Source organism: Salarias fasciatus, chromosome 5, assembly GCF_902148845.1.
Source record: "Salarias fasciatus chromosome 5, fSalaFa1.1, whole genome shotgun sequence".
In the NCBI taxonomy this organism is placed as follows: Eukaryota; Metazoa; Chordata; class Actinopteri; order Blenniiformes; family Blenniidae; genus Salarias; species Salarias fasciatus.
In genome coordinates, this window is record NC_043749.1 from 34,563,470 (window position 1) to 34,631,992 (window position 68,523).

At 51.2% G+C, this 68,523-nt stretch overlaps 6 protein-coding genes across 10 annotated transcripts in view; 2 read left to right on the forward strand and 4 right to left on the reverse strand.

Moving 5' to 3' along the window:
- Nucleotides 1-7,918: 7,918 nt before the first annotated feature.
- Nucleotides 7,919-16,797, reverse strand: LOC115388552 (calcium/calmodulin-dependent protein kinase type 1D-like). Its single transcript, XM_030091720.1, has 12 exons — nt 16,760-16,797; nt 15,130-15,242; nt 13,718-13,843; nt 13,555-13,629; nt 12,985-13,123; nt 12,710-12,833; nt 12,017-12,092; nt 11,752-11,864; nt 9,426-9,504; nt 9,251-9,338; nt 8,177-8,439; nt 7,919-8,023 (listed from the first exon to the last, which is right to left on the reverse strand). Exons 2-12 carry the CDS (start codon nt 15,213-15,215, stop codon nt 7,963-7,965), a joined length of 1,230 nt encoding a protein of 409 aa, XP_029947580.1. The 5' UTR covers nt 15,216-15,242; nt 16,760-16,797; the 3' UTR covers nt 7,919-7,962.
- Nucleotides 16,798-20,703: 3,906 nt separating this feature from the next.
- On the forward strand, nt 20,704-28,327 carry usp48 (ubiquitin specific peptidase 48). 2 transcript variants are annotated; one of them, XR_003931541.1, is made up of 29 exons: nt 20,704-20,853; nt 21,223-21,360; nt 21,961-22,081; nt 22,170-22,311; nt 22,553-22,680; nt 22,950-23,074; nt 23,225-23,333; nt 23,431-23,564; nt 23,640-23,725; nt 23,805-23,984; nt 24,077-24,214; nt 24,288-24,437; nt 24,508-24,708; nt 24,883-24,994; nt 25,076-25,218; nt 25,295-25,360; nt 25,444-25,568; nt 25,683-25,805; nt 25,879-25,940; nt 26,066-26,176; nt 26,249-26,379; nt 26,494-26,600; nt 26,690-26,803; nt 26,921-27,121; nt 27,217-27,342; nt 27,425-27,473; nt 27,587-27,613; nt 27,692-28,092; nt 28,177-28,327. XR_003931541.1 is itself a non-coding variant. In XM_030092323.1 (28 exons), exons 2-28 carry the CDS (start codon nt 21,227-21,229, stop codon nt 27,712-27,714), a joined length of 3,168 nt encoding a protein of 1,055 aa, XP_029948183.1. In that variant the 5' UTR covers nt 20,704-20,853; nt 21,223-21,226; the 3' UTR covers nt 27,715-28,327. The 2 variants fall into 2 exon arrangements, 1 of the variants encoding a protein (XP_029948183.1); XM_030092323.1 differs by having other exon boundaries at nt 27,692-28,327.
- Nucleotides 28,328-29,499: 1,172 nt separating this feature from the next.
- zbtb40 (zinc finger and BTB domain containing 40) lies at nt 29,500-38,173 on the forward strand. The gene is given in 14 exon segments (XM_030091761.1): nt 29,500-29,680; nt 30,045-30,134; nt 30,412-30,606; nt 30,678-31,045; nt 31,197-31,672; nt 31,848-32,046; nt 32,113-32,484; nt 36,099-36,305; nt 36,424-36,588; nt 36,851-37,065; nt 37,190-37,346; nt 37,477-37,700; nt 37,703-37,747; nt 37,823-38,173. Coding segments are annotated over 12 exon segments (2,817 nt in total). The 5' UTR covers nt 29,500-29,680; nt 30,045-30,134; nt 30,412-30,454; the 3' UTR covers nt 38,060-38,173.
- cyb561d1 (cytochrome b561 family, member D1) lies at nt 38,170-42,065 on the reverse strand. Of its 2 annotated transcripts, XM_030091765.1 has the most exons (4): nt 41,924-42,065; nt 41,424-41,847; nt 40,990-41,027; nt 38,170-40,376 (listed from the first exon to the last, which is right to left on the reverse strand). In XM_030091765.1, the coding sequence occupies exons 2-4, from the start codon at nt 41,578-41,580 to the stop codon at nt 39,882-39,884; spliced, it is 690 nt and encodes a 229-aa protein (XP_029947625.1). In that variant the 5' UTR covers nt 41,581-41,847; nt 41,924-42,065; the 3' UTR covers nt 38,170-39,881. The 2 variants fall into 2 exon arrangements, with proteins under 2 accessions (XP_029947625.1, XP_029947624.1); XM_030091764.1 differs by having other exon boundaries at nt 41,424-42,059.
- Nucleotides 38,217-55,363, reverse strand: atxn7l2a (ataxin 7-like 2a). 3 transcript variants are annotated; one of them, XR_003931485.1, is made up of 11 exons: nt 55,207-55,363; nt 54,148-54,216; nt 51,764-52,130; nt 51,306-51,568; nt 50,615-50,697; nt 49,249-49,460; nt 48,997-49,177; nt 48,795-48,916; nt 47,775-48,714; nt 45,560-45,690; nt 38,217-38,236 (listed from the first exon to the last, which is right to left on the reverse strand). XR_003931485.1 is itself a non-coding variant. In XM_030091762.1 (10 exons), the coding sequence occupies exons 1-10, from the start codon at nt 55,361-55,363 to the stop codon at nt 45,673-45,675; spliced, it is 2,412 nt and encodes an 803-aa protein (XP_029947622.1). In that variant the 3' UTR covers nt 45,427-45,672. The 3 variants fall into 3 exon arrangements, 2 of the variants coding, with proteins under 2 accessions (XP_029947622.1, XP_029947623.1); XM_030091762.1 differs by lacking the exon at nt 38,217-38,236 and having other exon boundaries at nt 45,427-45,690; XM_030091763.1 differs by lacking the exons at nt 38,217-38,236; nt 54,148-54,216; nt 55,207-55,363 and adding an exon at nt 52,422-54,101 and having other exon boundaries at nt 45,427-45,690.
- A 1,641-nt stretch (nt 55,364-57,004) lies between these two features.
- The window catches only part of sypl2a (synaptophysin-like 2a), a 13,026-nt gene continuing 1,507 nt past the window's right edge, over nt 57,005-68,523 (reverse strand). The window contains 5 exon segments of the mRNA XM_030092514.1: nt 57,005-59,660; nt 60,083-60,256; nt 60,333-60,430; nt 60,433-60,527; nt 61,634-61,752. Of these exon segments, the coding sequence (XP_029948374.1) occupies nt 59,535-59,660; nt 60,083-60,256; nt 60,333-60,430; nt 60,433-60,527; nt 61,634-61,752 (612 nt within the window). The 3' untranslated portion in view covers nt 57,005-59,534.

Here is a 68,523-nt window from a genome sequence, read left to right on the forward strand (position 1 = left end):
TATATTGTTTATAAGATAAATTTTCTCTTATTCTTTCTTTTATTTGACTGTTTCACTTTGGTTTTGTTTTTTACATGTAGGCCTACATAATAAAGTGTGACACTAACAAACAGACCTACCAAAACATGACCTCCACAGTAATAATGACAGCTGTACATACAGAAGAGTTTGATCTCCTTCAATTTATTGTTTAAAAGATCCATTTGCTGTAACTGCTGCTTTCACATCAGCAGTTTATCTGGAAAGTTGAAAAATGTTTCATACAAATATACATTAATATACTGTTCTAAAAAAGGCTTTCTGTGTTCAAACAATAAGTAATCATGAAATGAAACTGTAGCATTATGGGCCTCTTCTGTCGGTCAGTAATGGAAACGTTTGCTGGAGCTTTTCACTGCGTTAAACTGAACATCGTCCTCATCATGTGAACTGTGAATGACTCAGACAAATAAAACAACAAATAAAACTTCTGGAGAAGATTCTCTCTGATAAAAACTTGAATTTCCATTGATAAAGTATCTATTTATCTATAAATGAGATGAATTCATGGGTAACTTGGCTCCCTGTGTTGAAACAGAACATTCATAAAGTGTGGAACGGGATGGCGGCCGTCAGGGCTGCTGTCATGTGATGAAGTCCACCTGTCTGGTCCTGCCGGGTCTCAGTGTGGGGGGGTGTTTAGACGTGGGCAGATTGTCTTTTATCGCCGCCACGGCGTCGGGTTTCACCTCCTGCTCAGTGACCTCTCCTGCTGCCCTCCTGACCTCTGAGCCGCTGCGTCTCTTCTCCCAGCCGTTCTGCTTCCTGTCCGGCGCGCCCGCTCTCCGCTGGGACCCGCTCCTCCTCCGGAGCCCCCCCGTGTCGCCGTGGTCCCCGGGCCCCCCCGCGGCGGCGGCCGGGACAGGGTTGCGCATGTTTCCCGACGCCTGCATCCTCCTCAGGTGGCTGTTGGCTGTGAGGGGGCTGCCGCCCCGGGGGGGGTCCGGGGGCAGCGCCCGGCTCTCGCTGTAGCTCCTCCTGGGCGGCGACACGGCGGCGCCGCTCGCCCCCAGCATGGGGCTGAGCCGGGCGTGGCGGGCGCGGGCGGAGCGGCAGCAGGCGGCGCCGCAGACGGACAGCGGCGCCGGCTGTCCGGCCAGGCAGGACAGCACGGAGAACGGGAAGCCGCGCTGGCACTGCAGGATGCAGCGGGGGGAGCTGAGGCGGGAGGAGGCGGAGTCAGCAGGGCGGGGGCCGCCGGACCAGCCCTCCACCGCCGCCGCCGCCCCGCCGCTCTCCTCCTGCACCGTCTGGATCTGCTGCCACTCCAGCTGCAGAAGCCTCTCCAGGTAGCGCTCCAGGAGGCCGGCGGCTCCGGGCCGGGCCCGGGGCCGGGCGGCCCCCCCGGACCGCCCCCGCCCCTCCACATTGTAGAATAGCGCCAGGTGGCTCAGACTCCACGAGTTGAAAGGCGGAGGGAGGAAGTCTGGGAAGTGGAACCCTGCGCCGGGCGGGCCTCGGGTCCTAAGGCCGGCGGACCAGTCCGGGTCCGGGACGGGGTCCGGGCGCAGGCTGAGCTGAGGGGGGGCTCGGCCCGGGGGGGGCGGAGCCGCCCTCTCGCTGTCGGACAGGTCGGTGGCGCTGTCGTCGTCGCCGTGGCCGCTGGGCTCTCCGCTGGCCGGCGGCGGCTCGGAGCGGTGGCAGGGGAACGCCGCCGTGTGTCTGCTGCCTTTAGAACCTGCAGAACACAGCGGAGCGATCCACATCACAGCTTCACACCTTCTGAATGAATTTACCTGAAGGTGAATCATTTATGGAGGAGAGATGCGACAGGGCTGATTTACTGTGTGACGGAATCATTTAGCGTGTGGTGATCACGAGGGCAGAATTCACCACACAGACTGAGCGGCGGGGTTTTGAGGGTACATATATAGTGTCGCACCGAATGTTCCGGCAGCTGTTGGATTGTGTGTGAAATAAAGAGTTCATGTTTGAACAGATCACTCCGCCTCCGAGGCCCTGTCTCCAGCACCACACTGGTGACCCCGACGCGCGTCGCCTCGCTGAAGTTTCCGACGCCAAGGCATGGTTCACCCACGCGGAGACACACTTTGCGTGCCGCGGTGTGCTCGACGACACACGGAAGTATTACCACGTGGTCGCCTCCCTGAGCAGCGCTACATCGGCCAGGCTGGTGGGTTTCGTCTCCGACCCCGCTGTGCACAGCAAATACACCGAGCTCAAAGCCCACCTCCTAAAGAGTTTCGAGCTGTCCGAGAAGTAGAGGGCACGCCGGCTGCTGGACCTACAGGGCCTCGGCGACCGAAAGCCATCGCAGCTCATGGACGAGATGCTAAATCAGCTAGTGGAGGAGTGTCCAGACTTCCTCTTCATGGAGCTTTTTCTCCGCCAATTACCACCCGCCATGCAGACCGCGATGGCCAACACCACGATCGCCAACCCCCGCCTGCTCGCCGCGGAGGCAGACCACTTTTTCCTCGCACACGGCCCCTCCCACGACGTGCTGGCCACAGCGTTCAGTCTCGCCGGCCCTGCGAGGACGACACAGTCCCGGACGGACGGCACGCAGCCACGGCCGCAGGAGAAAGATGGACAGCGCTACTATGTGAATTACTTGCGTTATGGTTGGCGGTGCGTCATTTCAGGTTTTCACTGGAGGGCTGCGAATTTACTGCATTCGTGGATCACAAGCTGCTTACGTTCGCGATGGCTAAAGTGTCTGAGCCATGGGCAGCGCATCAACAGCAACAGCTCGCGTACATTTCGGAGGTTATGACGGACGTCCGACATTTCGCTGGTAAATCTGATGTGGTTGTGGACTGCCTTTCCAGAGCCCGGGTCGTGACGGTCCAGCTGGCACTCGACTACGCCCAAATGGCAGAACAAAAAAAAACAAAAAAAAAACCCCTCCACTACATCATCAAAATCAGTCTCTTGAGGGCGCTCTAACCACACGGCCATACTGACTGCGCACCTCAACAGCAGCAGGTGCGGAACCCGCCGGTGGGGCAACCGGGGCAGGAGCCCCCATGACGGCAGTCAGCTTGGGGGGATGCCCCCGTCTCGGGGGCAGCGCCACCTCCACCGGCTCCTCCGGCAGAACATGTGCAGGCTTCAGACGATCCACCAAAACCTGGACTGGCGTACCACCCAACGGACCGTCATACGGAGGCTGCAGCGGAGCCCGGTGGGCGTCATGGCGAACAAACACATATTTAGCAGCCATCAAAGTCCTCGGGACATAGGAGCGGGGAAGGCAGTGGTGAGCAGGGAGCGGGCCAAAACCCCGACCGGCATCCATGAAACCGGGCTGCCCGGCAACCCCGAACCAGGGCCCCGAAGGATCCAGGAGGAATTCTCCGGGGACCTGCAAGGGTTGACCCAGAACCAGCACTGCAGAGGATGCCCGCAGATCCTCCTTACGCCCGCTCCGCGTCCGATAGTTGAAACAAACGAAGGAGCTGCGCTTTCAGGGCAGCGTACTTGCCCTGGGCCGGCGGATCCCGCAGGAAGCCCATCACACGACGGGTGGTGGACGAATCCAGAGCCGCCACCACATAGTAGTATCGCGTCTCGTGAGCCGCGATGCCTCTCAGCTGGAACTGGGCCTCGATGTGTTGAAACCACGGCTCTGGATCGTGCTGCCAAAATTCCGGCAGCTTGATCGTGGCAGCATGCACAGCGGGAGCAGTCTGCGCTCCCGCACCGTCACCTGACTCCACAGACATGCTGCTGAAACGTTCAGGGTCACCAATGTGGAGGTTGCGGAAGGAGGAGATGGACGCTGGACTCAGATTGAGCGAGATTTATTCTTGGCATCAACCGTGACATCTGTCAACCAGGAAGCTCCCCTTGACAGAACACTTCCGCCTATTTATCTCCACCAACAGTGCAACACACACCCCTACGTCACCAACCCCGCCCCTTCTAATGTGAGGTAACTCCCTCCCCACAGACACCACAACGCGCTAAAATACACCGTCACACAAAGGCTCTGCTGGAAACTTTTCCCGTTCCGGAACGGCGCTTCGATCACGTTCACGTTGATTTGGTGGGTCCGCTTCCGCCTTGGCATGGGTTCTCCTCCGTTCTGATCATGGTGGACAGGACCACTCGGTGGCCCGAGGCAGTGCCCCTCCTTTCTACGTCGACTGCCGATGTTGTCTGCTCGTTCATAAGCTCATGGGTGTCCCGTTTTGGCACCCCCGCCGACCTGTCTTCCGACCGTGGCGCTCAATTCATGTCGGAACTGTGGCGGAGGGTCTGGGCGTTAGTCTTTTAAGCTTCACCGCACCGCCGCCTACCACCCACAAGCCAACGGCCTTTGTGAGAGGTTCCACCGGTCCATGAAGGCCGCCCTGACTGGCAGCAACTGGGTGGACAAACTCCCTTGGGTCTTGTTGGGACTCAGGACTGCGCCTAAGGAGGACCTCCAGTCTCCAGCGGCAGAGCTAGTGTACGGACAGACGTTGAGAGTCCCTGGGGACTTCCTCCCTCGCCCCACAGCCCCTTGGTCGCACCACGAGCAGCGCGCCTCCTTCTGTGCAGGAGCCAATGCCTTCGCTCCTGTCCCCACCAGTCAGCACGACAACCCCCCGCCTTCCCCCTCGACCCCCTCGCCCACGCGCTGAGTTTCCAGGAGTCGCCTGGGGCGTCTCATTGTCCCCCCTCGCCGACTGGACTTCGTCTATGGGTGAATTCTGGGGGGGGCTGGTGTGGTGATCACGTGGGCAGAAATCACCACACAGACTGAGCGGCGGGGTTTTGAGGGTACATATATAGTGCCGCACCGAATGTTCCAGCGGCTGTTCGATTGTGTGTGGAATAAAGAGTTCATGTTTGAACAGATCACTTCACCTCCGACTCCCTGTCTCCGGCACCACAAGAGAATATTTCCCCAAACGCCCCATCTTTTCACACGATGAACACTTTAACTGTCATGTTGTTTCGGCCCCGTGGATCTGGAGAGATCACGGACAGCGTTTGATTCCCACCTGTGTGTTTGTGCTCTCTGTGGCTGTGGCGCCTCGGCAGCAGGCCGTCTGCGGCGGGCGGAGGACGGCACTTCCTCTCAGACGCCGATCCCTGAGAGCTGCACAAACACAGACGGGTTCTGAGAGACGGGTCGGCTTCACACGGCGGCACCGGAGCTGGGCTCACCTGAGGGGAGGAGCAGGTCGCTGCTGAGAGGAGGAGCGACACCTGGGCTTCCTCCTCTGCTTCTGGGAGTCCAGACACACACACACAGAAAGGTATCTTATCAACAGGAAGCAGGGTGACTGGAGGAGTCGAGGCCTCATCTGCAGTCCCAGCAGCTCGGCTGTCTGGCTGGATGTTTAAAAGTTCAAATCATTCATTTTAAATGTTGAGAAGTTGAGATGGAGGTGATGAGATGGGAATTCTCACTGAGAGTTTGGGAGTTTCATCTTTGGAGCTGAAGGAATCTTGGAGAGATGACTGAATTCATGAGGAAAGAGGAGTTTTGCTTCACTGAGTGTTTGAAGAGATTAGTGGGACTGAGAAGGACAAGCTCAGGTCTTAATCTGTAGTTAGGTTCTCCATGAAAACTACTTTAACTATTCCAAAAAGACATTTTATCAAAACTTTGCAGCATAAATTCCTGTATTGACGATTCTTCACCTCTTAAATGGATGAACTGAAATCACATTTCTACTTTACATGTTCATATGTGAGTGTAGAGTCAAAGTACAACAACAGGCTCTGGATCTGGACCAGACCAGCAGGTCCAGCAGGACAGCAGCTTCACAAACCAGTGAGTTCACTCAGTTTAAGACGATGCTTCTTCTCAAAGAGCAGAGAAATGTCCTTTTTTCTTTCTAACCGAGAAGAAATCATGGTTAAGAAAAAAACTCTTAAACTGCACATCTTTACTACTGAAACTAGAAATGCCAACAAAATATTCAACAATTCAAAGCCCGTACAGGAAATCCAGCCAGTGTCCCGGAGACCAGGGACCAGAGGCTGTAGGGGACAGTGTCTCCGGACACTCACCCTGTCCTGCGGGTCCTCCGGGCTGCAGACCGGGTGCGGGTCCAGGGGAGCCCTCCTCTGGGACTGCCGCCGGCCCATCCCCTGGCTGGAGGACACCGGGATGGAGACGCGGCTGGAACAATGCGGAGCAGCGGAGGGCCGATATGGCGCCGCGCGCATAAACAGGCGCGTCTGCGCGCAAAAACACGCACCGAGGAGCGCGAGGAGGAGGCGCGCCTCACCTCAGCGGCCGGCCGTCCGGGTCCCGCTTCCCGTCCCTGAAGCACCGGGACGCTCCCCGGTCCGGCACGATGCTGCCCATCCGCCGCAGCCAGCACCGATCAGGGGGGGGCCCGAAAAAAACACCCCGGAAAATCTAAATATATCATTCAAAACACCCCCATCCCCCTACGCGCCTGGGTGAGGAACGGGTGAGGGAAATAAGCGGAGCGCGCGTGCATTCACATGAAGAAAATGATCAATAAATCATAAAAATCCTGCTGTTTTCCTGAATTAATGAGATAATTCTCTCATGATTACGAGAAACGGTTTGGTGAGAAAAAAAACATCAAGAAAACATCAGAGTTTTCTTTATTGATTTTTTTTCTCTGAATTACAAGATAATCATGTCGTTTATTCAGAAAAACAGCCGTTTATTCCTCCGTGGGAACGCGCCGCCGACAACCAGAATTCCTGTTTTCTGCACCGTTTCCATGTAGACACCAGGGGGAGCCATCCTGCAGAACAGCTCCAGTAGAAATAAAGTCCAGCTGAGAGCTTTACCTGCTATAATGAGCTCATTATTATTGGACATGCAACAAATAAGGTCCTGAATCTCAGAACGTTTGGTGAAGAAAAGACCAAAGCAGACCGAGGCTCCAGCCTCCAGCCTGATAGTCCACTCAGTCAGCCTCACAGCGTTTACTTCACTTCTTCACTCGCGACTTTTTACTTCCATGTGTCAGATCTTAGTCTGACTCTACAGTAAAAGAGAAAAAGATGGAGAAAAGAAGTGAGAAGTGATTGTATTTCTACTCTGATTTCTGGGAGCAACCTTAAAATGAGTTGCTGACGTCAGCTACATGTCATTTAGTGCTTTGTGATAAAATAACATGTGATGTGAAGAGCGCTGATCCTAACAGAGAGCCCTGTGGAACTCCGAGTAATGCATCACAACACACAGGAGACGCTAGTTAATGTGCTTTTATTAGAGAATAATAATAATAATATACATGACAAATATAGGGCTTTTCATAGTATTCAAACATGCATCACATAACAATAGAAAAAGAGACCCTGCCTCTCAATACATACGTGAAGTCGGATTGACATCTGTAGCATTTACAGCATCTTTACACCTGCATGTGGCACTTGATGAGTTCAGTAGTTCAACAAGGAAGCAGCTTGTGGACGAACCAGAGAAAGCGTCCACCTCGAAAACACAGAAGACTTTCATCTCGTTCAGGAAAACAGCGTTTTTCATTCCTCGCTCAAAAGATATTACAAGTCCTGAAGTCTACCTACAGATGGTTCGGAGGTCTAATGATGGTACGCACAGACACAACACAAGACTTTCTCAGTCCCAGGAACCAAAGTTTACAACAAAATTCAGTCATGACAGCCAAATTAAATGATCAATAATCTCAAATTAGAGTGTATGTTTCCTAAATCTAGTCAAAACAAAGATGTTCACTTGGCTTAATGCTGAAAAAATATGTCAGGGAAGAAAATATGAGTAAAATCCCCGTGTGCTTCAAGAAGTCTCTGTTTCAGTGTGACACTGGGTCCGTGAGGACAGCCGTCCCTCTTCAGACTGGACCGGTGTCCTGAGAGCGGCGCGGCGGCGGCGAGCAGCAGGTCACTGAACAGGAGACAGTCCATCAGCTCCACACACACCTCAGCCCAGGAATCAGGTCCAGCTCAGAGACCCTTCACCTGCATGGGGGTCAGGTCCGGCGGCCCAGCAGCCAATCACATGAGGGAACACACTCCAGACTGCAGAGGCTGGTCCCTCTGCCCGACGCCGTTCACGCTGCAACACAAGCACTCAGGAGTGACTCCAGGAATCAGCTGGTGAGTGTGTGTGTGTGTGTGTGTGTGTGTGTGTGTGTGTGTGTGTGTGTGTGTGTGTGTGTGTGTGTGTGTGTGTGTGTGTGTGTGTGTGTGTGTGTGTGCGTGCAGTCACCTGCTGGACGGCCTGTAGGGGGCGTCGCTGTCGGAGTGGAAGGTGTGGACGTCCCCCGGCTCGCTGTGGCTGGCCCTCAGCGGCGGACACACAGCCTGGCCGTCCTCGGGCCCGGGGCAGCGCAGCACCGGGTTCCCGTTGGGGTCCAGGGGGTGGGCGGCGTCGGGCGCCGCGGCGTCGGCGTCGGGGGAGGGGGGGGACTCGCAGTGCGACAGCTGCAGCTTCTTCATGTGGTTGATGGCGGAGGTGGCGTGCAGCGCTTGCTGTGGGGAATAAAGAGTTTCCTCACGTGGGGCAGATCGTCTCCATTTAAATGTTTATTTTTACCAAGAAGCAAAGAATGACTGGAAGCTGAGTTCAGTCCCAACATAAAGCCAGGCTTAAAGAAACCTTCTGGAGTCAAATCCAGTGAAACGCACAGAAAACGTCTCTCGCTGCTAAAGTCTGAACTCCCCCTGACAGCAGGGCCTTGAGGCTAAAGCTGGTTCGCTTTCATGGCAGCATCAGTCAAGTCGCCGCGTTATCCTGCCTGGGACTCTTAAGAACTTTGTTTTTTTATGTTTTCTATGAATTTTTAACCATTTGTTTGGTGGTTGACTGGATTGGAGTCGTTTGGGGGCCTCTTTTGGCCCACGGGCCTTATGTTTGACAGCCCTGTATTAGATTCTAGTTGTCTATTAGTACAGCTCTGCAACATCCCCAGTGTACTGCCCTGCTCTGACTCACAGTCATACAAAATAACTGAATATCTGGCTTCTTGCAGCGTTTCAGTCAAACACACACACACACGCACACGCACACATGGGTGGTGCTCACACACCACCAGCACCAGCTGTGTTTGGCCCAAAGGCACAGGCTGAGGTGGGGGATCGAACCGCTGACCCGCAGCTCCATTTGTGTTCACCAAAAATAGATTCATTAATAAAAGTCAGCGTACAGACACCTGGTGGATCTACTTCATCTGATCATCTAAAGAAGGAGGCGGAGCTGAGTGCCGGACGCCAACCGGCCCCCAACCGGCCCCCAGCCGGCCCCCAGCCGGCCCCCTCCTGGGGCAGAAGCAGAGTCGCTCACCCTCCACCTGGACTTGGCGAAGTTCTTCTCCATCTGCTCACACACAGACTGGTAAATGTCCAGGTCTTTAGCCGAGTCGCCGGCGATCCTGGGGGGGGGGGGGGGGGGGCACAGGTTAGAGTGGGGGAGACACACACACACACACACACAGAGGCACAGCAGAGAGCACACCCACCACGGGTGTCGGAGCGCCTGCTCGGTGGTGAAGCGCTTGGTGGGGTTCTTCTCCATCATGCTCCTGATGAAGTCTTTGGCTGCAGGCGACAGCAGAATGACCATCAACACATCATCAGAGCGGTCAGACTAAACTGAAAAAATTCACAGCTTCACTGATGTAAAAAAAAAAACATTTTATACAGTAAATCATGACATATTAATCAATAAACTGGAGGAAGATGGGCCGACAGGAGCTGTATTGAACTGGGAGAGAAGTTGTTGGAGGAAACAGTTTGGGAATGAGGGAGGCTGTCACTCTGAACTTCTGGGTATTATTGTGGCGTCCCTCAGGGCTCAGCGTTGGGACCCAAACTGTTTATCCTGTACATCAATATCTGTAAAGTGTCTGATATGGTGAAAATTATATTATTTGCCGATGACACAGTTATTTTAGGAAGTGGTGAGGATGTTCAGCAACTTTTGGAATTAATCTCCTCAGAGTGGAAAATAGTTCAATTATGGTTTGATACAAAAAAGCTATCAATTAATCTGTGTAAAACAAAAATCATGATGTTTAGAAAATGTCAAATAAATAATCTGGTAAATGTATAAATAGAGGGTGTAGTTATAGGAAGAGTAAATCCAAAAGGTTTTTTAGGAGTTTTGATCAATGAAAAAAATTAGCTGGAATCCTCACATAACACTGATGTCTGCTTTTCTTCATTCTGATTGTTCACTATTTTTTCACATTTTCAAAATAAAGCTTTCAAATCAAATGAAATCAAAACCTGAGCTACCACAGTAGGAGTGCCTCGTGAAGCTGTGAGCAAAATGAAAAGCTGTCTCTAAACATTTCTAATCTCTTCTCACAAAACACAACAACCATTTATTTAGATCTGAAGTCCTTGGTGGTCCTGCCTGTCTTTCATTTGGACACTCTGATTCTAAGGTCAGTTAAATTCACTTTCTCATGAGTAAAAAAAGCCTGCAGAGATTAGCAGTGAGAATGAAGTGTTTCTTTGAAGTTTGGATCTCGGGATCACTGACAAGCCTCCAAATAGTCTCAGATGTAATCTGCCGTCCCCATTTACACCGGCAGTAATTCTCTCTGACCTAATCCAGCACTATAACTGGCTCTATATTAGGTTAATCTCTCAGGTTATATCGAGAGATCCTGCTTTAGACTCATTGGTCAACCCATGTCCTTGGTCCGTTTTAAAACAGCACAGCAGCCTGAGGCGAAACATCAACGCTCACTGCTTGTGATGAGGTGCACAACGCAACACCACCTTATGGCAACAAGTGCAGAACAACGACCACTGAACTGTGAACTGATCCGTCTGTCCACTGCAGACTCAAGTGATGGAAAAATAAAGAAAGAAACAAACAACACAGTCCAGACACAGCTGATGAAAGAACGCTGCACGTTTCCACTGCAGCAGAAGTCAGAGGGTTCTCTGTTCTAGCAAACACTCACACACTCTGCAGGATTCACCAGGTCTTCTCCAACATTTACTACACTGTCATCTGCATACCAGGAGAACTTTACTTCCAAGCCGATGAGAGCTGAAACGGTCCCTGCAGTATTTCAGGACTAAATCTAAGACCTCTCTGCCTCAAGACTGACTTGAATTCACTACACTGTGCACGACACATGCACAGCTGCAGCCAGAAGAAACCGGCGAGCAGCAGGACGGACAAAATAACCATGGAACGTATGGAACCATTATCAGTTCACCTGAAACCAAAGAGTACAGTACTGCAACACGGAAGCAGCGTTCATAAGAGCACATCTCCGTCCACGCTGCAGCGCCTGAGCCCAAAAGCAAGGCCTTCCTGTGAGTGGACAGTCTCCCAGCAGCGTCCACAGAGACATTTCACCTTTATTACTAGGCCTCAACTTTATTAGTTTTAGTCATGTGGAATTATTGTGGCTATTTTTCATTTATTTTGGACTTTAGAAGAAACCAGACACCACCTGGTCATCTTCTTTATGCCATCCAATAAAATCCAGAACATACTGATTAAAGCAGCGGCTATCAGTGCAGTCCTGACAATAAAGAAGCTTATTTTAAGAGGAATTTAGTTGATTATTCATTTAATTGACACTATTTTATACTTCATGTATTGCTGTCAAATTAACCTTGATATTCCTGAATTAATGTTTTTTATTTGATTAATTGATAGAATACTCGATTACAAAATAATCCACATCTACAGGTCATGACAGCTTTACATTCTGCGTACGCACATCTGTATTAATAAAACACAGCATCAACTAGTGGCCTGACATTTCCAGTCACTCGACCTCTCACTGTGGAAGCAGCAGGGAGCGTCTGTCATACCGGACTCCGAGATGTCGTCCCAGAAGGGGGAGTGGAAGGCGTAGTCGGCTCTCATGATCTTTGAAAACAGGCGCGTCTCGTTTTCCTCGAAGAACGGAGGGTAGCCGCTCAGCCTGCACAGCAGGGGGTCCGTCAGTCTCACACACACACACACACTGATCCCACCAAGCAGGGCAAATGTGATCTCAGCAGCCGTGAGGTGTGTGAAGGGTTCGGCCGGAGGTCTACAGTGTGTGATGAAATTAACGGCGTGGACGATACGTACAGGATGTAGGTGATGACTCCGATGGACCAGCAGTCCACCGCCTTGCTGTACGGCTTCTGAGCCAAAACCTCCGGAGCTGAAGAGGAAACACAGCGAGGCAGTGAGATCTGAGAGCTTTCCAATCAGATCACTCAGCCACATCAGAGGGACGAACACGAGAGTCCCCACTGGTGAATCGGCAGGTCGGCCTTCTTGGATGAGGACCTGGTTCTATGGTATCGTTTGTCGTTGATGTTGGGGAAGTAATCAATGACTCGAACTGGCCAGAGTTATTTAACCTGTTTGGATGATTATCAACGTTAAAAAATGTAGTTTTATTCTGGAAATGAAAAGCTAGTTCTGTTCGTACAGTTCAGTCTGTTTCTGATTCATGCTCACTTTCAGACATATAATTCATATTCAGTAAAATCAATATCTCTATCAAAGTTTCCCAGAAGAAAGCAGGATTTTTACTTCACTTAGGAGGCCATTATTGATGTTTACAAGGACAAAAATAAAAGACAGTGAGTTGGACACTGCTTCACTGCTGCCGTTTCTGATCAGGTTATTCAGTTTCCACCTTCCTGAAATGTTAAAAGAGGTTCTGGACGGAGTTCAGAGGGCGTTAGGTAAAACTCTACCGCCACGAGTTTACCAGCTGGAGTCAGGAGAGCAGACGGGTGTGAAGCCAGGTGTGTGTGTGAGTGGACTCACCAACGTATCCTGGAGTGCCGCACGCCGTGGACATCACGCCGTGCTCCAGCGTCTTGGACAAGCCGAAGTCGCTCACCATGATCTTGGCGTTCTCGTCTGTGTTGTAGTACAGGAGGTTCTCTGGCTGCTCACACACACACACACACACACACACACGGCGAGAGTTCATCTTCAGCATCAGACACGAGGAGAGCGAGTGAGTGTGTGTGTGTGTGTGTGTGTGTGTGTGTGTGTGTGTGTGTGTGTGTGTGTGTGTGTGTGTGTGTGTGTGTTACCTTCAGGTCTCTGTGCACGATGCTGTTTTCGTGCAGGTAGCTGACGGCCTGCAGCACCTGCTTGATCACTTTACTGGCGTCTTTCTCTGTGTAAACTCCTTTATCTAGAATGCGATCAAACAGCTCCCCTCCTGAAACCCTGTGGACACACACACACACACACACACACACACACACACTTCATCTTGTCACTATTTCATTATTACATGAGATCAATTCTCTAATTATACATTATAACAGTCACTTTTAAAATATCAGCATGATCACCTCACAAAGTAAATCTGCCTAAAGAGCTGAAATAAATCACTGTATTTAACAGGAAAAAGCCATGATCATGTGACATAATCCAGTTTGTGGATCCTGATGGGATCAGAGGGCTGTGCTCAGGATTTCTCTTCATTTAGAAAAGGAAATCTGTTTTTTTTTTTTTTTTAAGTAAATCCTTATTAAAGCATTCTGAATTAAAATGCTTAAAGCTGATACAAGACGAGGAAAAAGTGATTTCTCTCTTGAGGAACTCAAAGTTTGAGACTTAAAGCACATTTTAAAGCTGTGTGATGAGTCACTCACAGCTGCATGACCAGGTAGTAGTGAGTTCTGCTCTCATAGAAGTCCTCCAGGCCCACCACGTTGTCGTGCTTTATCCTGGAACAGTCAAACAGTCCATGAGGAACCGAGCGTGTGTGTGTGTGTGTGTGTGTGTGTGTGTGTGTGTGTGTGTGTGTGTGTGTACCTTTTCAGAACATTGATCTCGTTCTCCAGGTTGCTGTGAGTGAGGTGCTTCTTCTTCAGACATTTCAGGGCGTACAGCTTCCCCGTTTTCTTCTCTCTCACCATATACACTTCTGAAAAAGAGCCGCTGCAGAGAAACACACACACACACACACACACACACACACACGGTCAAACCTGGACTATATCTTTCAGCTTCATATGATCAGTGTGCTTCTGCTCTGATTCTCCTCTGTCCTCTCTCTCCGTCTCTGTCGTCGTGTTTTTATATTTTCTGACCGTTGTGTTGCTTCTTGGGGACAGAAAACCTCAAATACAGTCAAATATGTCTAGAGAAAAGGTGAGAATCTACTGAACATGTAAACTATATTTAATTTAATATTGAATATTTAGTTATGTCGGTCAGTTTCTGTTATTTAATTATACCTATCCTAAATTTGCATTCAAATTATATTTACCTTTTCCATGTATGGCTGGGCTTTGTATTTTTTTACTGTGGTTTTCTACGTTTTGGCTGCTGGAACCCTGCAGTTTTCAATTCAATTTCAATTCAATTCAGAACACACACACACACGCACACACACACTCAGCTGCAGTCTCAGCAGGACACTCATTCACTCGCCGAGGCGGCCAGACTCTTAATCCCATAACGAAGTGGTGCTAGGATGTTCCTGCACTGCCGATCTGACGTCACACACACACACTCACACACCGGAGCCGGGCTCATTCACGGGGCCTCTTTAAGCAGCTTGGACGGTGCCGGTGTGTGAACAGGTGGAGCAGACAGGTGATCGGGCCGACTGAATGAAGCCTCCCTCCAACACCCCGTCCACCCCCCACTCGGGTGATTCTTTACTTCTTTAAAGTAAAAGACGGCGAGCAGAGCCAGTCCCGATCGGGGGCTCTGCCTGGTTAGAGGCTGGTTAGCTGGTTGATGCTGAGATTAGCTGGTTTTAATTCCTCTATGTGGGACAGCCGGGACGGTTCCAGACGCTCTCTGACATGGATATTGTAAGAAATTGGTCTAAACTGCACTTTATTTTGAAACATCTAAAGGAGAGCAGCCCCTCCACTGTGACCTCCCCTCATGGTCTCTTCATTAGAGGCTCCAAACTGCCTTGAAATGCAAAACAGCCTCTTCTTGAACATGTGATCCAAGACGCGATGAATCACATGTTCAAAATGAGACCGTTTTGCTTTTATCATGAAGAAAATGAATCTTCTGACAGCCCCGGGTCAAAGGTCAGAGTTCAGCACAGCAAGTGGATGACGGTCCTCCAGGGTCACGGGTGGAAGCTCCAGCGGCGGCTTAAGCCGCGGCTCCGCCACGCAGACGGCGTAAGAGGCTCCATTGATGAAACCGAGGGGATTAACCCCACACACACACACACACACGCACACACACACACTTACGAGCCCATCTTCCCCTTGAAGTCGAACACATCCTTGATGTTGTTGGTGCTTTTCTTCCAGCTGCAGACGATCTCTTTCCGCCCCATGTCGGCTCTGACGGCGCCGTAAGACTCCTGAGACACAAACGTCCAGCGGCAGTGAAAATCTTTCTCAGGGTCAATTAAAAATCTGAGCGAAGGCCTTCATGATCAGTGGCTTCACAGAAATATTCGCACTGAACCAGGAAGACGAGAGGAACAGCAGCCTGCACTCTGTTCCGGACGTAAATGGAAGCTTCATCCACATAATGTTCACTTCCTCTGGTACATCTTCACGTTTCCTTCACAGCAGCTTGTGACGGAGAGACTGTCTTTGACAAATAACGCATTAAGATGCTGGACGTCAGCGTTCGGCAATCCTTCAAAATCAAAGCACATCTCATGAAATGTTATGTTTTTAGCAAAGTGTTTTACATTTTAAAAATCAGAATGTCTAGTATCAGTTACCTCAAATTACAGCTGAAAGTCACAAACTCACACAGTCTAATTATCCTTGAATAAATGTATGCTGAGCAGCCCATAAATAGTTCATACTCAACTTGTCCACATTATTCTTGTCATTAACCTTTGATGCGGATTTATTTTAATTACAAAAATATTTCAGTCTTTCAAAAAAAAAAAAAAGAAAATTAAAAAAAAGGATGTTCCTGGTCGTGTATGTCCTCAGTGTTGCGTTAAGATAGTTTCGCTGAAGGAATTACAGCATTAAGGCGGCCGTGTTAAAAAGCCCCCCCACTTTCCCCCCTGTTACATAAGGGGCTGCATGTCCAGCCCCGAGCCCGCAAAGCCGTCTGTACCCATCGGTGGCAGCAGCTCGGAACAGGCGGGGATTAGAGTTCATCTGCTCCTGTGTCTGTGGGAACAGATTAGCCGCTGATTCCCTGACAGGACAGAATCTGGGTCGTTTAACAATGTGGGCCTCCGGAGGCCGGCGAACTCTGGCCTCACACCAAAACACCAGCGCAGGAATAGAAACGGCTCGGCGGCGTCAGGTGGACGAGACACGTTCAGTCCAGCACAGCAGGGACACACACACACGCACACGCGCACGCGCACGCACACGCACACACACACACACACACACACACACACACACACACACACACACACACACACACACACACACACACACACACACACACACACACACACTCTCCAGCTCCAGATAAATCAGTCTTAAAGCAGCTCATTCACAAACACGGTGACATGAAAAACCTGAATTTAGAAGAAATAAAACAGAGTCTGTCGGTTTAAACAACACTGCAGCAGAACAAACACATTTTCATTCATGGTCCTCAGTGAACATTTTCAGAAACTTTGATTTCCCTTTGTTCAGAATTGATGTTGTATAATAATAATAATAAAGTGTAGAGCTGCATATTGTACGTCTCAAACCTAAATACAAGCATGTAAGAAGCTTAAAGCATCAGCATCACATCTAAAATGTTCCCACTTGAGGAACAAATAAAGAAAACTGAAATAAGAAAGTAGAGCAGTGGAGGAGATTTAACAGGAAGTCTGACCTGTTTCCAGAACGACACTTCAGTCTGTAAATGTAAAGGTAAAGTGTATATAGAGAGGCCTGGTCTCACCTGAGGAGCGGTGTGGAGGCTGCCGAGCGCTGCTGTCCCTGCATGGACCTGGACCTGGCTCAGGTGGAGCGAGGCTCCTCTCAGAGGGGGCGGAGCCTGGCTCGTCCCGGTCCTCCTCTCAGCTGCAGCTCCAGCTCCGTCCTCCTCCTCCTCTCATCATCACGCGCTCCGCTTGGCCTTCAGGCGGCCGATGCTCTGAGTCTGCAGTTCTCATATATTTCTATTTTAGAATCTTCACAGAACTATTCCCAGAGACGACTCCAGCAGGGTCAGATATAAAGAAGTTTAATCACGTCTCATTAATCCACAGAAGCCTCATTAATATACCTGCAGGTCCTCCAAAGCCCAACAGGGGGCGCTAAAACAAACTCAGCAACCATTTTCCGTTTGTCCAACTGTCCAAGGTTTCAGGACGTTTTGCACAACCTGCTGTTCTCCGACAAGGAGCTGAACGAGATGGTCGATCCGTGAATCGATCAACCAGAACCGCTGCTTCAGCAGTCCTCCTCACTGATGCTGTTCTCACTGTGTCTGGTCAGTCCAGACCTGAATGGTCCGGGCTCCAGCCCAGACCACCTGAGAGCATCCTCCATCCAGTCACTGAGTCCTGCAGGAACAACTCAGGCCTCAGATCATTTTCATAGACCACAAAGCTCCAGCAGCACGGAGGAGGCATCATCAGGGAGCCGCTGCTGCAGACTGGAGGACCTTTAACAGAGAGACCTGGACCTCCTCCAGACCTGGACCCAGAGAAACCCTCTGAGACCAGCTGGTGAGGCTGCAGCTCAAAGAGCAGCAGACAGGTTATCTACACTAAAACATAGCACCTATTTACTTGAGTATGAATTTATTTACTTCCATTATATCCATGCATGAGAGAAATGGTAAGTTTTAAACAAAATACAAAGAAAAGGAAGGACATGTTTGGTGGATTATTCCTTCATTGGACCAAAGTTTGTCATATATAAATGAAGACCCTGGTTTACGGAAGACATAAGCAGCTGTGAGACACTCTGAGGCACTCTCAATAGATAGAATGGAAATGTAACAGCTTATATGGAGTAAAGTAAATAGATAATCAATGAAAAAATGAAGAAGATCAGTAAACTCATCAAAAAATGATTGATGGTCTCTCTAGACACACCTCATTTTACATTAAAGAAACTTGTTTGTTTATTTCTGTTCAGTTTATCATTACCATCATTATTATTTTCCTACATGGACTCAACAAAGCGTGCTCACACAGTCGAATTAGTGTTTTTTACACCATGGAGAGTGTGAGTGAAAAGCAGCCCGATCAGAGTGACTGATCCTGCTTCACTGCAGGGCAGCAGGCTGCATCCACCACTCATATCACTGTAATCTTCTCAGCTGTGCTATCAATATCCTGCCAAACAGAATCATGTCATGTGCTGCAGCGCCGCTCAGAGCGGCTGTGACTCAGTCAGTACGACCAGGCGTCCTTTAAAAGGCGCAGGTTCCATTCCCCATCTGCCCTGAGAATGGATGGACTCGCACCCCCATCCCACATGGCTCGCTCCAGAGTTTAAACAGCTTCACTCAACCAAGAAGGAACAGTTGCATATGAAACACACACACACACACACACACACACACACACACACACACACACACACACACACACACACACACACACACACACACACAAAGTCGTCAGCAGTGATTATATCACTCCACTGAAGCTCTCCAAGGACATCCACTTTCTGCAACGCGCATGTGTGCCTGTGCGTGTGTGTGTGTGTGCCTGTGTGTGCATGTGTGATAATCAGCTCCAGGCTTCAGAGGCTGCTGCTGTCCACTGCCTTGCAGCATGTGCATCTCCATGTGATGGACTCATTAAAAGCAGCAGCACTGCACTGTGAACCGGTTCTGACGTCCTCCAGTGTGAATGAAGCCACAGTAATTATTTCATCCTGCTTTGGAATTAATCGTGTCCTCGGGCTTTCATTCATTTCATCCTTTTTTGTTTAGTCCTACCCATTTCCAATAAATGTTTCTACTTTTGCTGTGTGATAAGTATGCAAACTAAAAAAAAAAAAAAAAAAAAAAATCAAATAAATTCTAATAAAACAAAATGAAAGAGGAAAAATTGAGCTAATTTCTTGCATGAATTGAGGAAACTTGATACACAAGCGTGTACAGTACTGGATAATGCCATGCAATCTGTGTTCATTTTGCAAGCATGTAATAAACATACATGTGTCAGCAGGTACCTGTGGTGGAGGGAGCCCTCAGTTCAAGTCCAGGCTGGCCCTGGGGGGCCTTTTTGTGTGGAGTTTGCATGTTCTCCTTGTGCATATGTGAGTATTCCCCTCACATTAAAGGGCAACTCCAGTTTTTTGACACCTGGACCTTATTTATAGGTGTGTGCATGCTTATATACTCACTCAGACAAACGTGGTGCAGCTCGGAGTCCTTCAGAAGTTATTTAGATCCAACCGATGTAGCCGCACTTAGCGGGGGCCACGGCAGTGGAGCTTCAGCGCGGGACATCATCTCTGCAAAATCGCTCATTTCGGCTATATTTCTTCATCCATCGCCAGTGATATCATAAAGCCAGCTCGTCTACCGGCTTCAAGGGGGTCAGCTGATCTGGAACCGGAGCCTACAGGTGAGGGGAGGGCTCCAGGAGGAACGCGGCGGGTCCCCGCACGATCTGCGGCCGACACGGAGCGCGTCTCCGCCCGGGAGCGGAGATCCGGAGCTCTCCCGTCAGCAGCCGTGTCGCGGCCGCGTGCGCGCCCCTCGGCCCGCGCACAGCGCTCCTCCGCCAGCTTGGAGACCGCCGGAGCCTCCGTGGACCAGCTCCAGACCGTTTTCCAACTCGGCCCCAACTCAGCCCCTGGAAGTCAGACGCCCGGGCACCGTGACAGCCGAGGCCGACTCAAAGCGCCTCTCTGCTGGGGAGAGGAGCTCGACAACGTTCCCATCCGAGCTAATAGTGGTTAAGTTAGCGAAAACTGTCAGCTCGTCTACCGTCTTCAGGTGGGTCAGCTGACCCACCTGAAGACGGTAAACGAGCTGACTTTATGATAACACTGGCGATGGATGAAGAAATATAGCCGAAATGAGCGATGTTGCAGAGATGATGTCCCGCGCTGAAGCTCCCTTGCCGTGGCCCCCGCAGCGGGGGCACCGCTAAATCGGTTGGATCTAAACTTCTGGAGGACTCCGAGCTGCACCATGTTTGTCTGAGTGTGTATATGAGCACGCACACACCTATAAATAAGGTCCAGGTGTCAAAAAACCGGAGTTGTCCTTTAATAGGTGTAGCTTGAAGCTTTCCTGTGGAATGAGAGGAAGTGGTTTGAATAAGCTGGTACAGAGGATTGATGGGAAAATTACAGAATTGTGAGGGCCAAAACAATTATGAATAAGGCAGTTTATATTATTTCAAAAACAATCTTTAAATTAGGTTAGTTTAGTTAGTTAAGTGGTATTAAAGATTCAAATGAGACTCAAACCTGGTAGAAAGGACTTTACTCTGATGTTGGCTTTTCAGCAGAAAAGAACAGATCCAGGGCCCTCCTGTGGCCACGGGGCGCATGTCTGTTAGAAAGAAGAAACGGAATCAACAACCATTCAGAAATGTAGAAAACACTGCCTCACTTTACAATCCAGTGCAATTATAAATGATTTAATATAAATTTTTACATGTGTGCCTTTAAGGACACGTTTTCTTGTTTAGTTTTGGGTTTTTTATAGCGTTAGTAATCATCAATATATCCTCAAAAAACTGAAAACGGGACCTATTTTCTAAAAAAGCACGTGGAACATCTCCATGGGTTCAGGAGCAGTAAAACTTTGATTTTTGGTTTTGGTGGATGGATCGAACCTCGGACTGAAGCTTTTCGGGTCACGTGGTCTGAGGCCTCTGAGGCTGCGTCGTGCATCACTTCCGCCCGCCGGCGCCGACGTCAGACGTCATCACGTCACTCGCTGACGCAGTGTTGATTCTGAGCGGAGAAATAATTTATTTATAAACTGACGCAAGGGCGCTAAATCTAAAATAAACCGTGAATAAAATGTGAAAATACACCAACATTTTGGTGAAGCAGCTGCACGCATGAAAGGTTCGATTGTATTTACCCTTAACACAATAAAGTGACGTTAGCTTTAGGTGGCGTTAAATGAACAGCACCGGGCGGGCTACATGCTAGCTAGCTAGTTAGCTAATATTAGCCGAGTGCAGTTGTTCCTTTTGTTAATGTTGTTGACTTATGATCGTTCAAAGATCTGCGCATCGCTGCAGGGTAGTGTGCTGTGCTTGGTCTCAGTTCAGGTGGATAGTGACAGCTCGGAGCCCGCTGATCTCAGTTTAGCTGCTATGCTAGCAGCCCTGAAGCAGATTGGCTGTAATCTTCTGTTTTCTTCACGGGCTCGTCTTCACCATGCTCTTCCTCATCATCTGTCACTGCGCCTCTCTCTGATCGACCTGGCAGGATTATGGCGCCCCGCATACAGCTGGAGAAAGCGGCTTGGCGCTGGGTGGAAACTGTGAAACCAGAAGAAATCAGACAAGTTCACATCGAATTAGCATACCGCATCAACCTGCCGGCCTGCCAGAGAGGAACCTGCAGGTAAGACCTGGAACAGGAGGCAAGAAAGACCTGGACCTGTAGGGAAAGATCTGAACCAGGAGGTCAAGAAAGACCTGGACCTGCAGGGAAAGATCTGAACCAGGAGGTCAAGAAAGACCTGGACCTGCAGGGAAAGATCTGAACCAGGAGGTCAAGAAGGACCTGGACCTGCAGGGAAAGATCTGAACCAGGAGGTCAAGAAAGACCTGGACCTGCAGGGAAAGATCTGAACCAGGAGGTCAAGAAAGACCTGGACCTGCAGGGAAAGATCTGAACCAGGAGGTCAAGAAAGACCTGGACCTGTAGATAAAGACCTGGACCTTGTTCTAGACAGTCTGTGGGCTAAAAGTCTGACTCATTAAGTCAGTTTGTTACACAAAATTTAAGCTCATTCTGTCCATTTGTGTTTAACCATGCTGGTTGACCTCGGTGTGATTTCACTGAAAGAGTTGTATTGAAGCCTTGATGTGTAGAGTAACCCTGAAGACGTTAGATTTAGCCGGCAGACACGGTACCGACCTCTGTCCCTCTCTGAGGATCACCGTCAAACCGTCACCCCGCGGTTTGTCCTCAGGTTCATCATTCTGATTCGCTTCACAGGAGGAACTGCAAAGGAAATCCCAACTGCCTGGTGGGCATCGGAGAGCAGGCATGGCTCGGAGAGATCGATGAGAACACCTTCCACAATATCGACGATCCAAATTCTGAACGCCGTGACAAGGTATCGCTGATCCCTTCTCTGCGTACGTCGGGGAGAGCGGCGCGTCCGCAGGGTTTAACCCCAGTCTGTCTGTTTCCCCCTCTTCCAGAACACGTTCGTTGGTTTAACCAATCTCGGTGCAACTTGTTACGTCAACACATTCCTGCAGGTGTGGTTCCACAACCTGGAGCTGCGCCGGAGCCTCTACCAGTGCCACAATTCGCGAGCACAGGAGCACAACGCGGAATCAGGTATCTGCGGCGGGACCCCGGTGTCTCAGTATTTGGATATTAATGTACCTCCTCCTCATCACAGCACTTCAGGAATCAGTTTGATGAGGAAACCCATTTTTATCAGATGGCAGGAGAAATGAGATTTGCAGTTGAAGCTTCTGTATCATCAACTGCCGTGCGCCGTGCCGAGCGTCGTTTTGACTCGAGCTGGAGCGCCCTCCGAGGTCCTCACTCACACACACCATCGTGTCTGTTTCAGATTATGAACCGCAGTCGATCTGTGAACACCTGCAGTACCTGTTCGCTCTCCTGCAGAACAGCAACAGGAAGTACATCGACCCTTCAGGGCTGGTCAAAGCACTGGGCCTGGACACGGGGCAGCAGCAGGTACACACACACACACACACACGCACACACACACACACACACACACACACACTCTGTAAATGGAGATGTCATTAATCAAATGGCTTCTGTCTGTTTATATTTTGAGTAAAATGTAGGTTTGAGTTCAGGCCTGTGAAATTCCCTCTACTAAGAGTCCTGGTCGATTTAAAGGCACCAGATAATGCAATTTAATATTAACAACTTTAAATGCTTCCCTTCGATGTGACGGAGCTGCACTGAGTCACTCGGTTATTTTTGTTTTTCCTCAGGATGCGCAGGAGTTTTCCAAGCTCTTCCTGTCTCTCCTGGAGGACACGCTGTCCAAGCAGAAGAGCCCGTCCCTGCAGAACGTCATCCAGCAGCAGTTCTGTGGACAGTTCTCCTACGTCACCGTGTGAGGAACCCCCCCAGCTCACACTTTGTGCTGTCGTTTGTCCTCCAGATGGAACAAGAGCCGTGCAGAGACAGACTTTTACAGAAATCCAATCAGGAAATGGTCTCGTGATGCATCTGTTTCTAAAAGCTTCCTTCCTGTGTGCTGCAGGTGTAACCAGTGTGGACGGTCGTCTGCGCTGCCGTCCCGATTCTACGAGCTGGAGCTGAACATCCAGGGCCACAAGAACCTCACGGAGTGTGTCACCGAGTTCCTGAAGGTACCCGAGCTTCAGGCTCCCATTCAGAGTGGGGGATTTAGAGGGACGTTCTGCAGACATAAACGGGAGCAGAAGGAACTGTGTGTTGACCGTGCAGGAGGAGAAGCTGGACGGAGAGAACCGCTACTTCTGCGAGAGCTGCCAGAGTAAACAGAGCGCCACCCGGAGGATCCGCCTGCACAGCCTCCCCCCGACGCTCAACCTGCAGCTCATGCGCTTCGTCTTCGACAGGTGGGCGGCTCACGCGCAGAATGGTGGAGACTGGGTTCGTTGTGGAGGGTGAGTGAACTCTGTTGTGGTCTCCAGACAAACCGGGCACAAGAAGAAGCTCAACACGTTCATCAGTTTCCCGGAGCAGCTGGACATGGGCCCGTTTCTGGAGGCGAGGCCAGGTGAGGCACCGTCCTCGGTCAGGTAGGAGCAGCCGGAGCCGGGCGTGAGGGTGGGTTCGTGACGCTGCTCTCCCTCCAGATCAGAAGTGTGTGTACGAGCTGAGCGCGGTGCTGATCCACCGGGGCATCAGCGCCTACTCGGGCCACTACATCGCCCACGTGAAGGACGCCCGCACCGGAGACTGGTACAAGTTCAACGACGAGGAGATCGAGAAGATGGAGGGGAAGAAGCTGCAGCTGGGCATCGAGGAGGACATCGGTGAGTCCGGGGCGTCGGGGGGGGGCAGAGCACCCCCGCCGTTCACACACACACCGTCTCAGAGCCGCCGCTCTCTGTCCTGTCGCCTCCAGCTGAGACGGTGAAGTCCCAGACCCGGAAGCCGAAGTGCAGCAAAGGCTCGCACTGCTCCAGGAACGCCTACATGCTGGTGTACAAGGTCCAGGCGGAGGAGAGCCCCGACTCGTCCCGCAGCGGCGTGGACGTCCCCGGTGAGTGGCCGGGCCCGCGGCGCGGCGCCGCCTCTGCTCACGCTGACGGCCTCTCTCTGGGCGGCGCTCCCAGCCTTCCTGCAGCGCCTGGTGGACCAGGACAACCACCGGTTTGAGGAGTGGTGCAGCGAGATGGCGGACATGAGGAAGCAGAGCGTGGATAAGGGCAAGGCCAAGCACGAGGAGGTGAAGGAGCTGTACGAGCTCCTGACCGCCAGAGACGGTGAGCCGCGCCTCGTCCTCGCCTCCCGGCGACACAGACGCTGAGACCGGCGAGTGTCCTCCGTCCACAGGCGAGCCGTTCGAGTTCGTCCCCCTGGACTGGCTGAAGAAGTGGCTGGACGACTCCACGGCCACCAAGGAGATCGACACCGCCCACTTCCTGTGCTCGCACGGCAAGCTGCACCCCGACAAGGTGGCGGACGCCAAGAGGGTTTCCCTCCGGGCCGCTCAGCTGCTGTATGAGCGCTACGGCGGGGGACCGCGGCTGGACGGTACGGCCACACACTCACGGTCACCACGTCTGACGGGCAACACACACTCAGCAGCGTTACACTGCAGCGGCCCCCATCGCACCAACAGCTCCCACTGATGTCAGCCCTCTGACTTATTTTAGCTGTCTGTGTGTGTGCGTGTGCGTGTGTGTGCGTGTGCGTGTGCGTGTGCAGGCTCCTCTCTGTGTCGAGAGTGTGTGAGCCAGCGGTGCCGAGTGCTCCGCCTGAAGAACCAGCTCACTGAGGACTACAAGGAAGTGTCCAACCTGGTGAAGCGCTGCCCCAGGTAAACACAGCCCGGGGTGTGGGGGCGCAGTGTGTCGGCAGGCTCTAATGCTGCGTGTGTGTGTGTGTGCGTGTGTGTCAGTGGCCAGGGCTTCTGGGTAGGTAAAGCGTCTCTGCGCAGCTGGAAGCAGCTGGCTCTGGAGCAGCTGGAGGAGGACGAGCACGAGACCAAACAGAGCAACGGCCAGACCAACGGACAGGGACCACACAGCCACAGCAGCAAGGGTGAGGCTCCTGCCATGTGTGTGCGTGTGTGTGTGTGTGTGTGTGTGTGTGTGCTGACTGCTGCAGTCTGCTGTAGAGTCGGGGGCGGAGAGCACCGAGGACGACATGAAGACGTTCAACGAAGACATCGTCTGCAGTCACGGTATTCCCTCCGCTTCGCCACCGGCCGCCCTCTGATTGGTGGAGGCTGCCGGGGTGACGTATGTGTGTGTGTCGCGGCTGCAGGAGGGCTGAGTATTCTGGAGACGGAGCGGAAGCTGGTGGCCCCGGACGTCTGGACCAAGCTGAGGAAGTACTTCCCCAAAGCCCCGGAGTTCAGCCAGGACAGCGAGCCGTGTCCGCAGTGCCTGGTGAGCACACGCTCCAACCGCCGCCTCCCGGGGCGCCCGGAGAGCCTGAACCGGCTGTGTGTGTGTGTGTGTTTGTGTGTGTGTGTGTGTGTGTGTGTGTGTGCGCGCGCGCAGACGTTAGAGCAGGAGGAGAAGGACAACGAGGCGGTCAGTAAGATGATGGCTCTGGACCAGAAGAACCAGCTGCTGAACCTCTTCCACGAGAAGAACCGGCCCACGCTCACAAAGTGGCCTCAGGTGAGCCGCGCATCCCCCTTTACGCCTCCTGACCTCATGACCTTTCACGCCCTCACAAACCGTGTGTGTGCAGGGCACGGACATGCTCTACATCGTCCCGCTCTTCTTTGTGGACGAGTGGAAGAAATTCATCCGGTCAGTCTGAGCAAACCCCAGACACATGAAAACTCAGTGTGTCCATGAGGGAGACTGGGGGGCTCATCAGGGGTGTGTGTGTGTGTGTGTGTGTGTGTGTGTGTGTGTGTGTGTGTGGATTCCAGGAGGCCCACCAAGTCGTCTCCCGTGTCGAATGTGGGAAACACTCTGCTGCTCTGTCCTCACGGAGGCTTCATGTTCACCTACGAGTCTCTGATCAACGGAGACGCTCAGCAGTGAGTGTCTTCACACACACACACACACACACTCACAGTGTGTGGGATGCCATGTCGCTGTGTGTCCTGCAGCGTGGCTCTGCTGTGGCCCAGTGAGTGGGACGTGATCAGCAGGCTGTTCATCGTGGACCAGCCCATCTCCATCCACTGCTTCCAGCAGCCCTCCGCCGCCGCCGGCGCCACGCAGTTCACCACGCAGCCCGGTGGGTCCGCTGCCCAGGGACCTGTCTCCGTCCCCGTCCCCCTCCCCGTCCCCGTCCTGCTCTGCCCTCTGACCTCTGCCCTCTGACCTCTGGCCTGTGTCTGTCTGTGTGCAGAGCTCTGCTGGGAGTGCAGGGAGAGCTTCCTGTTCCAGCAGCAGAGGGACCTCAGAGAATACACACAGGCGACCATCTACATCCGCAAAGTGCTGGAGGACAAGAGGGTGTGTATGCAAACGTGCACGGCCGCCCGGCGCGCTCTCACGCTCCCGGTTCCGCTCTCAACCGGCTGGGCGCCGGTCCTGTGTTGCAGATGACGAAGGAGGCGGCGGCGGCTCCGGAGCCGGCGGCCAGCGGCTCGGAGGCGGAGGAGGAGCGAGAGGACCACCCCAGGCTGGACGGAGAGAGGGACCCCGACTTCAGTCAGGTGAGCGCCGTGCCGCGCCGCGCCGCGCCGTGCCGCGCCATGCACGGTGCAGCTGCAGCCCCTCCCGGCCGGCGGTGGCAGCAGCTCGCTCACTCGTTTCGTCCCTGCTGATTTCAGACTGAAGACGGCGCCAAGAGACTGAAGCTGAGCGACGACGGCGGCACGGCAGCGGCCGCACCCCCGGCAGCGCCCGCGCCTCCGGCCGCCAGCGCGAGCCAGCTGGGCGGGATCCGGAGGAGCACCCGGCACCGGAAGCTCCGCGGGGAGAAGGCGCTCATCGTCTCAGCCAATCAGACGCTGAAGGAGCTGAAAATACAAGTGAGGCTGTGTGTGTGTGTGTGTCTGTGTGTGTCTGTGCGTGCGTGTCTGTGTGGTTCTGGAGTGTGTGTCAGTAACCCTCGCTGTGGCTGTAGATCATGCACGCCTTCTCCGTGGCGCCGTTTGACCAGAACCTCTCCATCGACGGCAAAAACCTGACGGACGACTCGGCGACACTGGGCAGCCTGGGCGTCATCCCTGAGAGCATCATCTGTCTGAAGGTACGGCCACGCACACACACACACACACACACACACACACACACACACACGCCTCCACACACCCCTGCTCTCTCTCTCGCAGGCAGACGAGCCCATCGCAGACTACGCCGCCATGGACGACGTGTATCAAGGTGAGCGTCTCGTCCTGCTCGAGCCTCCGGCTCTCACGGCTCAGGAACGACCACTAACTGCTGGTTTCCCCCTCCCCTCCCCTCCCCTCCCCTCCCCCGCCCCTCCTGAACAGTGAGGATGCCAGAGGAGGGGTTTAAAGGTGAGCCCCGTCCGACGCGCCGCCGGCCGGCGAGTGGCGGCTCGGCGGTGTGACTGCTGCTCTGCTCTCTCCCTGCAGGCACTGGACTGCTCGGCCACTGAGGAAACCTCCGCTGCAGTGCGCTTCAATCAAATCCACACAATTTTAAAAAAAAAAGCTTGAATTTGTCAAGTGTCCATATATAAATAAGTGCTTTAATTTGTTTTTACAGAGAAATGTTTGAGTTGCTTCTTTCTGTTTGTTTTTGATAAACCGTGAACTGTTGTTTTCCCACTTTAAGGTTAGCTGGTCTATTTAAAGTCACCCTGAAGGGCCCTGTGCTCGCACTCTGTTGTACTCTGACGCTTCTTTCAGACATGCTCTGTTAGTTCAGATCGTGGCCTTTGTTTTGGACACCTTTAAATGACGCGTGGAGGAACCCACACCGTGCGATGCTTTCCTGTGTGTGGAAGTGTGTGTTCCCACCGCAGAGTTTCCAGGTTCGTCAAACAAGTGCACGAGTTACTGTTACCTATCTGAAATATAACTGCTCCTAAATATTCAAACATGTGATACCTCTACAGCAAATCTAGAAATGTGGGATTTGCAGCTTCATAGACAGTGACGGAGGCAGATCCCCGCAGTGCACACTTCCGAGGAACAGAATGCAAGCAGTGATTCCTTCTCTTCTTTTCACTGTTATTTCTTATCAACAATAAAGTTATTTTCAAAGCATCCGTCCTCACAGGCTGGTGTGTTCCACTGCCAAACAGCAGATTAAAGATGTGACTGTCAAGATCTGCACATTTTCAAGAGTAACCGTCATAAAATGTGGATAACACAACTCATTTCACCACCTTTAAATCATTGTCTTTCTCCACACTCAGTAGCTGCTTCAAGCATTCATTTCAATCTGCTTAAAGCTGCTGTAGGCAGGATTTTGCTAGTCAGTGCTAATTTTTCTGTGTTTTCTTTGGATTAAATGTTAGAGTATCCATTGATAATCCTTTAGGAGTGTAGCATAATTGCACTACCGTGAGGGCGCAGCGTTTCCATTTGTCTCTGTTCTGAGCTGAAAAGGAATCTCGACAGCTCCGGGTATCTTTGACCAATCAGAAGAGCCCATGACCGTGATTGGTCGAGGGGCGTTTGTCGCAAGTTCTTGTGGAAGGGGCTTAACTTGCATAAAGGCGTGATGTCAGAGAAAACAGGGCAGGATTGGCTGTTCTGGGTTTCAAATCGCCATCTTGCAAGATGGCGGAGATGCGGAATCCTGCCTACAGCACCTTTAACTGAAGAATGTCCCATAAATAAACTTCAAAACTAATTTCTTCCAATACAAATGAGGAAATTCCCAGGAAACAAGTGAAGCGCTAACTTAAAACTATGATAAAGTGCAACTGATGTCCAGATTGTCTTTCCTTGGAATTTGAGAGTCAAGTAAAAATTTTGATTTTTTTTTTCGTCTGGCGTTTGACTTTTTATCTCAGCATTGTGATTTTATCTCTAAAATTTCCACTTTTTATTTTTTTACTCATGACAATTCAATCTGTCAACTCAGATAATCACATTTTTCCCTCCTAAATACTGTGTGTGGCTCAGATTCGTCTCATCTTCATTTGTCTGGCCTTGTATTGTGACGCATTCATTTTGCCCGGTCCAATATGGCGGACTCGTTGACGTATCAGCGGTCCCTTGGCCTCCGCGGGTTTATTGTGTTCGTGTTTGCGGACATGAGCAGTGAGCCCAGGTCGAGCTGTTGAACGGTAATATTCAGTGAATCTATGAATGAAGCTCAGCTCAAACTGCACACCAGCAATCAGAAACCGAGATCCAAAAACGCGCCTTTCCACTGCGGAATGATGTTTCCATGGCCGGAAGTGGCCCGTTTGACTGCTGCACCGCCGGACGCCATGTTCAAAAGCCTGAAGCTTTATTAGCAGAGCTGTTAGCTGTTCGTCACAAGAGTTTCAATAAAGACTCGAGCTGTTCGCCAGAACAGTTTCAATAAAGACTCGAGCTGTTCATTAGAGGAGTTTAAATAAAGACTCGGATCGTTTGAATAGACCTGGAGCGTTTCCATCGCAGGTAAAGTGAAGGTCGCTGGTTCGAATCCGCAGTGAGCCGCAGCTCGAGCTGATCTTCTTCATTTAAACTCCAGTTCACCTGCAGCTCGACATTAACATGTTTTTCTGAAGCTGATCATGAAGATGTTGAAGATAAATGACTCTGATCATCTTCAGCATCTGGATGAGCTTCAGCTTTTATAACCTAATCTCCCACATAATCCAAATCCAGTTTTAGCCATCATTATTTATTAACTATGTTCTATGTTGTCTGATTTGAACCTCAGAATCTGTCTCACAACCATAGAAGTGATTATTGTTCATCCCAACCATCCATTTCCCCCCCTTTTAATTCCCTTTTCCCCTCATTAAAATCCTGTTTTTAGGGTGTGGAGCTGCAGCCACATTACTGCACTCTGGGGTCTTTAGGAGCCAGGTCATTGGTGGGAATCGAACCGGCAAACTCCTGACAGCAGGTCTGCTTTGCTGACCTTCAAACCCTTCATATATACAACTGACATGTTTTCAGCTGTCATCTTACAACATGCACTAACTCATTTTGGAAAACAGATTATTTTTTGTAACTTCATGTATTTCGTGAAATTTTCACCCAAAAAATAAAATCTTGTGATGAGATTCTGTTCTGATCTCCCCCAAAGCAAGTAAAAAAAAATGTTTCTGATGACTTTCTTAGGGTCAGACTGAATAAAACCTTTGATTGTGTTGTGTCGTTTGACTTGAACTCCGATCCAGGTCCTGCTGATGACCTTTGACCTCCTCGGGGACGCTGGGCATCATGATGGAGCTACCGAACTACAGCAGCCAGCTGATGCAGCAGCTGTGGAGCCTGAGGAAGGAGGGTCTGTTCTGCGACTGCACCATCATGGTGGGCGGGAGCCAGCGCCGGGCGCACAAGCTGCTGCTGGCCGCCTCCAGCATGCTCTTCAGGTACACACACGCCGACACACACCCGCGGTCCGGTTCTGCTCGGCTGTGTGGTGACTGGATGTGGTCTTCAGGTCTCTGCTGGACCACTCGGACACCATCTCCATCGACACGTCGGTGGTGTCGTCCCAGGAGTTCGACTGCCTCCTGGACATGGTCTACACCGGGAAGCTGCCCTTGGGCAAGCACAACGTGAGCCGCATGGTGGCCGCCGCCGACAGCCTGCAGATGTTCGACGTGGCCGTCGGCTTCAAAAACGCCCTCACGACCCTGGCGACCAAGAAGACCACCGACGCCCCCGCGGCTCCCGGCCCGCCCCGCGGGGGGCGCTCCACGTCACACAGGCACAGGGCCAGGACAGAGCCGAAGGAGGAGCTCCGTGAAGCACAGGGTCCAGAAGAACCGGCCTGTAAGAGAGTCCGGGTCTCTACCGAGGCCTCAGGTGAGTCCCACATGCTCCACCAGTCCCCCCATGGTTCTCCATGGTTCTCTCATGGAACAGGACGGCTCGTCTCCAGGCGGTGGGGGAGCGTCGCAACTGGGTTCAGGTCAAACAGCTTCAGATCTGAGTTCTAATGCAGAATCCTCCACAGAACCTGAGGATGTGGAACCCTCAGACCCTGGAGAGGCAGAACCCTCAGGACCTGGAGAGGCAGAACCCTCAGACCCTGGAGAGGCAGAACCCCCAGGACCTGGAGAGGCAGAACCCTCAGGACCTGGAGAGGCAGAACCCTCAGGACCTGGAGAGGCAGAACCCTCAGACCCTGGAGAGGCAGAACCCTCAGGACCTGGAGAGGCAGAACCCTCAGGACCTGGAGAGGCAGAACCCTCAGGACCTGGAGAGGCAGAACCCTCAGGACCTGGAGAGGCAGAACCCTCAGGACCTGGAGAGGCAGAACCCTCAGGACCTGGAGAGAGGGGATCCTCAGAAACCATGGAACCTTCAGAGAAAGCAGCCTTAGTACTGAAACACTCCTCTGAGCTCAAGCTGCTCCTCTCCAAAAGGCCGTCTGTGGTGGAGCTGCTGAGAGAGACCGCCTCCAGACGCCTGGAGCCCCAAGACACCGAGGCACGCACGCACGCACGCACGCACGCACGCACGCACGCACGCACGCACGCACGCACGCACCTCATGATATTATCACTCACTTCACTCCTCTGCAGGTACAGCTCCTGCTTTCAGGCCCATTTTCACTATTTCATATACCTTTGTGTGTGTGTGTGTGTGTGTGTGTGTGTGTCAGGTTGTGCTAGGCTGCTGTGAGGACTCCGACCCCCCCTCGGTGCTGGACAGGCTGTTCAGCAGGGTGGGGGAGGGTGTGCTCAGTGATGGGGGGCTGCTGCAGCTGCTGCAGGCCGTCCGGGACGCCTCCCTCCCCCCGCCGCTGCTCTCTCTGCTGGGGGAGGCGGAGCAAAGCTCACCTGATGGAGGCGGGGCTTCAGGTGAGCAGCAGCACTGTGGACACCTGAGAGCTGACTCCTCGTCTGAACCACTCCTCTGTGTCGCAGGCAGCAAGGACGAGCAGGAGGAGGAGGAGGAGGAGGGTGGCGGCTCGAAGCAGGAGGCTGGAAATGGTGCTGAGGCTAAGACTGAGTCGCTCTCCTCTCCATCCTCCCCTCCATCCTCTCCGTCCTCCCCGGCCAAGGCCTTGACCTGCCGCTGGTGCAAGAAGACCTTTGACTACAAGTGCCGGCTGGCGGCCCACGCCCAGCGCTGCTCGCTGTCCCAGGAGGGGCGGCAGCAGTGCCCCGACTGCCCCAAGAAGCTGCCCACCCAGCGGGCGCTGCAGCGCCACCGCGCCGAGGCGCACCGCGACGCCGCCGCCGCCAAGAAGAAGGTGTCCTGTGACCTGTGTGGGCGCAGCTTCGCCCATCCCTCAGGTGAGGAGCACCACAAACCCACTGCTTCAACATTAGCATTAGCATGCTAAATACATTTAGCGTTAGAGCATCTTCCTCCTCTAACATCAGATTATAGAGCATATTCCTCCCCTAACATCAGATTATAGAGCATCTTCCTCCCCTAACATCAGATTATAGAGCATCTTCCTCCCCTAACATCAGAATATAGAGCATCTTCCTCCCCTAACATCAGATTACAGAGCATCTTCCTCCCCTAACATCAGATTATAGAGCATCTTCCTTCCCTAACATAAGATTATAGGGCATCTTCCTCCTCTGACATCAGATTATAGAGCATCTTCCTCCCCTAACATCAGATTATAGAGCATCTTCCTCGTCTAACATCAGATTATAGAGCATCTTCCTCCCCTAACATCAGATTATAGAGCATCTTCCTCCCCTAACATCAGATTATAGAGCATCTTCCTCCCCTAACATCAGATTATAGAGCATCTTCCTTCCCTAACATCAGATTATAGAGCATCTTCCTCCTCTGACATCAGATTATAGAGCATCTTCCTCCCCTAATATCAGATTATAGAGCATCTTCCTCCCCTGACATCAGATTATAGAGCATCTTCCTCCTCTGACATCAGATTATAGAGCATCTTCCTCCTCTGACATCAGATTATAGAGCATCTTCCTCGTCTAACATCAGATTATAGAGCATCTTCCTCCCCTAACATCAGATTATAGAGCATCTTCCTCCCCTAACATCAGATTATAGAGCATCTTCCTCCTCTGACATCAGATTATAGAGCATCTTCCTCCTCTGACATCAGATTATAGAGCATCTTCCTCCCCTGACATCAGATTATAGAGCATCTTCCTCTAACATCAGATTATAGAGCATCTTCCTCGTCTAACATCAGATTATAGAGCATCTTCCTCCCCTAACATCAGATTATAGAGCATCTTCCTCCTCTGACATCAGATTATAGAGCATCTTCCTCCCCTAACATCAGATTATAGAGCATCTTCCTCCCCTAACATCAGATTATAGAGCATCTTCCTTCCCTAACATCAGATTATAGAGCATCTTCCTCCTCTGACATCAGATTATAGAGCATCTTCCTCCCCTAACATCAGATTATAGAGCATCTTCCTCCCCTAACATCAGATTATAGAGCATCTTCCTTCCCTAACATCAGATTATAGAGCATCTTCCTCCTCTGACATCAGATTATAGAGCATCTTCCTCCCCTAACATCAGATTATAGAGCATCTTCCTCTAATATCAGATTATAGAGCATCTTCCTCGTCTAACATCAGATTATAGAGCATCTTCCTCCCCTAACATCAGATTATAGAGCATCTTCCTCCTCTGACATCAGATTATAGAGCATCTTCCTCCCCTAACATCAGATTATAGAGCATCTTCATCCCCTAACATCAGATTATAGAGCATCTTCCTCTAACATCAGATTATAGAGCATCTTCCTCATCTAACATCAGATTATAGAGCATCTTCCTTCCCTAACATCAGATTATAGAGCATATTCCTCCCCTAACATCAGATTATAGAGCATCTTCCTTCCCTAACATCAGATTATAGAGCATCTTCCTCTAACATCAGATTATAGAGCATCTTCCTCATCTAACATCAGATTATAGAGCATCTTCCTTCCCTAACATCAGATTATAGAGCATATTCCTCCCCTAACATCAGATTATAGAGCATCTTCCTTCCCTAACATCAGATTATAGAGCATCTTCCTCCTCTGACATCAGATTATAGAGCATCTTCCTCCCCTGACATCAGATTATAGAGCATCTTCCTCTAACATCAGATTATAGAGCATCTTCCTCCCCTAACATCAGATTATAGAGCATCTTCCTCCCCTAACATCAGATTATAGAACATCTTCCTCTAACATCAGATTATAGAGCATCTTCCTCGTCTAACATCAGATTATAGAGCATCTTCCTCCCCTAACATCAGATTATAGAGCATCTTCCTCCTCTGACATCAGATTATAGAGCATCTTCCTCCCCTAACATCAGATTATAGAGCATCTTCATCCCCTAACATCAGATTATAGAGCATCTTCCTCTAACATCAGATTATAGAGCATCTTCCTCATCTAACATCAGATTATAGAGCATCTTCCTTCCCTAACATCAGATTATAGAGCATATTCCTCCCCTAACATCAGATTATAGAGCATCTTCCTTCCCTAACATCAGATTATAGAGCATCTTCCTCTAACATCAGATTATAGAGCATCTTCCTCATCTAACATCAGATTATAGAGCATCTTCCTTCCCTAACATCAGATTATAGAGCATATTCCTCCCCTAACATCAGATTATAGAGCATCTTCCTTCCCTAACATCAGATTATAGGGCATCTTCCTCCTCTGACATCAGATTATAGAGCATCTTCCTCCCCTAACATCAGATTATAGAGCATCTTCCTCTAACATCAGATTATAGAGCATCTTCCTCCCCTAACATCAGATTATAGAGCATCTTCCTCCCCTAACATCAGATTATAGAGCATCTTCCTCCCCTAACATCAGATTATAGAGCATCTTCCTCCCCTAACATCAGATTATAGAGCATCTTCCTCCCCTAACATCAGATTATAGGGCATCTTCCTCCCCTAACATCAGATTATAGAGCATCTTCCTCCCGTAACATCAGATTATAGAGCATCTTCCTCCCCTAACATCAGATTATAGAGCATCTTCCTCCTCTCACATCAGATTATAGAGCATGTTCCTCCCCTAACATCAGATTATCGAGCATCTTCCTCCCCTAACATCAGATTATAGAGCATGTTCCTCCTCTCACATCAGATTATAGAGCATCTTCCTCCCCTAACATCAGATTATAGAGCATCTTCCTCGTCTAACATCAGATTATAGAGCATCTTCCTCCTCTGACATCAGATTATAGAGCATCTTCCTCCTCTGACATCAGATTATAGAGCATCTTCCTCCTCTGACATCAGATTATAGAGCATCTTCCTTGTCTAACATCAGATTATAGAGCATCTTCCTCCTCTAACATCAGATTATAGAGCATCTTCCTCCCCTAACATCAGATTATAGAGCATCTTCCTCCTCTCACATCAGATTATAGAGCACCTTCCTCCCCTAACATCAGATTATAGAGCATCTTCCTCCCCTAACATCAGATTATAGAGCATCTTCCTCCTCTCACATCAGATTATAGAGCATCTTCCTCCCCTAACATCAGATTATAGAGCATCTTCCTCATCTAACATCAGATTATAGAGCATCTTCCTTGTCTAACATCAGATTATAGAGCATCTTCCTCCTCTGACATCAGATTATAGAGCATCTTCCTCCTCTGACATCAGATTATAGAGCATCTTCCTCATCTAACATCAGATTATAGAGCATCTTCCTCCTCTGACATCAGATTATAGAGCATCTTCCTCCTCTGACATCAGATTATAGAGCATCTTCCTCATCTAACATCAGATTATAGAGCATCTTCCTCCTCTGACATCAGATTATAGAGCATCTTCCTCCTCTGACATCAGATTATAGAGCATGTTCCTCGTCTAACATCAGATTATAGAGCTCAGTGCGGTGAGTGAGAGCAGCCTGTTGGTGCTTCAGGGATGATTTACCACAAGCGGACGGAGCACTTCGAGGAGAAGCCGTTTGCTTGTGAGGAATGTGGAGCCAAGTTTGGCGCCAACTCGTCCCTGAAGAACCACATGAGGCTGCACACGGGGGAGAAGCCGTACCAGTGCAAGCACTGCGACATGAGCTTCAGCGTGGCGGCGGCGCTGGCGTACCACACCAAGAAGAAGCACTCTGAGGGTGAGCAGGGCGGGCGCCACGCCCATTCACAGGACGCCGGCGCAAACTCACGCTCAGTGACTGACCCAGAGGAGGTGTGTGTGTGTGTGTGTGTGTGTGTGTGTGTGTGTCTTCACAGGGAAGATGTACGTGTGTCAGTACTGCAAAGCTGTGTTTGCGCAGTCCATCGAGCTGACTCGCCACGTGCGCACACACACCGGGGACCGGCCGTACGTGTGTCGGCAGTGTGGGAAGGGCTACAGCCAGGCCAGCGGGCTGACCATCCACCTGCACACCTTCCACAGTGAGCCGCACCGGCGCCGCCTCGTCCTCATTCAGCACGTCAGCCATCACAGCTGTGACAGTCAGAATCCTCAGGAGAATCCACAGAACTGCCAACACCCGCTTCAGCTGCTCAGCCTTCTAACTGCTTTTAGAAACCATTTAAACCATTTATACAGTTTTAGGTACTTTGGCTGCTGTGGATCATCTGCATCTGCATGCGTGTGTGTGCGTGTGTGCGTGCGTGTGTGTGTGCGTGCGTGTGTGTGTGTGCGCGCTCTCAGACTTGTCGGAGCCTCAGGACTGTCAGAAGTGTTGCCTGAGCTTCTCCTCCCTGGAGGAGCACCGGCGGCACATCGAGGAGTTCCACCCGAAGGAGGTTCATAGGTGCCCCACCTGCAGCAAGGTGTTCAGCAGCGCCGCCCTGCTGGACAAGCACAAAACCACACACGCCGGAACCAAGCCCTTCCGCTGCGACCTCTGCAACAAGTCCTACCAGGTGGATGAATCTTCTGTCAGAGAGGAACGGCGTGTTCCTTCAGTAGATCCAGCAGAGGAAGAGCTGGAACAGGAAGTGCTCTTCCTGCCGTTGTAGTTTCACACACACGTCTCTGTTGTCGTAGCAACTGTCAGGCCTGTGGTATCACAACCGGACCACTCACCCCGACATCTACGCCAGCCACACCCGGCAGCTCAAGACCCTGGTCCAGTGTGACGTCTGCTCCAAGTTCTTCCCCAGCACCGCCAGCATGGTCAAGCACCAGGCCGCCGAGCACCAAGGTCAGAACCACACTCACAGCTCACTGTAGGGGGCGGTAGGGAGCAGCATGTGTCGGTGAACTGTGAACTCGCTGCTGGGTTTTGGTTGATGAAGGTCAAAGCTGAAGCAGAGGTCATGTGGCGTCCTCAGGGTCGGAGGCGGCGGCGGGCCGCTGCCCGTTCTGCCTGCTGGTGCTGGGCGGGCCGGAGGAGCTGCAGGAGCACATCAGCAGCCAGCATGTGAGCCAGAGCAGCGAGGCCTTCAGCTGCCCGCTCTGCTCGCTGCTCTGCTCCTCGCTGCAGGAGCTGCAGGAGCACCTGCTGGCCTGCCACGTGGAGGCGGCGCCGGAGCAGCAGGAGCAGCAGGAGGAGGGGGGGGGAGGGGGGGGGAGGAGGAGGAGGAGGCCTCCACCTCCTACACGGTGAGGACCGCCTCCACTCACACACACTGCCGCACCACACACACACCCTTCACTCCAGCGTCTCTGTTCCACCAGGTGGTCTCGGCAGACCCCTCAGATCCCCGGGAGGAGGGGCCAGAGTCCGACGCCCCGCCCGAGGAGCAGCGGCCCCGGGGGGCCGGCCAGCACCTGCTGGTGGCGCTGCCCGGGCGGTCGGAGGCCAGGCCGGCCGGCGACCTGGTGGAGGTCAACATGTACGAGCTGCTCAACAACTCCGTCGCCTTCATCTGCGAGGGGAAAACAGCGGCTGAAGACCCTGAACCGGGTCCCTGATCAGAATCCAGACCGGAAATAATGACGGTGATGATCATGTCTCCGTTCCAGAAAAGTAGATGAAACGCTGCACGTGGTTTTATGTAATGTCACTGGAAATAAAGACAAATGTGGAGGATTCAACTGTTTATTAGAGAAAACACACACACACACACACACACACACACACACACACACCTGAATCTGAATAGAACAGATATTTACACAACAGAAAAGTGGTCTGGGTTTGGGTTTTGAATCAAACTGAGTCTAAACTCCAGTGAAAATATCTGTCAGAGATAAAAATCCAGCTTTCAGAGAACAGAGGAAACTGAAGAGTAGAAAAACAGAGGAGCTGATAAAAGTAAAGGCTGTTCCTAGTTTATCCACCAGGGGTCGCTCTGACTGATTAACAGTCGTGAAGCGGATCCGACCAGCAGGGGGCAGTACAGCAGGCAGGCTAGCGATTCAGAGCTAGCCGACTCTTGACTCTCATCACTGCGGATGAGCGAGGCGGCGCCGGTACAGGCCAGGCCTTCCAGCCTCACGTTCAGTCCACATGCATCTTCCTGGTCCTGCTGCAGAACCAGCAGGCTGCCAGACCGGGAGCGGGTCCATCATACGGACCCCCCAGGAGACCCCACCCTCTGAGAGCGCTCACATTCTGGAAGGTATAACAGTGCAAACTCTCTGAAAGTTTATCCAAGCACGATCCTCAGTAACGTCACTGTGTCATGAGTTAAAAAACTGCCACAAATTTCATTTAAGGCTCTTATTTTGAATCACAAACAGGAAGTGTCCTTTAACCACTGGCAGTGTAGTCAAATTACTTCTGCAGCGTCAGAGTAGATCAGTGCTGCGATCATTTTGATGGTTCTCAGAGGTTTAAAGCCTTCAGAGGCCACTCGCTGAAATACTTTCTAAAGTCAGAGGAAATCAACAATCATTCTGCCAAAAATCAGTTAGGAAAGCAATAGAATGAACAAAATGACACATGGCTTTGTGGTTCCTCAGCAGATTTCCCCTGTCGCCACATCCTTAAGAGGAGCTGGACAAACTGCATGACCAATTCTGCTGGCTGTAGAAACTGAAGTCATTAAGAGAGTTTAAATCTTTACAGGAGTTTCTCATCATGTGTTCTGTCAGTGTCTTCGATCTACCACAGGCCTGCTGGAGAAACAGGAGGCTCACTGACATGGTCACTTTCACAATTAAAGGTTCAAGCAAACAGGCAGAGGAGGAGGAAATCAAAATAAATATATACAATAAATTCAATATACGTCTGATCAAAATGTCATATTGTAGGTTTGTAGGTCTCTGCTGTGGTTAGGACCAATCAAGGCTCCGTTTCCACAACGATGGACAGAAAACAGCTTCGGTTGGGGTTTTTCTTTAGAGAGGTTCAGTCCGTCAGGCGGGGATATTTCAGTATTTTGAAAGGCCTGGAAATTGGAAGGTCTGTAGTTTTGAGATCCCGTTATTAGGGAAGACTGCAGTTTGGAAGGCTGTAGTTTGCATGCCAGGCCACTAGTTGGTGCTGTGATTTTGTGATTGGTGTCGTGAAGCTGTGGGCTCCTCTCCTCTGTCCTCCTTCCAGGCATCAGTAGCTCAGTACCTGTTTGAAGGATCGTGCCTCCTGCATGCAGACGATGCTTTGCTCAGTGGTTTGAAACAGTCGTTCGTTATTTTGACTCAAAACCTTGCCGTGTAAACCAATCGGTGGCTTCCAGGGGAAAATGGTTTTGAAGCGATCTGCTGCTCTGACCAACATGGCCTATGAAAACCTCCATGGACGAACAATAAAAGGCTAGCCGGACCAGAGGCTGGCCGACCACCCTGCTGCTCAGCTGCTGGTCTTCTTGCGGGGCAGGTAGGCGTTGGTGATCTGGTTCATCACCACCAGGGCGGGGAAGAGGGGCAGCAGGAGGAAGGCCCACCACGCCGCCCCCTTCACCGTGCCCTGGAACCAGTCGGAGAACATGGCCAGCATGACGGTGGCGGTGGCCAGCAGGTACACCAGCAGGCCGGTGGTGGCGTGGTAGAGCCGGAGGCGGGGCTGGCCGGAGGAGCGGGGGCAGCCGGCCAGCAGGCCGCAGCCCGCCTGCAGCGCCGTGCTGCACAGCGTGCACGCGCCCAGCACGCTGTGCCAGCTGGCCAGGTGGGGGCGCTCCGACACGTTCTTACTGGCCACCATGAAGCCCAGGCCGGTTGCCGCGGCGACCAGGACCAGAGCTTGGAAGAACCAGTGGAGGCGAACCTTTCCTTTCCGAGACGTGAAGCAGAAGAAAGATCCTTCAGCGGAGAAGAGGAGGACGGCTTCAGTCAAACACAGACAGTACTGCAGAGAGACGGGGGGGGGGGGGGGGGCTTCATAATGAGAACTGTCAGGACAACAAAACACTATCCACAGTGACACAGAAACGTGAAATGTGAAATCCTGAATATCAAAACTTCTTTAAACTCAAAATAAGAAGTGTGTGTGTGTGTGTGTGTGTGTGTGTGTGTGTGTGTGTCAGGAAGGCGTGGTGTGTGTGTTCAGCTGTCGTGCTGCGCTGTCCGCCTCTCTGACACATTCTGGGTTTTTGTGGAAGACAATAGCTGTCAGAGCTGCTGCCATCTATTATTCAGAGTGGAACGAAGGCGAGGAGCCGTTAATATTTAACCTGGAATAACCGGCCGAGTCCTCAGGGCCTGCAGCAGCGTGAGCGCCGCACACAGCGCCGCAGCTGCTCTCCCGGGCTTCCGAAGTGACTTTTTACAGAACAATGTTGAGTTCTCTCAGCTCCGGGGGATAAACCATAAACTCAAATATTTAAAACAGATAGAAAATTTGAGTTCAGTTTCCAACCTCAGATAACTCAACATGCCTCAGAATACACAGCGTTTCATACAACGTGAAAGATGGTGTGTGTGCGTGTGTGTGTGTGTGTGTGTGTGTGTGTGTGTCTTACAGCCACAGACATGCAGAGTGGATGCCAGGAGAACAGACCTGGAACAGACACAGTGAGAATCCTCACTAACACGTTGTAAACACACTTCCACAGTCCAGAAAATGCAGGTGATGCTCTGACCCTGAGCTGACCCTGAGCTGACCCTGAGCTGACCCTGAGCTGACCCTGAGCTGACCCTGAGCTAACCCTCAGGTGTGAATGTCAGTGTGTGTGGCTGTTGGTACTGTAATGGACCAGAGACCTGTCCTGACCTGACCTGGTCCACCCTGACCTCACCACAGTCGGCTCCACAGCTGCTCTGAACAGGATGGATCCGGTCCTTTGTGCCTGTGGAGCTACTGTCTGTTGAACAGTCTGGTCCTACAGATCGAGTCCTTCATGTCTGTGGATCTCGTCCTCAACGTGTGTGGATCTGGTCCTGCATGTCTACTCACTGGTTCCAGGTCTGGACAGCAGGGAGATGATGAGGGTCAGACCCAGACCGGTAAGGTGAGCCAGTACGACGGCGGCCCTCCTCAGCCACACGTAGAGCCAGTAGTCCCGCATCCCGAGCCCCTCTCCCACCAGGCTGTACTCCGGCTCCGGCCGCATGCCACGCGTCCTCCCCGGGCTGCGGGTGCCGAGTCCAGCCAGGGTCACCGCAGGGTCGCCGCCGGGTCGCAGGGAGCGAGCGCCATGCCAGAGAGGACTGAGGGCTCTGGCTCCACTGGACCTGCAGGACCGCGGTCAGACCAGAACCAGAGGATCTCCAGGAACACTGACCAGAACCAGAGGATGTCCCGATCCTCTGTGACCAGAACCAGAGCACCTTCAGTTGTGTGACGAGCTGCAGACAGACTTCAGTCCTTTCCCTTTAATCTGAGGCAGAGTAAACACATGAAGAGTTTTTAATCCCACACGGTCCGGGGATTAGAGTGCGAGTCTGCAGGGTCACCTCCTGTCACAGAGCAGGGGTCCTGGATCCGTCTGGAGACCAGGAGGAGAACCAAGGCAGGAACCAAGACGAGAACCAGGGCAAGAACCAGCACGACAACAAGAGGACAACCTGTATGACACCCGGCACCGCTCTCACTTCCTGCTCTGAACAGCTCAGAGATAGGAAGAAAAGTGAGAGGCGTCACTCCAACAAGGATTTACTGCTGCTCTAATTTCTCTCTCCCTCCCTCTCTCCCTCCCTCCCTCTCTCTCTCTCTCTCTCTTAACCCTTTAAATGACACAACACAAACAGCACACTTCTATTTTAAAACAGCGTCAGTCATTTTAATATCTCCAGAATCATTTTGGTTTGGTACTATATTTCAGAAAATCAAATATTTTGATGAATTAATTCTCCTCTGACTGTTGTCAATAAAGGTCCAATCGTGTAAAATACTGTAATTAATCATTTGACATTTGATATTTTTCATGATACAATGTAAACATTTTCTTATGTCTGTAAGTGATTAGTAGATACTAGTAATTATGATATTAATTTAATAATAATAATAATAATAATAATAATAATTATCATTATTATTATTATTATTATTATTGTTATTATTATTATTATTAGTCTGACAGTGTTTTAGTATCTGAGTTCATGTAAATTCCAGTCTGGGGTCACGCTCCACTCACCGTCTCTCTTCTCTTCTCTCGTTCTAATTTGCATAGCTGCTCATTTGCATATCTAGGTCAAATCAGACGATGACGTCATTTAAACTGATACTTTGTTGCAACTTCTCAATCACAAAAGTTCTGAATGACGTCATCATCCAGAAAGAAGGAACCGTATTTAAGGTATAGAGTCCTGATCGTTAGAGCAGATACAGATATAGATATAGAGTGCCGATCATTCAAAAGCAGCTTTCAAATGGAGGTATAGTCATCTATTGACATACGTCTATGGTGTTATTACTCTTTTACCAATGTGGAAATGCTATCTACTTGTCTCATTATCACACAGCAACATTTGCATAATTTAGATAAATGCAGTGTTTCCTGTTTTTAATTTATTCCGTCAAGTTTCCATTTGTTTTGTTAATTCAGCTTCATAATAAATTATTTAAAATGTGTCTTCAATTTTTTTTGAAGTAACACAATAGCTACTTTGCCTAATTTGTTGCTTTTAAAACAGTAGAACTCAGTTTTTTTTAAAGAAGTAACTAACAATTATAACTCATTACTTTTTAAAGTTACTTTGCCAACAGTGGAAATAAGTCACGAAAAGCTAAAATCTGTAAAACAGTTGAATGATCTGAACATTGTGTCTTTTTTGGATTATTTTTTAATTCAAGATCAGCTATTTTGAAAGATAAGAATATACATTTAGAATCACAGTCCTCTGGGTTCAGGTATCTCAGCAGTGAGTTCAGTACTGAAAATTAGCTACTGATCTACTTTTTATGAGTCCTCTGGGTGAATGCATCAGTTTCCTGCCGCTGTCTTCAGCTGAAGGGGAGAATCCCTCTGAGATGTGGCCTCATGCAGCGTCCTCGCTGTCCAAACTGAGGACGTGCTGACTGCCCATCACTGCAGAACCAGTGAGGAGAGACCGGTCACCTCCAAGCAACATCCCATGATTCCTTCTGCTGAGGAGGGAGAACAAACTGCCAGTCCTGCTGTCTTTGGAAGATATTTTTGAGCTCAGAGAAAATGCTTTGAGGTGAAACTTGACTCAAACAGTTGCATGATGGAAGCAGTGGAAGTTCCTGACCTGTTCCCGTTGCAGTGATCGTCGACTGGCGGCCCACAGGCCCCGAACCATCTGTGTGTGAGAGACTGCTGCTGAGGTGGAATGTGCTCTCATTTTTACCTTTAGGAAATCACTTTGGAAGGATTTGGCTTCAGTAATCCACTGATTATATGTGTAAACTCGAATTTGGCTCTCAGAGAGGCAGACCTCCGCCACAGCTCCAATCAGTCACCAACAACCAGAAGAACACCGTATACAGTATAATGAAAAACATTTTCTTCCTCCCCAACACAAACAATGTCTGGGAGAAAGCTGTTAGTTGCATGTTCATATCTCAGTGTGTTTCCTCACAGTGACCGACACTCCGGAACCCCCCTGTTTCTGTCTGTTCTCGATCCTGGTATCCGGAACACTTCCTGATCTGGAACAGCAGCTGATCTCTCTTAGAGTCCTTGAAGAACTGACACTGTAATGTTTTCTAAGCCTCCTTGTCATTTATTGTTGAGTTATGCCCAACTATGTGACAGACTGCCCTTCTCAATGATAAAGAGTCCTTTAAAACATTCCTGGATCCAGACAGTGATCCGGATCATCACCCAAACTTAATGGATTCTAAGTTAGCCCAAGACCCACCTTTCCATAAAGTTTTATTGCAATCCGTCCATTACTTTTTCCGTAATGTTGCTAACAGACCAACAAACCGACGTGATTACATAACCTCCTTGGCGGAGGTAAAAACTTCCATCCCCACAGTCACAATAATAATCAGTGGAAGTTTAACTGATCGTCTCCTCACTCCAGCCCCAGTATCTTTATCAGAACGCTGGCACCAGGAAACAGAGCAGATGAAGAACTAAGCTGGATTTGGATGAAAGAAATTGATCACTCTCTGATAAGGTTTATCCAGATTACTTTCTTGTTTAAAAACATAACTCAGTTTCACTCATAACCTGACACAAAACATCTCATACTTACACTCCTTCAGCACAACTGCTCCTGAAACGTCAGCTGAGGGGACGGGACACCAGCCACTGAAGAAATGAAGCCAGATCTTAATAGACTTCACAGTCACTGAATGTACATAACTGAATAATAGACATGATTAAAACGAACATACTGCTGAGATTACCTTTCCTTGAAAATATCCTCATAACAATTTCCTGAATGGAAGAGACTGAAGATGAAGCAGCTTTGATGGAGGGTAGAAACCCTGGCTCTTTAAAGGTCCAACATAACATACTGTCCAATTCCTGATCAAGGTACACTGAACTCTCTCCAAAATAAAGAACAATATCACTGAGAATAATACTCTGGATTCCTCCAACTCACAGCATGCTTTAATATAAAACACTTGAGCATTATGGTCGATGCATCTAAATAAAAGCTCAATGAAGCCGAGCAGACTCTACTCAAGCTTCAGGAACATCAGCACTGACAAACCACGCTGCAGTCACTCTTTCTGAGGAGGACGGCTCAATGTCTGCAAAGCTGCGACACAAGGAGTTCAGGCCGATGGAGGGAACTAATCAACCAAGGCCAGATGTTGCTGGAGAGAATGTGGAAACTCCCACACGCAGCACTTCCTGTTTTCTGGGACTGTCCTCTTTTTCAAACCTTCTTCACTAAACTCACCGAGGTTAAAAGAGAAAGACTTCTGAGCGGAGGTGAAGGAGACGCGGTGAGCGTCCTGAACCCTCCTGTCAGGTCTGCACCTCAACAGCCACATGTGAACCAAGTATTGATCAGCCGGAGACCAGGAGTGAAAATGACATTTTTATTTTTTATTTTATAAACAACATATTTAATTTAGCAGCATAACCGGATGGTCTTGAGGTATTTCTAAATCCATACTCTGAATTTCAACATCCCAAACCCTCCAACTCCCCTTCAGTCTCTCACACACACACACACACACACAGTCACACACAGACAGACACACACACTCTGTCCGTTGGCTCACGGTGGGCTGAGCAGAGCTGGCTCCTCCTAGTGGTTTTGTAAGGCAGGCACACTCAATGGTGCAGTTTTGGCTGTGAGACAGAAGAGATGCTGGACGTTAGTTTATCAGAAAACACACAGTGGCTTAGCTGCTCGTCTCAAGTTTTTACAAAAAGGGTTTCTAATATTTGTCATCAAATATCAAGTTCAAAACTTAAAGACAACGACTCAAAAAGATCAAATGCACATAATGAAATGGAGATCCACAGGTTAGAGAGGAAGAAGATTTGAGCCACTTCCTGTCATCAGTTGAGAGGTTTGGACGCAGAGTGGGACATAACGGTGCAGAGCAGAGAAAATCACAGCGTTTCTGTATTTCACTGTGACTCAGGACTCGGAGGTTGTAGAAGCACGAAGCTGTGCGTCTTTGACCTGAATCATTTGGATTCCTGCTGTTCTTCCTCCACGCCACGCTGCTTCAATCCACACTGAGCTTCACATCAATCTGATCGCCTCTGAACAGAAGCTCAGGAGACAAACTGATTCTCAGCGAACCAGGAAAACCAACGGTCAGTTCACTTCAACGCAGGAGGAACTCAAACCTCTGCCTCCTTCCACCAGAACCAACAGGCGACAGCACTGATACGGAACGTCTTTATCAATAATCTCTCAGGACTGAGACTGAACTGTCATTACGACACGCAGGAATCATCGAAGCAGGGATCGGATGAATATTTTCTGAGAAATTCTGAAGGAGGATTTTTGGGAAAACTTGGATAATTTAGCTCTAATCTCAGATTATGGATTAAACTCCTGTGCACTTCACCTGCAGCTTCAACCATCACAAACAGAAAGCACTGACAGCAGCTCCAGGTGTCGGGTTGCTGAGGATCCATCAGATCTGCCCAGTCAGCACCGATCCACAACACTCAAATCAATACCTTCTGTAGAGGAGAGTAAGACTACTGCTATACGCTGATGGTTTGCTGTTATATGGTTGAACTCCGTGTGAAGAGTTCCACATCTTGAACGCAGTCCTGGATTCCCTTGTCTCACTGTGTCGTCCTTCATCTTCCTTTAAATCCATTGATAAGAGCCTCATCTCATTGGTCTGAAGCAGTGAGACTCAATCATGGCCCCGTTGGGCTGCACACATTCAGAAAAAGAGGAATTGGATTGGTTCAGTCCACAGACTGAACTCTTCCTCTCTCACAGCCTGAATCACTCCAGGTCTGCACTCCTGTTACACCAACACTCCGGTCATCACTGAAGCCCTCTGCAGACAGCGCTAGCGCTGCGTCTGCTTCAGGCCTCCGTTACCGTGACGACTCCTCCCCAGCCTCAAGGCGACCCTGCTTTCTCTCTCTGGAACAAACAGGCTTTTCTTATTTCAGAGATAGACATAGGAATGGTGTGCTCACAGGTTTTAAGACCACCACTTCCTTTAAAAGCCGCAACTGACTCTTTCCAAAACGTGTCAGGATCAAACTAGGATAATACATTAGGTCCGTTAAAGGGGCACAGCGCAGTTTTAAATGTTAAATTTTCAATTATTCACACTCACACACGTTTTCACCTTTACCTGATGGGCAGCAAGAGCTATTTTTGCAAGATCGCAGTCGCTCCTATTTTCCTGTGCAGGGCACTGAAGGCACAGCAATATGAGTGATTCGGGTACGAATCGCTCTGAGCCTGACGTAATGCGCCTCCCGCTGGCCTGGTAATCCTTAAGTTCCGATTTGTCCGCCATTACTCCGCCAGACGCTTAGCAGCAACAACTGAGCAGTACTGAGGATGGAGCTTCCAGAAAGTAAGAACAGACCGGCTTCTAGCACTGCCACAGCTCCAGCACAGACCCCACCAGGCAGAAGAAACTTACATTTTACTGGAGCGCTGCTAAAAGAGCGAGGAAGGAGTTCCCCTCTCCTGTGCACGTACATGGACACAAGCCACAGACACGAGCTTTTCACTAAGCTACAGTTACGCCTGAGGCCTGCAGGGGTCGCTGTTTCGCATAAAACGAGCAAACTGCACTGTGCTCCTTTAAGAGAAGCAGGACAGCCAGGCGTCTACAGAGTCCTGAACACAGTGAGAACATGAGTCTGCTCTGCCATCAGCAAGAGGATGACCCCCTGACCCCCCGACCCACCCGACCCCCCACCGCTCCCAGACTTACCTTCTGTGTGCCCAGTTTCTTGTCCACGCCCCCGGCGAGCCCCCCACTCTTACTGTCCTTCCAGGGGTAGAAGTTGGAGCGGGGGGAGGCAGAGGTGGCAGAGCTGGCGGAGGAGGAGGAGGAGGAAGAGGAGGGGGGGGGCAGGCGGTGTGCTGTGGGTTTGGAGGAAGGCGAGTGCTCCTCCACGCCGCCGCCGCCCCCCTTGCGTTTCTTGACCAGGCCCTGGTGCTCGAAGCCCCGCCCGCCGCCCGGCCCGTGCAGTCCTGAGTCCCCCACGCCGGTGCGGCCGTGGGAGTTGGTGGCGGGGGAGGGGTCGGGGGGCGAGGAGTGGCCCAGAGGGGGGTGAGTCTTCCTGTAAGTCCACATCCCCTTGGCGGCTGGCGAGTGGGACTCCGAGGGGGAGGGCTGGGGGCGGGGCTTGCTGCTGGGAGACAGCGTGCCGTTGGTCTGTCCGTGTGGGAGAGGGGGGGGCGGGGGGTTTTTGGAGGCGGAGGAGGCGGAGGGGGGGCGGCCCCGGTCTTGCAGGATGATGCAGTTCCTGTCGGGGCCCGAGTGCTCCCCCTCCTGGGACGGGGCTTTGCGCTTGCGCAGCGCCGCCGCCGTGGCCGCCTCCTCCCGCAGCTTCAGCATCTGCTTACTGGGACGGCCCACCGGGTTCTTGGAGGACCCGGCCTGACGGACCGCCGCCGGTTTCCCCGGGGAGCCCGCGTGCCCGCCGCCGCCCCCCGAGTTCTCCGAGGGGACGCCGGTGGACGGCCTGCCCGGCCCGCGGCTGGAGGAAGACAGCGACAAGGCGGCTTTCATGGAGGAGCTGATGTGACTTCCTGTGCGGACCTTGGGGTGCAGCGAGGAGGCGGAGCCTGTCGAGGGCGCGCATGAAGATGTGATGGTCTTGACCGAAGGAGGAGGAGCCTGAAGGTCCGTGGCCTGAGGTATTTTCCTGGAGACAAATCACAACATCCAGAGCATCAGTAAGGTTCCCGGCCTGCTGACCGCCAGGCGGGCGGAGGCGGGCCTCACTTCCAGAGATGGGCGCTGATGTGCTGCTCCAGCATGCTGCTGAGCGCCGACCGCAGGTGATGCAGCCTCCGGTCGAACGTGAAGATGCCGTGACCCACGGAGCGGCTGCCGAAGGCGCAGACCTGCGGAGGAGAGACCCGGTCAGCATCAGGCGGCGGGCGTCAGCGGGAGGAGGGGCGCGGCGGCGTGCGGAGCTGCTCACCGCCGCCGGTCTGGGGTGCGAGGCGGACGACGGGAAGTCGGCGGGCTCCTCGGCCGCTTCGGCCTCGCTCTCGTCGCTGGAGATGCGTCCGTGCACGAGGGGCGACGGCGCTCGCGGGCCGGGCTCGTCGTGCCGCGGCTTCTCCTCGTCGGCGCCGCTCTCTGAAGCGGCGGCGGAGCGGCTGGAGGACGGCAGGCCGAGTCAGACACCCTCTAAACCCGTTCAGCACACCCGCACCGGACCCGGACGCACCTGAAGGCAGGGAGGCTGGCCAGCGGTCTCCTGCAGTGCGGCGCTCCGGCCTGCTCCCGGGGGGCCTCGGGGCTTGGGGAGCGTCCCGTGGAGGAGCCCCCCTCCAGGGCTTGGGCCCCCTTCTCTCGAACCCTGGTCTTCAGCTCCGCCACCAGCTGGTCGAAGTTCCTGCTGCGGCCCAGCACCTTCCTCCGCTGGTGGATGGAGTGGATCTGGGGACAGCGGCGCCCGTTAGGCGACTGATACAACACGCCGATTTAAACATCGGTCACTTTGTTCGTGGAGATCTCTACTTTTCAGCCATTTATGTTTTTTTTTTTTCCTGGATTCGCCTTTTTGCTGTTTCTAGCAGTGTTTCACCAGGAAGAAACTCATCATTTCCCAGCAGAGGGAGGAGCTTCACCTGTTCAGCCTGTATTTACTGTAACTCGCCTTCCGCTGGGAGGTCAGAGTCCTCCAGTCGTGTGTGAAGGCAATAAAAAGCAGCTTCACAGAGCAGGTGACAACACTGCCACCTGGCTGCTGCTGGAGCACGGTGCGGTCAAACCGCTGGCCTGACGCCGATCGGGAGAGTCCCGTCTTTAACAGGCTCTGGAGGCAGTGTGGTCCGGAATGTGAGAGAGACGGCCGCCGCCGCCGTCTCTGAGGAGCGCGCTGTGAATGAATGAGTGAATGTTGCTCGTCTGAGGACCGCCGTCTGCAACGTGAGCCGCTGCTGGCTGAACGGGACACATGACCAGCTGCAGGTACGGCGTGCCGCCTGGGCACCGCTCTCCCATCGCTTCCTGGTAATCAGGTCATCCTGTCTCTCTCTCTCTCTCTCTCTGTCTGCCTGGATGTGGCCTCTCACTCACTTCCTCCTTCACACACTCCATATAAGGCCTGTTCCTGTGCTGGGAGCCATTTTCAGCGCTCCGGTCTCACAGCCGGGGCGGTTTTCTCCTTCAGAGGTTCGATTCCTCTCAGTGTGGAGGAGGAGACTCATCCCGGCATTCACCTGACAGCTCGTCCTCAGAGCTGCTAGCTTTAGCAGCTGCAGTCTGAGGGGAAGACAGAGGTTCATGAAAACAGTCCGACCGACCGTCACCGCATCATTCCAAACAGCGGCTCAACGGCCTTCAGTCAGGACGGGTTCAGTACAGAGTGAGAGAACCTGCTGCACACTTCACTAAACCACCATCAGTGTCCTCCAGCACCTGATCCACACGTCCAGCCGGAGGACAACCGTCCCAAACCCAAACATCCAGTCATGTGGAATGGAAATTCTGGCTCAGAGAAACTTTATGGCACAGAAACAGAACGAGAGCGAAGAGAGACAGACAATAGTAAGGCACAGAGTGTGTGTGTGTGTGTGTGTGTGTTTTACATTGCATGTGAGGAGGCGGGTGCAGACTTTCTTCCTGTCGGGGTCGAGGACGCCGCAGTGTTTGTCCAGGTCACACTCCCTCTCTGAAGACACAGAACGTCACATCAGCCTCAGAGACTCTCAGTTCTATCGTCCCACAGCAGAAACACACGAAAAGCTGGATTACAATGTGATAGAAATCCATCACATCGTCGCGCACTACACTCAATAACGGGCTCAAAATGAGCTGACTGCATGTTCTTCACGTGTGAGCCTCAGTGTAAAACCATTTGGTTAAACACAATCGATTGGTGCTTCGATAACCAAAAGTAGCTGAAATGAGGAGTACTTACTGCAGGCTGACGACTGGGATGAAGTGGAAACTTTGTTTTCTTTTGTATTTTAAATGCAGTAAATGTCCAGTAAAAGGAAGCGAAGCACATTACGATGAGAACTGATGAGATAACAGTCAGGAAAACGTTTGGTTTCAGTGTCTTTTTACAGCTAGTTGAGCCATCAACAGTAAATTTGACCCTCTGATGTTTCTGTGGTTTGATAAATGAGTTTTTCTACAGTAGAAAAAAACAAGGAGGAGCGGCTACATATTCACTGTGGGGGTCCCCACATCGAGGCGCTGGAAGCGTTTCAGAGGTTTGGCGGTCTGGAGTCGTCCAGATGAGGAGCCCCCCGGCCGTCCCTCCCCCATACTCACTGGAGGCCACTTTGTTGTAGGTCCGGGGGATCCGGTGGCCCGGCGGCGGCGGCGGCAGCGGCTGGGAGGGCTCCTTCCTCTGCACGGGGTGGCGGTCGCCGGGCGATGGCCGGCCGGGCGGGGCGCCCCCGTGCGGCCACGGCGGGTCTCTGAGCGACGGAGGAGGAGAGCTGATGGGAGGCTCCAGAGGCGGAGGCTGCTTGAACACCGACAGCTCGGAGTGGCCGCTGCTGCTGTGGGACGACTTCTCCAGCGGGGAATGTCTGCGAGACGCAGAGACGGAGAGACGGAGAGGGACAAGTTCAGTCCAGAGGACAAAACACACATTACATTCTGCTGTTCCGTCACACACGACATCTGGACGTCTGACTTGACGGATGACCTTGAGGAAAATCCCCTGCTGCTCAGAGTGAACAGAGGTCAGTTTTTCCCGCTGGTTTCAGCCCCGCCCTGCTTACCGGACTCCGTCCTTGGGGTTCTTGGAGTGTCTGTACTGCGGCGGGGTGGAGGGAGAGGGCGGCGCGGCCCGCAGCGGCCCCGCCGCCGGCCCCCGGGCCTCCCACGGGGAGGCGGGCGCGGCGTTGGTCCCGTGCGACGGCGAGTGGCCGTGGTGGGGTCTCTGCTGAGGCGGCGGCGGCGGCGGCGGGGGCAGGGGCGGGGCCGCGGGGGCGGGCGAGCGCAGGCGGGCGTACAGCTTGGCCAGGGGCCCGTGTCTCCGCTCGCAGTGCTTCTCGAAGGCCTGCGGCTTCACCACCTGACCACAGTGGCTGCACACCACCAGGTAGAAGTCGTCGTGGCCGGGGTACAGGCCGAAGATGGACATGTCTGCAGGAGAGACGGCAGCGCGTCACAGGAAGCACTGGGAGGCTGATCTGAAACAACTAAACAAACATGAAGAGAAAAACTAATCTACTTTAAGAGCTGCGTTACTTCATTTTTCAGGCTCCAGATGAATCACAATCAGTGGGAAAAAGTGTTTGTTTCTGCTTCCTCAGAAGAGCCTCAAGGTTTAGCACAACAATCAGCCATACAAATACAACCACTGGTCTGCTTCTTCCTCAGTACAGTCCAGAACTCCAGTTATTAGTGCATTCATCACCCCGTTCCCTTCCTCACACAACTTCTGATGGGCAGTTCCCACTGCAGACTGGAGCGGCCCTCCAGGTGCTGAGCTGCTCTGACCAAACATATCGATATCGATCCATCACTTCAGGACATCTTCTATGAGACAGTCAGGTTCTCCAGTGGACCCGGGTCTGGAGGCTCGGTGTGGGGATGAGGTACGGGTTCTCCAGCGGACCCTGCTGTAGTGGCAAAGTGCAGTTTCTTGGTGGAAGCATGAATCTAGCCATAAAAATGAGGCAGGAGACACACCAGAAACGTCCCTCCAACCAGGTTTAGTGCAGATAAGAATTCACATCAGAATGAAGATGTCTCAGAAAGCAAACGCAGAGCGAGCAGCTGTGAGGCCCTCTCTATATGCCGAAATGGTTTGAGCCCAGATTTCTGCACAAGCTTGTATTACGACCTCTACGTCATTTCTGCTAGAAGGTCAGATGGCGTGGAGCTCAGTCTGGATGATGGTCACATATGTTCACAAGTCTTTAACGTTTTGTTAAAAATCTCCAAAAAACAAAAGGTGTGCAAAAGACACAAAGAACAAACAAGAGCAAGACACTGAAACTGAAAAACAGACTGTTCACGACCAAAACTTTAAGCCACAGGCAGACAGGCTGCCAGGACCAGCTGGTGGCAGAGTGAACTTTTGTCTCTGGATGTAGGAGAGTTGAGAAAGACCTCCATCAAAGGCTCACCAATAAGGAACCTGAGGGGCGGGTCACAAAAGAAAACGGGCTCTGAGATGCTGGGTGAGACCCAAAACCCTGGACTGATCAGTGCCAGAACCACTGAAAGACACAGCCAAAGGTCTCAACGCCCCACAAGGGACAGTCGTATCATCCAGTGAGAAACAGTTCTGATGGATTTCATCGTGAAGAAGCGGCCGGAGGACCCTCCCTCACACGGCGTCTCAGACCAGAGGAGCCTCCCGTCGTGCAGAGGCCGGTTCTGTGGAGCTGTTCCGGCGGAAACCCGTCCTGACTGAGGGCTCTGCGGTTCAACACCTGCTCCTCTGGACCACCTGCTCGTCCCTCCTGATATTTATCCCAATGAGAATGTAGGCTGATGGACGCAGACGTCACTTCCAGCCATTCCTGAGCCATCTTCACCACATGGACACCATTTCCTCCTGGAATCACTCAAATCAAGCATGAGAGAATGAGCCAGACGGGCGGGGCCGCCCGCTACCCACTCCTCGCCTTATGGTTAGCCATGTGGCTAACGACTGACCTGAGACAAGTGGAGGCCTCTTAACTGACTGGGAACTAATCTCCATGTAGAAGTTACAGCAGAGGTGTCTTTAAAGTTTATCCCAGACTTCCTGCAGTCGTTTTGTGCTGCTGGAAACAGTTAATTCAAAACCTATTCTTACAATTATTTGCTGTCAAATACAAATGCAGGTGCAACTATTAATAAAACTACAGCAGTTATGCAAGTGTGCTGAGGCGGGAGGTGAACACACTTCCTGGTACTTCTAGGAGTTGTCACGCTGAGCTGTGACACGTGCTGAAACGCTGAAGGTGTGTCCGTCTGACAGCTCAGCTGTGGAAGCCCCGAAGAGGCCAAGACTCCTGCAAAGCCTCGGCTCCACTGCATCAGCCCAGAGAGCGAGAGAGAGAGAGAGGGCTGATCGGGGCTGCAGTTGTGTTTTCATGCACTGACGGATCCAAACCCAGAGCAGTCAGGACTCTTGCCTTGTGATGTTTCTGATGTGCACACTTACCCTCTTTACTGAGCGACATGGCTTCTGCAGCCTTCTTGCCATTCTTGCTGCAGTCGTCCAAATCGGGCCCTGAAACACGACATGTCACACACACCATCAACAAGCCGTGGGGACGAGGCTTCTCCAGAAGTTGTACACCTGCAGCACGGGGAGGGGGCTCACTGGACACACCGTTCACATCCAGCCTGGCTGGAGGCCTGCGGCGGGCAGACTGGCCCCCCAGGCTGCAGCTGACCCGGGGTGGACTCAGCCCCAGCCTGCCTCCAGCCATGACAGCCTGGTGGAGAGCCGGAGGAGGAGGACCGGGTTTGATAGTTACAGATGGAGGAGCTGCTGGAGGGACGCCAGACAATGAGGGAGCACACACACTTCCAACGTGGGGAAGAGGAAGAGCACTTTTGGAGGGTGGGGTGGGGGGGGGGGCCGGGGTGTCCTGTGGCTCAGGGGTGGAACAGCGAGAGGGGGTGGGGGGCAGTCAGGTGGACTGAGAGAGGGACTGAGCGGCTGGAGCCAAAAGAACACAGAGTAACGCTGGCTCCGGGCCGGGCCGGCCGGGCCGGCAGCAGCCTCACACCCCTCCTCCGGACCCGGCGTGAGCTCCGCCCCGGTGCCGGTGCCTGCCGCCGCCGCCGGCCGCCCCGCCGCGTCCGGCCGGCCGGGCTGCTTCCTCTGCTAGCCGCTAGCCGCTAGCCTCCTGAGCCAGAAGTTGCTCGCCCAGCCGTCCTCTGCTCGAGCCTCCTTCCGCTCTGATGCCACCGCCGCCCGGCTGCCCGCACGGAAGCCCGGCGCCCCCGCTCGGCGCTGGCAGCCGCCCTCACGGCTCCGGCGGCCCGGCCGGCGCCCCGGCGCCACAGTTTTAGACACTATCAGTGCTATCGGTGCTGTCTGCAGCCGGGGGAGGCAGGGAGCGACATGTTACCCACCCAGCGCTAGGACCCGGCAGGGTCTTTGTTTGGGTAACATGGTTAGCTCCGCGCTCCGTTTCCACGAAAATAAACCGCGGCGCTGCGCCCGGAGGGCTTCACGGCCGCCGGTGTCTGTTTCGAGAAGCTTCCTTACCCTCCGCCGCCGCCACGCCGGCCCAGTCGGCCCAGGCGGTCCAGCTCTGACCCACGAATTCATCGAGGCTAGGCACCCGCCGATCCAGAGCAGCCATTACTTTTACTGCGCGTTCACGCACCGCCATCATCACTGCGCGGCAAGCCGCTGACGTCATGAGGCGCGTTCTCGACAGGAAAGGAAGTTTCTGCGTGCGCGTTCTGGGGACACCCACACAGAGGGGCCGGGGCGCGTGCACACGTGCAGCCCCACTTTAAAGAGTACACACACACACACACTTCACAAACACACACACACTCATGAACACAGAGATCCCCTGACTCTCACATTCCATCTGCGATCTGAAACTTCCACGATACAGTAAACCCAGAGCGTCTTCCTCCAGGCACCCGTACACCGGAGTCCCTGCTCCACCGGGGCTCCGTCCCCCGCATCCCCTCTATCCCCTCCATCCTCCCACGTCCCCTCCATCCCCTCTGTCCCCCCCGTCCCCTCTGTCCCCTCCATCCCCTCTATCCCCCCCATCCCCTCCGTCCCCTCTGTCCCCTCTATCCCCTCTGTCCCCCCCCGTCCCCTCTGTCCCCCCCATCCCCTCCATCCCCTCTATCCCCCCCATCCCCTCCGTCCCCTCTGTCCCCCCCGTCCCCTCTGTCCCCCCGTCACAGTGGGCGCTGGTCCCTGAAGCAGCTGGAGGGCGAGGACGGCCCTGTGTGCTCCCGTCCAGCTGACTGAAGCTCAAACTGAAAGGTGTTTGGAGCTGTGCCTGCTGACCTTCAGGTTCCCGTCATGACCTCCGACCTCTGTCCACCTCAAGAGCCAACTTCAGCTCCCGAAGGAGCCAAAGAGCTGGTCAAAGTGGGGCGTTTTGAATGACTGAATATCTAAAACAAGTGTGACAACTAAAACCATTAAACTCCATGATAAAATGTCAGCAGTTCCTGATGGTTGTTTCTGAATGTCATGAATGTGACATAAATTAGTTTGATGAACTGTATAAGTGAATAAATCGCGCCGTTCATGCTTTGTGGCTGTAGGCTACTGCACTGAGTGCATCTTGGGTGAAAATGTCTCCTCTGGTATCGCAGATATTTAACCACTCTGCGGTGTGTCAGATGCACCGACACTGGAGGAGTGTGATCTTCAGAGGTGATCAGAAGTCACAAGCACACACACGTGAACACACTTTCCCTGGTCTGTAATCCTCAGGGTGGTTAAGCCTGGCAGAGCTCAGCAGAGCCGAGATGGAAGCACATCCTCCATAATCCTGAGCGAGGCTGTGGCCGGTCTGGAGGAGCAGTCCGATGTGTTGGAGAGCATACTCATCCACAGACCTCAGGTTCAATGCTGATCCTTCATCCGTCTCTCCCCGACCACAGAGGACCATCCTCAACTTAACCTGTTTCAGAGGCTTCATTACTTTTCAGCGTTTTCACAGTTTTACCTGTTTTCCTAGTTTCACAGGTGAATGCAGTATTTTATCTAAGTCATCCAGTTTTATGTGTGTTCCTCTGCTCTTCTCAGAGCCGAGGTGAGGCAGCAGGTCGTCAGTGAAACTATTTTTTTATTTGGATTTAATCCTGGTTATCGCCCCATTAGGAGACTTTGGAAACATTTCTCAGCTGAAATGAAAGGCAGTAATACATATTTTTTCCATGCATCCAGGTTTTAAGCCACTTTAGAAGTGGTGAAGTGAAAGGAGACAGGATAGAGCTCGGTTCTACACACATCACTACAGAACAAAGACACTGTTAACTTAAAACACATAAAAACCTGCTCACGTCTGCGAAAAAAGTCAAAATCAAAGTGTCAAATTTCACTTTATTGTGATAAAGTATACTTTTTCCATCAACTCCAACACATTCTTATATTTCCTAAACAGGCAACATTTAGTGTGCAGTTACTTCATCAAAATTAATCTTTTTCTCTTAGTGCAATGCAAATATTGACAACAGTCTTCAGCAGGAGTTCAGTACAAAAAGTGATCACATCTGAAACTGGCTGGTAGCCTCCATGTAAAGCAGCACCACAGGCGAAAATAATAACAATAATAATAATAAAAAAAAATAAAAAAAAATACAGCAGTTATGTCCCGTGTGCACGGTGGAAACCGAAAACGTGGTGAAATAAACTGAAGGGAAGCCGCTTGTTTCAAAGAAAAAAAAAACTCAAAATTAACCTTGAACTTCATGTAAATAACAACACAGAGCGCCGTCGGTGCGAGCAGAAGCGAGGCTGGGCTCGCGTGTCAGTGATTTAAAGTACAGCCGGAGCTCAGGCTGCCATGTCACATCACACCTTCAGATCTGACGTGAGAAAAGTGTGGTGAAGCGATGGCTACTCATCAGGATGGACAAGAGAACGCAGAGCACCACGCAGACAGGGAAGCACGGCGGCGGCAGCATCATGCCGGAAGGGCTGCGCAGTGAGGAGAAGTGAAAAGTCAGAGCTGCAGCGTTCAGAGTGTGAAGAATGGATCAAAGAAAGAGCTTTATGGCGGAAGAGAGAGGAAACATCTGCTAGAGCTCACCGAAATGTGTTTTACTGCACGTTTCATCAACTAAGACAGGATGTTTTCACGAGAAACTCCATCTGGATTTACATTTTAAGCTTTTCTGCTCGGCGAAATGAAAACCACTCATGAAGAATCTGAAGCTGGGGTGTCAAATGTAACGCTCGCTGACTGAAAACTGGCTTACATTAATGCAAAATGACAACAAAAAACACCTGTGAACTTTAATTTTTCTATTAACGAACTATGGCTGAACCAGGTGGGTTAAATATGATACATAATATTATTATGGATAATTAGGATTCCAATCAAATTACTTTAAGTTCCACTTATTATGTACATTTTGTTTTTAACTCGCTTTCACAGCTGCAGACGTCTGGCACAAGTAAGTATGAACACAGGAACGCAGACACATGAAGCAAACAGATAGAAAAGTGTTTCAATAAATCTTTTCTAGTGAGACGAAATAAAAATTAAATTCAAACAGACCGAATTGGGACTGATCCAACAACTAAAAATCCATTGTAAAAAAATAAAAAGTAAACTGCATGTTGTAGCATAGGCCTCTGGACTGGTTGAAAGTGTTAAGTTAGATGGGTTAAACCGCAGTGTCTTGAGGAGCTTCTAAATAAACCACAGTATGGCTTTAGAGTGCATGTGCCCAGCCCGGCTGTGGAAGGAGTGTCAGGCCGTTTCCTTCGTGTGGCTGGACGATAAAGCGCCGGTGTAAACTGAAGAGAGGCGCCGCGTTAGTGAAGCAGACGACTGAGTGAACCTCTCCCAAACGGACGTGTGAAACAAGAATCTGACGGCAGAGGAGTCAGAAGGTGTCTGATTAAAGACTGTTCAGATGGTTTTTTTTTTTTGTTAATGGCAACACTTCCTTTAGTCACATCTGTGTTGTTTTGGTGTGTTTTCACCTCAGCTGGAGGGCAGAACACGTTCAGTTTTTTTTTACAACAGTTCTCATCACTTTCTTTCACGAAAGGGACTCAGTGCTGTGAACGCACCGCTCATCTGAAGCGTTACACAGCGCAACGCAGTGTGACACAATACTGTGGTAGAGCTACAGTGTTACACAGAAATATACAATGTAACACAGTGTTAGTTACTCTGTGTTACAGAGCAGTTTACATGTGTAACTAACACTGTAACACTGTGTTAGAGTTACAGTTACACTGTTAGTGTAACAGTGTTAGAGTTAGACCATGTTACACAGTGTTAGTGTTACAGTGGTAGCATCACTCATTGTTAGTGTTACTCAATGTCACAGTGTTAGCTACACAACGTTACAGAGCAGTTTGCATGTGTAACCAGCACCGTGTTACACTGTGTTAGAGTTAGACAAAGTTGCACAGTGTGACGATGTTAGTGTTACACTGTAACACAGTACAACAGTGCTGGAGTTAGACACAGTGTAACACAGTGTTAACTTTGTGGAGTGTTACACAATGTAGCACAGCGTAACACTGTGTACCCCAGGAACATAGAGTTAGACGTTGTTATAGTGTTACAGTTATGGTGGTCGTTACACAGTGTTACAGCGTCACACAGTAACACAGTGTTACACAGTATGAAGAGCTGTGGCTCTGGCGCTGTGGGGAACATGGATGAATGACTCTGGAGAAAAGGTAGAAGCGTTGCTCAGTGACTGGAGAAAACCTGAAGCTAATGGTCAGACCGATGGACAGAACTAGAGCCGGTTCTTTCCATTTCTGTGGGTGGGAGGATGAGAGGGGCGCAGAGGCGTTGATGGGCAGGTGCACGGCTGAGCTGTCAATCACCCTGAGCGGGGCGGCGGGCGGCGGGCGGCGGGCGACTAGTGGCCGGGGACTCCGCCTCCCTCCATGTTGGCCTGCTGGTTGGGATCCTTGTGGAAAGGAGTTTCCTTATAAATGAACCAGCAGTTTCCAGCCCACAGGATCAGGTTCAAGAAGCCGAAAATCTGGAGAAAGGCACACAAACAGAGGCATGAGCAGAAGGTGTGTCACAGTTTCTTCATGTCCAACCTGAAAATAACACTGCAGTGAACAGTTCCTACAAACTGAGGAGGCAAACTCATTTGTGAACAAATAAACACACATTTAATTCCAAACATAGAGTCCCGCTCACTATTTTTACCCCCCTTATTTTTTGCAGAACTTGTAAAACAGCTTCAGAAATAAATGTAAAGCACCAAATTTATATTATCAGGATCTTTTAATTGGAGGCTCAAAGTAATTTAACAGACACAATATGGAATTTTGAAAGAAGAATGAAAAAAAAACTCCATGTGCAGCAACAGCAGCACCCGTTTTTATTATTTGGTTACACATCCTCTGGAGTGACGGCGGCAGCCAAATGTTTCTTGGGCGGTGCTCCACTCACCACGGAGGCGTTGAGGCGGCCCATGGTGGGAAACTCTCCGGGTTTGCACACATCCTTGCAGAGCTCCACCAGGTGTTCGGGGTTGGTGGCCCATTTGACGTCCGTCAGTCCTTTGCCCCAGGCCGAGGAGGACACCAGCCACAGGAAGGCGAAGGCGGCCGTCAGCAGCAGGTCCTGCAGAGGAAACGGCGAGGCGACGTTATCTGCGGGCCGCCGCCGTGAGCGACGTCCAGAGGAAGGCGGGACTCACGACGACGGGGCCGCGGCTGGTCCGACGGTACACGTGCTGGAAGCCCAGGTAGAGGACCAGCGTGGCGGTGCAGTAAAGGAAGCCGAACACCCCACACACACGAAGAACTCGGCCGAGGAGGAGAAGTCGCCCTGCAGGACCCGGTCCAGCTGGGTGCCGTTACACGCCGTCATGCTGTACGTGGAGGCCTGCAACCTGCAGGAGCAGACAGGGAGGCAGGGAGGGAGGAGTCAGGACAAGATCTGGTGCTTCTCCGCCGAGGGAAGTCAGAGAAAACAAGGCCTCACCTGGCTAACTCTGTCCAGCGACAGCACAGGGAGAGAAGGTCAAAGCATTCAGTGACACACAAACAGCCAGAGACAGTCGTCTACGCCGTCAGCACGAGGACACAGCTCGAAACTCAGGTCAGAGTGTCACAACCTCACATATTTATCTAATTGTAAATCGCAAACGGCATCTGGAGCAAGCGACATTCTGGTACATTTCATCACAGGTTGGAGAATTATTTCATTTCATTAAATCAGTCATCAGAAAGAGCTGCATTTCTGATTTCTGATTTGTGACTGCACTGTTTTATGAATCAATCCTAAGATCAGAAAGTGGACTGAAAACAGCAATGATGAGGTTATTAAAGTAACACTGTGGGAGTGAGTTAGTGAATTGGTGCATGCTGCAGGACTCAAACGGAGCATGCTAACAGCTACAGGACTCAAACAGAACGTGCTAACAGCTACAGGACTCAAACAGAACATGCTAACAGCTACAGGACTCAAACAGAACATGCTAACAGCTACAGGACTCAAACAGAACATGCTAACAGCTACAGGACTCAAACAGTGCAGCAGAATTCACATCTTACTGCAGATTTCTGGATGCAACTAAAGAAATAAAGGGCATCATTTTGAACCATTCTACTGTGTCTTAGAGGCATCAATAAAAATGTAATGTTGAAATTGTATTTATTCCACTTTAAACTTGTTCACTTATTTAAGAAATATGTCAAATAGCCCAGAGGAGTTGTGGCTCTTTAAAGGTATCATGAATTTAAAATGTCTGTGGCGTGGCGATGCGTGGCGCCACTCCTCTTCTCACCACATGATGGCGGTAAAAACCAACTGCAGCTTCCCAGCCTGCAGCCTGGGGTGGGACGCTCCACATCCCGGGGAGGGAGGGGCGAGTGGCCTTACCCGAGGAGACGCCCCACATCCCATCGTTTCTAACAGCTAATAATGTTGCTGGACTATCTTAAAGTAACGAGGCCAGTGATGTGATGAGGGCGTGGCTCTGCGGCGTGCCGGTACCTGAAGGGGTACTGAAAGGAGGCGGAGATGTTCTGCACCTCCTTGTTGGTGCAGTTCACGGTGAAGTGAGTGCTCCCGTAGTAACCTCCCGCAGTGCCGAAGGCGAAGATGGTGAAGATCTGTGGACGCAGAGAGTCGGTCAGTGTGGACACACACCACACACTCCACCGAGCTGACACACTGACCATCAGATCACCGGAAGGCCCCCCTTCCTGTCTCTCTTCCTGCTCCCGCAGCCTCACTTCCTGTTTCCTCTGTGCAGGAAGCGCACCGTGACCTCAGAAAAGGAAGTGTCTGGAGCAGCAGGACTGATCTGATTGGTCAGACAGGCCGACATGTGGAGCATGGGTATAAGGTGCACAGAAACAATCCATCACCTGTTCCAGAACCTGAACTGTGACGGTGCGTTTGGTCATCATCACCTGGAAGGACCGATGAACACATGACTACATTCCTTGGCGTTACGGTGAAGCCTGTCGCCGTCTCGTGACAGAGTACTCCGTCCGCCGGGGCTGGGAGGTATGTGGCAGCTCAGTGAGTGAGAGAGGGGTCACATGAACCACACTTCACTTTCTGCACGTCTGCGGCTAACCCCGGCGAGGGAACAAACAGCAGCAGCTGTTCCTAATTGATCGTCTGGAGCAGGAGTGTCAATGTCTGAAGGTCAGAGGTCACATGTAGACACGCTGGATGACCAGCCAAAGGCCGCGTTCTTTCAGACCTGGAACCCAACACACATTTCTTTATGGACTCATTAACTATGAGTCTATTTTGTTCACTTTTAGACCTTCAGGTGGGCCTTTTCCCTGCCCGCGGGCCACATGTTTGACACCCTGATCTGGAGACGTAGAGCTGGTCTCACTTGGTCTGAATGGATGTTTTGTGGTCGGTGTTGGTTCCTAAAGCCTCGTTCACTTTGAGGTTCTCCATGTTTTGATGCATCGTGGAAGTAGAGCGGGGCTGCAGGTCTGCAGGTGGACCACCGTTCTGGATCTGACCGGGATCGGTCACTCAGCAGACAAATACAGGAAGCAAAACAACCTGCTGATGTTTGGAACTGTGTTCAAATCACTGATCCTTTAGCTAAAAACAGAGAGAACATCAGAAACACACAACCAGCCACAGTCCAGTCAGACCAGGATCCAGTCAGACCAGGACCAGGATCCAGTCAGACCAGGACCAGGATCCAGTCAGACCAGGACCTGAGCCGAGCTGCAGGCCCGTCCTGGTTTCTGCGTGATGCTGGACTCTCATACCAGAGATGTTTACTGAGCCGGGACAAACAGGACAGAAGCTAAATCTGTAAACAGTGTTGAAGAGCAGCACAATGCTGCTTCAGCCTATTTTTAAAGGACAGCGCGGGCCAACAGGGCCACGCCACTGGGAACAGACCGGAGTGAGGTTTCACCCAGCAGCAAGGAGCACACACACACACACACACTCTAATGCACAGACTCCTTTGTGGACAGTCTGTGTGTGTTGGAGAACGTTTGTCTCGTTTCTCACGGGGATCCACACTGAAGGTTTGACCAAACGGAGCGCAGCGGACCCCCACCACAGGCGGCGTTCACTCAGCTGTTAGCAGCGTTAGCCGCTCGCCTGCCTCTGCATTCATCACTTTACACCCGGTACGGGTTGTAACTGTGAGGGATGGGCGGCTGTGAAACATTTACCTCTTTTTCAAGTTCTCACAGATTCAAAACGAAGTGGAAATATTGTATCGATTATTTTACTTCCATTTCAGGGTTTGGGACGTAAACGTACAAGCCCAGAGTAACGAAAAGTCACCTGGGGTCCAATCCATATTCATTTGCTTTAAGTCCTGTTCAGTGAGTCATCTCTGAGCTCGGGGCTGTCTTCCTGTGGTTTCACACGTCTGTGAGTGAACCGCTGGATGACCTCTCGTCTTACTGCAGAATGAAACAACCTGCGGTTATCAATAACGTCATCTTGACTTTCATTACTGATCAACCCTGCCTTCACCGCAGGCTCTCTGGCTCGCGACTTGAGCAGAGCGTTACTGGCTTTCGGCGGTACATCCTGCGCTGCGGCTTCCTCTTCCTTATTGCGGGATTAAGGCGCTTGTCAGGGAGAGTGAGCGAGTGCCGTCACCTCCAGAGGAGCAACGACCTTCACTGCCTCCCACTTTCCTTTCAGATGAGCGGTCTTCACATGGCGGCGCTGCCGTCACAAGCTCCGCGTTGTAAAGGTAAATGATTGATCAGAGCAGCACATAAACCGTCATGTGACCCGCGGACCAGCAGCCCCTCGCGCCCCTTCACCCATGCACTTCCTCTCCAGCCAATCGAACGTCCAGAGACACGTGATCCCTGCCACTGGACTTTTCTCTTCGTCCACAGTGAGGGGAACGGCTTCATTTCCAGGTTCAGCCATCAGGTCAAACATCAGCAGACCGTCTCTTCCTCTAGTCCATCAAACGTGGCGTTTTGACACTGATCTTGGTAACTTCCTGTAAACGGAAGCCGAGTTAATGAGTGCTTTACATCTGATCGCCTTCTTTCTGCATCCTGGGCCGGCTTCGTCGAAGTCCCTCAGCTGTGGCTGTCTTTGATTGGCCGGCCCGTCGTCTGGTACCGAGCACGGCAGCAGCTCCCGTCTCCTCCAGGATATTTCATCAGCTCCACCCAAAGTTTGTTCACTTTACTTTATCCCTTGATCTCCTGCAGCTCTCTGCTTTTCAATGTTTCCACGCTGAATTCAGTCAGCACGAGCAACGCCCAGACCTCAGCCCACCAGAGGCCATTCCTGCTTACTGCTTGAACAGTTCTTCGAAAGTTATGATCTACACGTACAACATGTGGAATATTCTTTCCATATCACCAGCAAAACTAAAGGACACACACACACACACACACACACACACACACAGCAGAGCAGGACTTAGCATGTGTCAGGCCAGCTGAGGATTTTCAAGAATGGGTTTCGTCTTTCAGGGGTCTCTGGACCTCCGCAGCATTTCTCGGCTTTCATCTCAGCCCTGTTTGACCCACCCGGGCCGATCCGACGGGACCCCAAATAAACCCAGCAGACGGGGCGGGCCTCCCTGGACAGAGTCCACGGTCTCCACCCGCCTCCCGCTGGCTCACACATTCCTCCTCTCCCCGCTCGGGAGCGGCCGATAACGACGTTTTACTCAACCGCCTACATTTTACGACGTGGATCCATGAGCGCGACCCACAGAGAATGACCGAGCGGCAGCCATCGACGGAAAAACGGAAACACAGCCGGGGCTGGACGACGTCCATGTTCTGAAGCATTCAGCAGGATCCATTATAAACATCTCCAGAGAGCGTGTGAAGGACGGAGGAGGCGAGCTGGCTCCCAACAACGCTCAGAATGCCTCAGACTCAAACACAGCAGCAACAAGCCCAACAAACCGCCACCTGTTCACATTGACAGGAAATACAGACACCAGGAAGGATCCACAACGGAAAGGCTTTAGGCTGGAGTTTTAAGGATTTAAAGATGTTAGTAAATGTTTGGCTTCGTGATGAGAACATCTGTTTGCACGATCATCGGCCAACTTTCAGTGAGCAGAAATCTCACGTAAACAACTAAAATGTACCGATTTCACTTGTTAAAGCATGAATAAAGATACAGAATTCACAAATACAGACACGGCATTTAAAAGGCGTCTACATGTTACTTATATGCAATAAAACTCTGATGGGAAAAAAACACGCAGTGTTTTACAACTTCCTCAAAACAATTCATCAACAGGCTGAAATTCTCACTGGAGGTCATTAAAAAGCTTCAGAATTACAACACGGTGCCAGTACACTGTTAATAATGTGCTTTTATTCTGAAATCAGTCATGATTTCACACTTAAAAAGCAGTGGCAGTTAGGGCTGAACGATATGGGCAAAATTTCATATCTGGATATCCATGCCAGATATCTCGATATCGATACGATATATTACAATGGATTCAGTGAAAGTTAAGCATTTTTCAGAAAAATTAAAACATCATAATACAAAAGGATGTAAAAAAAAATGCAGTTTTATTTATGAGAGTTCACTGCCACTACCACCAAACTCGTTTGTGCAGAATCTGCAGCCGCCCTCTGCCATCAGCTGTCAACCAGTAAAGGAGGTTTGTGGTTGGCTGGCCTGACCTGTGCATGGAGCTGACACGCAGGGCAAGCAGGGGAATCTTGATATCGTTGATTTTGACAAACTAATGTCCTGAATGTTCAAATCCCGATATCGATATGATAACGATATATCGTTCAGCCCTAGGTGTGTGATTTTCTGCCTCTTATAGGGTAAAAAGAGCTCCCAGCAGGTGGTCAGGGTTCAGGAGAGGCGAGGGAGGGGTCTCGGCCACTAGTCTTTGCTTTTATTTTGAAGGTCTTTCCTGGTTAAACACACAGTGGAGGACTCTGATGCACACGATGGAGTGTAACGGTGTTTTCACTCCAGGACAGTCCGGGTTCGGGTGAGGGTGGGGGTAGGGCGTGGGGGTAGGGGGTGACCGGCTTTAAAGACTGAAAAGTCCTGGAAGTGGCTGTAGGTTTGTCGTCAACGTTCATCTTTAAGAACTCTGATCTCAGCTGAGGTCGGTTCAGATCCGCTGAGACCCTCCGAGGGACGGACGGGGTCTTCAGGGGGGAGGCGATGTCTTCTGAGGCTACAAACCAGTTCAGACCAGTTCCGTCTTCAGATATAAAGAGGTCTTTACACAGACCGATCTGTGCGTGCCGGGGTGTGTGTGTGTGTGTGAAGGACACTTACACCAGAGCGGAGATGCTCGGGGAATGTGTCCCGCAGCAGCCAGCAGGATTTACAGGCCGTTTCCTGAGACGTGAGCTCCAGCGCTAAATCCAGCAGGAACCGGAACAACCAGGAAGCTCTCAAGCTGGCTCGCCCGCTTCCCTCTTCGGTCCCTGCCTCTCCCAGCTCAGAGCCCAACCTTTCCCCTGCAGCAGTGACACAGTGAACCTGACCATGTGCTGGCTCCAGGACTGACACCTGACAAATCAGGAACATCAAAAAAAGAATCGGACAAAACGACATGTCCAGAGCTCCGGAGAAAGAAAGAAAGAAAAGATCAGCCCGGACCAGTTCCACCTGGTGGACTACATTTCTGATCTCAGCAGACAGACTACTGCTCAACGGCAGCTTTACTTTCAGTTTCAACTCTGAAGACAGGGACTTCAAGATTTCCACAATTTTCTGATGCTCTAACTGCATCAGGTCAGCTGAATATAAAGGCAACGCAACACATCACGAAGTAATCACAATATCAGCATGTTGAACCGTGATGGACGTCCCGTTTCCACACAGCTCTGACAGCAACAGCTCACAAACTCTTCTGTCTCGATCAGACCAGGGAAAATCCAACATTTCTGAACATCAGTTAACATTTAAGATACTGCAGAACTCCAAACAGCAGGAACAATCCTCCCCTCACTGAACTCCCGGCCGAAGCCTTTCAGGGGACCAAGAAAAGACCAGCTGGAACAGTCCTCTGCTCAGACGGGTTCCAGACGAGGACTGATGCTCCAATGTCCTTCTATCTACTGAAGAGCATGCACTTGGTATTTTTACTGCGAGCTGGCTCCGTTAACACATTCTCAAGTGGAAATGCAAAACAGTCACTGCTTTCTGAAAACACAACTTATTGAAAAGGTGGAACTTTATGAAAACAGAAGGGCTCAGGGCAGAAATGCTGGTCCAGGTCCTGGTCCCGGTCCTGGTCCTGGTCTTCACAGCCATAGCAACCAGCTGTTCTGCACATGCTCAGTAGACAGACAATAAAAATGTTTTTCTCCAAAGTGTCATGACTCCCAATTGCAGGTTCTTCTGGTCCTCCTGGTCCATATTCTCCTGGTCCTGGTTTTCCAGTCCAGATCCCCCTGGATTTGGTAGTTTTAGAATTGACAGTCACCATAACAACAATCCAGCTCGGTGTTCTGTCCACATGAATGTCAGTGTTCTCCACTGTTAATGTTTAGAGTGTATTGTTCTCTGCACCGTGCGTGTGTGTGTGTGTGTGTGTGTGTGTGTGTGTGTGTGTGGCTTCATTACTAATACAAACAACAGGACCAGCTACAACTACACTGTATTCAATGTCTGCTGTTTCAATGGTTTTTAAAATGAAATGAGTCTAAAACAACAGCTTCAGTTTCTGTTTCCTTCAGCAAATCCTCAACTTTTCTTATGGAATTACTTCTAAACAGTTCATCTGCATTTCAGAAGAAAAATTAAATGAAAGAACTGAGTAAACGCAATTGTAATGTTCAGTAGAAGGAAAGGATCGGGCCAGAAGCGGTGCCCGGGCCGGGACTTTGACACCCCTGGTTTAAACATAAGCCCGGCTCCTGATTGGCTGTCGTTCTACACAGTGATCGTGAGTGACTCCACCAGAATAAATCACCCAGCTGGATGGCGGCGCCGCCTCATGACCACGACACATCAGACCTGGTGTGTGTGAACAGATAAGAAAGCAATCGGCCCAGTCGCTGAAAACAACAAGCGTCCAGCTGACTTCCTGTTCGACAGGCACAAAGTCCGGCTCTCCGGCAGGCTCCTGGAGGAAGCGGCAGCGGTTAATGTGTGCCGAGTTCGACACCAGGCAGCAGGACGGCGGGCCGAGGCTGCTGTGTGAGCCCACGCCTTCCAAACACACTGCTGAGCACAGAGCGGCGCAGAGGAGGCCACATTCCTCAACTACCCGGCTTTTTTTAGTGTACACTCATGAGGAAGGCAATCACACACACACACACACACACTCGGAGCATGAGCTGAAACATCCAGCTACCCGACTCCAGAGGCTGCTGGAGGAAGGAGATCTGATCAGGCTGCACGCCCATCTGCCAGCTCCGGACCAGTTCTCACAACAATAACAGGTTCAGGTCAATGAAACG

Coding starts and splice junctions, on each gene's coding strand:
- LOC115388552 (XM_030091720.1), bottom strand. CDS start 15,215: ATGGGGCGGAAAGAGATCGTCTGCAGCTGGAAGAAAAGCACCAACAAC. Junction 13,124..13,554: donor TACTACCTGGTCATGCAGCT/GTGAGTGACTCA, acceptor GTGTGTCCACAG/GGTTTCAGGAGGGGAGCTGT. Junction 11,865..12,016: donor GGAGTCATCACCTACATCCT/GTACGTATCGTC, acceptor CCTGCTGTGCAG/GCTGAGCGGCTACCCTCCGT.
- usp48 (XM_030092323.1), top strand. CDS start 21,227: ATGGCGCCCCGCATACAGCTGGAGAAAGCGGCTTGGCGCTGGGTGGAA. Junction 22,082..22,169: donor ATTCTGAACGCCGTGACAAG/GTATCGCTGATC, acceptor CCCCTCTTCCAG/AACACGTTCGTTGGTTTAAC. Junction 24,709..24,882: donor CGGGGGACCGCGGCTGGACG/GTACGGCCACAC, acceptor GTGCGTGTGCAG/GCTCCTCTCTGTGTCGAGAG.
- cyb561d1 (XM_030091765.1), bottom strand. CDS start 41,580: ATGCGGCCGGAGCCGGAGTACAGCCTGGTGGGAGAGGGGCTCGGGATG. Junction 41,028..41,423: donor GCTGTCCAGACCTGGAACCA/GTGAGTAGACAT, acceptor TGTCTGTTCCAG/GTCTGTTCTCCTGGCATCCA. Junction 40,377..40,989: donor CACTCTGCATGTCTGTGGCT/GTAAGACACACA, acceptor GTCTCTCTGCAG/TACTGTCTGTGTTTGACTGA.
- atxn7l2a (XM_030091762.1), bottom strand. CDS start 55,363: ATGACGTCAGCGGCTTGCCGCGCAGTGATGATGGCGGTGCGTGAACGC. Junction 49,461..50,614: donor CCCGCCTCCTCACATGCAAT/GTAAAACACACA, acceptor CGCTGTCCCCAG/ATCCACTCCATCCACCAGCG. Junction 48,917..48,996: donor CGCACCCCAGACCGGCGGCG/GTGAGCAGCTCC, acceptor TCTCCTCCGCAG/GTCTGCGCCTTCGGCAGCCG.